A 72,089-nucleotide genomic window follows, 5' to 3' on the forward strand; every position below is an offset into this window, starting at 1 on the left:
ATCTGGTATGTGGCTGCTGGTCTGAGATTTAACTTTTGGGAAAGAGATAAGGCCAAATGTGCAGGACCAGGGACACCCCTGTATATAGGCTGTTTCAAAATGATGGACACAGTTTGACATCCATACACTGCTAAATTAGGTCCATCTTCTTGAAACATCCCGTTTTCTTTAAATAAGGGTGAAGATTATGACAAAACAGCATAAGAGGCTTAAATGGTGCAAAAGGCCCAGCAATACATCCTGTGGTTGACTTGAAAAATCTACTTACAGATGTTTGTAGCGGTGTATCTTCAATTCTTTTGACCAAAACAGAGATGGAAATCCTCCCTGCAAAGCTGGGAGGGGTTTGGAGACACATTAAATACAGTATACGTTGAGTACTTCACTGCCGCTGAATAAGTAACAATCGCACATATCACTGGTTATTTACATTAAATTCAGACTGCAATGTTGTACAATGCTCAGATACTTGAAACTTTGCCTCAGAAGAAGTTATTTTACTTAGCTTCACTGAACACTTTTGGTCAACATCAACTTGTTAATCCAATTAAATTTAATATACCAATGTTAGAATTCTAAGTTATCACACAACATGTTCATTAATTTGCCAGGTGATTAATAAATGTACTGCCTAAATTCACAAATACAAAAAGAATGCAAACATAGCAATTTATATACATATACATATTAAAAGGCACAGAATGGCTTACTGCATGGCTTGGCTTTGTGCTTTTGAGCACATCAAAATTAAGGAAGAGTTCCCATTAATCTGCAACACCAAACAAGCACGAGGAGGCCCAAGGGCAGATGAAATGATCACGTTCCTCTTCTGCAGATGGAGCCTGGTTTACACTGGGGCCTCATAGACCAGCACCTGACCCCAGTTTGCCCAGTAAAACCAGAAGACAGAGTTCTAAGTGCCACACACCCCCATGTTGGGACTTTGTACACCCTCCCCACACCAAACAAAACACCACCATCTAATAGTTTTTATACATTTTAAGTTTTCTATGTCATTAAGGAATAAGTAATCAAAACACAACCCTTTTTTTCCTGACAGTCAGGGAATAACTTTAGTCACAGGAAGTAAAATGACATTGATTCTTTCATATTTTGTATATTCTTATCTGTGTCATTTCAAGTGTGATAAAGTCACTCAGTTCATTTGCTCCCGCACCTTAGTCCTCCCCTGTAGCTGTAAACTTCCATGCATATTTTACTTCAAATCTGAGGGGAAAAACACAAGGACAAGGAATTATAAGGAAAAAATGCTTAATTAAAAATGAGCTAGTAAACCAGCAGGGACATGTTTAGTTATCCATTAACATTTCATGAAGGACAAGGCAAGTCAGTAGAATTTTGCTTGGGCAATTTTTTTCCTCTAATGTAACCAGTGGTGACCATTATCACTAATAATTGAAGGGCAATATCTGAGCAGTGCTTGGAGGCCTTAAAAAAAGGCCAAAACACAAACATCCATTTAATGAGATTAACTACCTACACAAAGAACCAACTGGAATCACCAATTTGAAAGAAATCTACATCTACTAGAAAACTGTGTAGAACATAAGTGCATATCCAAACAGAAAGAATGCATAAAAGCCCAATGAATCCAGCAATCGGTAGTTTTATTTAATGCAAAATTTGTGGGTTTCTTCCAAAGATCTTTTCTTTAAGCAGTGGCTTTAAATGACGAAATATTGCAGTACAAATGTTTTTAAAAAAATATTAACACAACGCAAAGAAGTTGATAATTTAGCAAAACTATTTTATTAAAGCTTATTCTCATGATAAAATAATAGCCAACAAAATCATATTAGGCAGATCTTCTGCAACCGTGTGTAGCTGCCACCTATTCCGATATTAAGTCAAGATATTCTTGTTTTCTGTGGTATTCTTTATTTTCAGCTATTTACAATCAAGCATGAAGCAAAGATTACATCAGGAATGTAGTATTACAATTTTCCCCTTGAGATTCACCGTTTATTGTAATTAATGCCAGATTGGAATTTTTTGCTTTCCTTCTTACCACTAAAAATACAATTATTTTGCCCTTTTCCCATTCAGTATATTTAAAAATATTGCACTACGTTCAATTTATCTCTTACAATCATCATTAGCAATCCTATACGAGGAAAACTATATCCAGCTTTTCCTGCCCACTGTATTACACAAATACCTTTAAAACCTTGAATGCAGCTTTTAAATCAGTATTTGCTTTGTTTTCACAGCTCCTTCACGTGTACCAGGGCTTAAATGAAGTACTTGGATATATTTGAAAACCTCTATAGTAGCCCACAAGAGCGAACACTGATGGAGATTGACCGCAGATCACCACCAATGAATGCAGATCAAGCCACCGCGAAAATGGAGTGGGGAAGTCTTAATACGCATCTCAAGCAAGTACAGGTTAAATAACTTTTAGTCAATAAGGGAAGCTAATTTTGTGCGATTATTTGCTGAAGCTTAATTTCCAAAGTGTGGCACATGCCCGTTTTAGCATGGATAGTGTTTTCCATACATCGACTAAATAAGTATCAACTGCCCAGAACTCACAAAAAAGTGCAAGTAGTTGCATGAGTGGAAGTAACCGTTGCCTTTAGAAGCACAAGTACGCTTTTCCATCTGTGAAAACCATCGCTTCTCAATTTTGCCCATCACAAAATAAACTGAGAAGCAAATTGAATCGAGAGGTACATTACAGACTGCCTGAAAATTTCAATGAGTTATTTTACCATCTTAGATTTAACTCCATTTCTACAAAGGCATTTTCTTTTCTACTACCAGTGATAATGACACCAGTATCCAACACAGTACCTAAAATAAAGATGATATTTTATATGGCATTTCTATACACAGAAGATGAAACAAATACATGTTTACAGAACATAAATAAGAACAACAGCCTTAGCCAGGTGATGCTAAGATCCACAGTTTACAAATAGCACAAGACCAGATAGTTCTTTGCAAAAGCTGCTGGCTGAAATTCTTCCTCATCTCTACTAGACTCACTTATTTTGACTCAAATGAAACATGTTATATACACTATAAGACATTTTCCTGACAAAGATGATCCTTCTGCTCAGACTCTCTCGTCTGAGAAGCTGAATGCGACTTACCACTATATGATTACTCAGAAGTGTTGAGAGAACACATTTAGCTATTTTGTAAAGTATTTTGTACCTTAAGCTCTCTGAAATGATAAGATAAAGTCTGCAGCAAAATACCATTTTTTCTTAAATTACTTAAACCATCATTCCATGCTTTTTCATAGAATGCAATGAAACCTCCAACTCTTATGAAGAACAATTTTCCTCTGTCAGCTTATCACATAATACAACAATACTTCAACATACAATTTTTTCTGGAAGGCAACCAGCCTCTTACTTCAAAAATATTCCTAATTAAATTATTATGAGATATTGGTATGTACTTTGATATCTAGTATTATTCAACCAGGATACAATAGCCCAAATTTCTAAGGAGAACTTATTTTCTTTTAGCATAGCATTACTATATTTCATGTTAATTACAAACTATGAAAAGTTATTGTATTTAACAAAAATATGAAAACAAGTGATATGCAATGTTAGCTTCAGGAAATATTAATAACAGACAAAATGAAAGACTTTTTTTTGCTTTCGTGATATGTTTGGCAAAAAAATACACAACCATCCAGAAGATGTACAGTAACAGTGATCAACGTTTTAAAGCCTGGTCCCTCACTGACTTCTGGGTCAGTCATCAGCTCAGGTATGCAACAAGCTTATCATTTCTTCGTCATACAATGGAAACTAAACATTTTGAAAATCCTGGCAGTGTCCTGTTGAAAACATTAACGCAAAAATAAAAGGTGGGGGAAGAGGGCAAGTAATACATTAAGGACACCACACATTGTGAAATGATAAGGTTACATAATTAGAAAAAGTAAAAATAACTTATTAAAAATAAATTTCCAATATAAACCCCAAAATGCAGTTTTAACCAGCCAGCTTAACAAAATGATGGTGCTGTAGCTGGAGAAGAACCATTATTAGCTGTACTCTTATACAGGCAAATAACTGTGGAGAAGCAGGACATGTACATTATACCAGTGTTTTAATTTCATTTGTGTGTTTGTAATTAAGTGCAAAGTATTATTTTCGTCCATTTTTTTCAATGCCTAAATATGTAAATATCAGTCTACCGATTGAGGTGGATCAACTGCTTCTTCCGATACGATGTTGATTGTTGGCGCCTCCGTCAGACTGACATCTTCGTTTTCCACTTCTTCTGCTACATTGGGTTCCTCCGAATCTTTCGTCACCCTTTTGGCCTGTCGCTCCACCGACAAGTTCTCCAAAGACTCGATATCCTCAATGCCCGCTCTGTAGTGGATCATCAGCAGCGTCAGGGCCTGCAGTCTTTCCCCTGACTTGGCCAGCGCAGCAGAAATCAACGCTTTTTTCCTTGCGTCGGTTGCCTCTCTTTCTTCTTTAACAAGCGAATTATTGTTTTCCAGCTCATGATCTATCTCATTCTGCAGCTTATCCAACATAAACTCCAATTTCTGAAAACGCTCCTCTGTGGGTAAACTTCTGTAGAGATCGCGTCCAATTTCTTTAACGGCGATGAAGACGCTATCGTCCAGACCCCCCTCCTTTCGGACCAACTTTATCCCGGTACCTGTCGCACGCTTGGAAGGGCTGCTCGGCCCACTGATTTCAGTATCGCTGCTTTCATTATCAGAAGTGTTTGGTGTGTGCTTTGGTGAAGGTTCTACCACCTCTGTTCCTGGGTCAGAAAGGCGAGCTTTGGGGACTTGACGAAGGTTTAAGAAGCGGGTGCTTGTATTGAAGAATTGCCTGGTGAAACCTGCAGTTCTGTTAATGGATTTGGATTCAGAATCGACACGAGAGGACGCGGCTTGGGGAGCCGCTTGTCCTTCCGCTCCACCTCCCACAGTTCGATCAAGTCGCTTTTCAGCTTCTACACAAAAAGGTGTCTCAGTAAGACATTTTTCTTGACATTTTTTGTGGCAAACGTAAGCACAGAGCATACACTGTGAAGCCGCTTTAGTCCATACTTTCTTTTTGCAGTAATCACACCAAGTTGGATTCTGAAAGTGAGTATCTTGAAACTTATGCTTGTTCTCTGGGAGAACAACTGGCCCCAAATAAGAATCCTCTTTCTGAACTGCACGAGCTTCTTCTTCCAATGGACATTCATTTTCTTTCTCCAGGAGAAAGCTTGAATCATCCGCTTCACCCTCTTTTAAACATTTGAAGTGTAAAGTTACATCGCCATAACGAAATTTTTCATCAAATCCTTTAAGTGTTGTCAAATTCCTCAATGCTGTTCTAGTGACTGCTGCTTTCGGTCGAGGAGCAGCCAGCTTAAATGTTCTAGTATATTCCATCGAGGATGTAGCTATACAATCAAAAGCAATTTCTTCAAGTTTTATGCTTGCATATCCTAAGCAGATAAAACAACCTACTTTGAGAGGGTCTCTGCACCACAGTGCAACATTAAGGTATTTATGGTGTCCTTCTACTTCAAATAGACAGGAGGATGTTCTTGTCCTTGGCCATCGGCCTTGCAGGACTTTATAAGGAATTTCTGGTGATTCCCATGTGTGATGATCATCTCCACCATCTTTGTAACTGCGTGCATTTTCTGAAAGTCCATCTTTTAAATTATCTTGTTTTGGTGCTGTTATTACTTTCGATACCGTTGGGTCTTCTATTTGATCATTATTCTTTACTACTTTCTCCGTACATTTATCTCCGTTATTTGTAGGTGGAGGTGGCCTCTCTGGTTTTTCAGAAGATACACCTGCAGTTTCTCCCAGATTTTGAGTTTCACTAGTAGGCAAAACAGTCTTACTTTGTGGCCTAGGTGGCACAGGAGGCTTAGTACTGGATCCTTGGGATTGTTTACCTGATTGCTGTGATGCATCTGAACTCTCACTAGTTTTGGGTGTTGACACTTTAGCTGCATCTTTTTCTTGCGTTTTCGATGTTGTCTGATAACTTCCTAATGGTATTTTTCGATTCAGAATCGGAGATATAGTTCCGAGTGGTTTAGCAGCGAGCATTACTGCCGAACGTTTGGGACTCGGAATTGTTGGCAGTTCTTCTTTTTGTTCAGGTGATTCAGAAGCTAATTCCTCAAATTCTGAATCAAAATCTCTGTTATCAACATCAGCTGATAAACCAGCTTGGTCATCTTCTGGCTGTGTCAAGAACGCAGAGTCTTCCAATTGTCCAAATCCATCCTGCAGTGCTGAACCGTGCTGATTGTAGCCAACGGGCCTTTCATAAAAGACTACAACTCTGTCCCCAGCCTGTCGAATGAGCTTCAACACTTGCACAGTGGATGTGATTTTAACACCTATAAAAAGACAGAAATTGTTAGATTTGAAAACATGGTAACAATTTAAATGGCCAAAACCAGTTGACAAATACATTTAGATCTTTAGTAGTGAGCAACAGTATTATTACCACTAACAGAGGAAATAAATTATGACAGAAGAGCTGAACGTAACAGCTGGATCATTCGCCTACTATAATGTTTAATTTACTCCCACAATATTCAGCAGAATAGAGAAAACATGCATTATTTCTTAACGATCATAAACAGGCTCCTATCTGCTCCTTCCACTAAGCTGATTAGCCACTGTTCTCCTTTATGGTTTATTTGTCCTTCTGTCCACTCTCCTATTCTTAAGTTTAATGCTGTAATATTTCCACTATCAGTTTCTCATTATGATCTAATTTTCTGTTGGTGATATGGTCCATATAAAACATAAGTATTGAAACAGTCTAATTTTAAGTTGTAGAACATAAGTTAGTATCAATTCACTTCATAACTTCCAGCAATTTCAACAGAATCTTTATTAAAAACCCACAACCCCCTCCCTCACAAAAGTCAAGGATAATGCTGCATTGAAGAAAAACTGATCTGCCAGTTACAATTTGAATACGAGACTCTCAGACTAGATTTCTAAAAAAATACATAGGCTCCTACATATCAAAGCTCACAAAAATTGATACTGAAACAAAAAAATACTATTGAATATTCAGCAGATCTTCTTGGGTCATTTTGACATGTCAGACAACATACTCAAAAGTATGTTTCTACTATTTTTTCCTTACTCTACTTCGTACATTTATGTTAACTGCTGAGTATGCAAGCCTAGGATGTAAAATAATATGGTTTTCTTTGTAAACTAAGGACATTTTGTAACATCACTGGAAGAAACTAAGTAGAGAAGCTCACAGCATCACTACTAGAGCAGTTAAAACATATTTACATTCAAATGTTTATTCAACTTTATTTTTGCTTTTACCTTGCAAAGACTAAAATATGAAAGGAAATTAATCAAGTGAATGATAAGCTTAAGTGGCCATAAATAACACAAATGTTGGCTTTTATTATGAGTGCTGGGCATAACTGTAATTGTTGAGAAAAGCGGTCTGGTTGAACTGCCTGCAGACACGTCCACCCCATTTGCAAGACGACCCTAAATTTGAACACTGCCATATTACTCACTGCCAATTGCCAGCAGTCTGTCTCCCCTCTGTAGATCAGCAGCTGCAGCGGGTGAGTTCGGAGTCACGGTTTCGATGACAACGTGTCCTGCATCGTCTTCCTTGGACTGCACAAGGCGGAGCGTGAGCCCAACGCTTTGCAGGTTCCCTTTCACTAGCTCTGCCTAGAAAGAAAGAAATTAGGAGTTAAGAGTATGTTGATTAGGCTCGCTGCAGGGATTCATGGTTACTAGTGGTCTTGTTTAGAATAAAATTACATTAGGACATCCATTGCCTTCAGGGAGCAGATCATCACAGAATGGATTCACTATCAGTCTACACCTTGGAAGAAAGACAGAACTAAATGTCACCAGTTCTGAAGAACCAAATATGCCCGAACTATAAAGCAGTGTAAGGAATTGTCAGCAAAATAAATATATATACATGTATATTTATATATTCGTTCACCTGTTCAATAGTACATATACTAACAATACTGAGCTAGTCCGTGCAAATACAGCTCAGCAGGAATAGCAATACATGGCTCATTTTCACCAAAAGCCCCAGTCATAACAAAGCTACAAACACAACCTCATCACCCATTTTATCAGAAAGTTCTATTAAAAGGAGCACTGTACCATCAACCTAGGTCTCGCTTTGAATATACCACATTTATGTTATAAAAACCTGTTCCTATGAGGAGCTCTTCAGTAGTCTATGCAAAAGGTGTTTGGAGTTAAAAAGCTATTATGTGCTTACACATTGCTAAAGTATTGTTTAGAACAAACCTAAATTAACAACAGCCTAAGACTTTTCTTCAAAGGCTCAGAACCCTTTCTTCATACTTATATTGCAAGATAAAATTTAACTCAAAAACCTCAAATATCTTCTTAAAGAAATGACTGAGATACAATCTCTGCAGTAGAGTTTCACCCCACACTCATGCAGAGATCTATTACTGAAGAATAAATCTACCTAGTGACCAACTGCTTACACATGTCAGTGTCTGAGATCTTTGACAACCTTTTTCTTAAAAAAAGACTGTCCTCAATTAATGAAAAACAAACAAACCAACACCAAAGCCAAAACCCCAAACCACTGAAACACACCGCACAACTTTACTAAAGGACATTCCTTCTGGACTGTTTCACATGACACCGTATTGTCACTCCACCGAAGTCTGTTTGAAAGGGGAACTCGGTCTGTTTCAGCTCCGAGGAGAAATTAAAATGCTATACTAATTATCAATTTGCTTTGGAACAGCATTGAGTTTGAAGAAGCAAACTTTTATTAACTTTCTAAGCTTTGCCACTAACCTCCTGCATCTCCCATTATCACTTAAAGATAGTATTTTCTCTTAAGCTTTATTAACATGTCTATTACAAATGCCCAGTAATGTAAGCAAGAGTAAGACAATAATTTATAAGCTTAGCTGTAATACCAAGATTAAAGGTTCCTCTATAGTGCAAACAAATAAATAACTGCCTACAGAAACAATTGTGGTAGGTTTGTTTTTTAATTTTAATTAAGGTTATTCCCATTTACACCAAAAACCTCCGATGCATAATTAAACTGTTCACCGCTCCAAAGCGGTGTTAAAAAACAAAGAAAAAAATAGAAATACCTGTGGAAGGAAAGAGATTTATTTTAAGGAAAAGAATTATCACCCTGCTTTAGTCGCTTATTTATAGATAATATGGCTTTAAGTTAGTTCACGAATGTTGGACATGCTGTATGGAAACATCATGAACAATTATTACAATTTAAAACACTAATATTTTAACTGTCAGGAACACAAATGATGTGAATTTGCTGTGGCAGAATACAAACCTGCAACAAAAATTCCTTCCAAAATCACTCCCCTATGTAGTTCTGCATATTATTATCAAACAAAGAGGTCATTATTCCTGGGATTTGCCAGAGTCTAAGCACTCAAATCTCAATTTTCTTATGATTTTTTTCCTTAAAAGTCTTGCTCTAAATGATTCAGGTTGGAAAAAGACTTCCAAATCCTTCTGTTTGAATAGATAATGAAACTATCGTAACGATGGTCAGAAAGTAAACTCCCAGTTAAGGAATACTGACAAACATTCATATTAGAGACCCTGCCTTTCATTAGTCCACTGAACTACAAAGCCCTTATGGAAGAGAATTTCAGGAAAGAAATGGATCATTAAGCAGGAGAGAAAAACAAACTAACAAATAAACAAAAACCTCAAACACAATTATTTTTTTCTTAACACCAAGTTATTCTGGTCATTTAATTACACTCCTTTAGTGATACATCTATTTTGACAATATAGAGTTTCTTCCAAAATCCTGTATCAATTCTGGATCTTAATGCCCAGAACTGGCATTAATTAATTAGACATTTTAAAGGCATGGCTCACAAAAGATGGACAGTCTTAGCTTTGCATCACTGCTTTAAGTATTTTTACAACATGAGGCAACTCTTGTGCAACTCTTGAGGAGACCAGAAAAATACCCAAGTGCTGAAGGCCACCGGCCACCATAACACTTGTACAGGAGCCACCTCATGCAAACCTACTTTCCTTTACAGCTGGATTTTCTCATCCAGTCAAAGAGCAGCACACAGAAGTCCTAATGTTTCTAAAGATCCGTTCCTCAGAAAGCAGTGAGTCCTGTTTGAAAAAGAGAATGTCGGAAGGAAAATAGGAGCTGGTACGGCAACATCTAGTGGTTTGAAGAAAGGCAGCAGTGAGCTCTGACCACAGCAAACTGCACAATGAGCGAAATACGGGAAAAAGGCATAATTAAGAAGTAAAAGGAGGGAAAAAAAGGTTACCAAAAGCTTTCTTACAGTTTGTCAGTACAGACCCTCGTCCTAGGCAGCTTCCTTTGACTCCAAAGACAACTTTGCGCAGAGCTCGGCGGTGGGTGACTTCACAGTGAAAATATTTCTCTACTGTAAAACACCCTGGAAGCCTCCGAGGTGACCCCCAGCATTTCACCCTTCCCTCCTCCTCGGGGCGAGACCACAGAAAAGAACCGAGGGACGGCTGGGACCAAGGACACAACGGTATCTCTGCACATTTGGCTCCCATGCAGGGACACCGACCATGGATTGCAGCCCGTACGACCCGTAAGCAAGGAGAGTCCCGATATTCCATCAGGATCCGACGGAAAGCATTTTTTTTTTGAAGGAAAACGCCTTTGAACGTAACAAGCAAAGTTCATCTCAGATTTTTATTAACTTTGGCTGCAGTCACAAGCTCGCTCACAAAGTAAATTCATTTTATTTATCAACCCAAACCAGATGAATAGTTCCCTTGATTTTTCTTTCTGGCAACTCCAGGTTTCACCAAGTAACACCACAATATCTCAGGCTGCAGTGCAGGCAAATACTATTTCAAGCTCTCAAACACCCCCCCAGCCCAACAAGTTCACTCACAAACCCAAGCATCTTCATACAACCAGCACAGCTACTTTATGCCTTTCTGCCTCTCCCTCAAATTAAATCTTGATAGTAAATGTGAAGAGCCAAATATCTACTGGAACATGAAACATCACAAGGATAAAAAAAATATAAATCTATAAATACATAAAAATATATAAATATATTATATATTATATATATATATATAAGCTAAATGACATAGACGTTAGAAGAAAATTGCTGATAATGAACAGACATTGTTTGCTATAAGGGAGAAAAATTAACAGCTATGCCTAGGAGAAAGGGGAATTGTAACCAGCTACCTATACCTTCTTAGAGCAAGTCTATTTTAATTTGATCTAATTAATAGGTCTGTTTTACTAGTTCTTGCAAACCTTCATAGTTACTTTAAGGAGAAAGACAAAGCAAATAATACCATATGCTTGTCAGTGAAAGGCATAAATTCAGAGTAACTTATACTGAACCGTGTCATAGAACTCAAAATGTACCTTTTCATGAAAAGGTGAGCAATCCCCAGACTATTTATGAAATACTTGTTGAGACTAAGATGCAGCAAAACAGCAATTACTGCCTTAGGGGGGGAAAAAAAAGTAATTTCCTTCATATTTTATTATTCAGGAAAACAGCAACAACAAAGAAGAGGACCCAAGATGTCCATTTACATTAAAATTAATATAATATTTTGATGTGAGGCTGTGAATGCCTGACTTTTACAGAACAAAGTCTATAAGCATTGATTTCACAATACAGGCTGTAGTTCATTTATATGCAGTGTGTGAGCTGTGGAACAGAACCCACCGATACCTTCCGCTCAGTATTGGAATTACGCTCTGGAAATACAATGAAGCAGAAAATTATGCCTCATAGCCTTTCCTTACCTCAGCCTTGTCATTTTGAAAACCTAGCAGATGTTGGATGTCAGTGAAAAATCAATTTCTTCAACCTTTTTTAACATACTGATACTGAATAACACAGCAAAGTGATAATTCTGAAGTTTATAGCGTGCTAATACCATTTAAATGGATGAATATTTAGATTAGTGTCAATATAGGATGCAGTTTTAATCTTCAAATACTTCATTAAATGATCACTCTGAAACAATCTGCAAATACAAAAGGATTATAAATAAAGATCCCTCATAGGCAGACAAATATGATGCCATCTCATTTACTATGTGCTTCCAAAACCGTACCTACAAAGTTATTTTCGAATACACAGGCACTTCCCTTCAGAATTTTTAAGACAACACATAATAAATAAGATTAATCTATAAATACGAAAATCACAACATCTGGAAAAGTACATACGATAATCTCTTACTAGTTGTGTAACATAATTCAGCTAAACTTTAGAAACTATTAGATGCATACAAAAATAAAAAGTAACAAAATTAAGCCACAGCATGATAATTAGAGCATAAGGCTTTTGCTTTTAAGCCAAATGACTTATTTTCAGGAACTAAAACAGAAATTGTTTTTTGAAAGCTTTCTTTTATTCTCTAACTAGCATTTCATATTGGTGTAACTGTTTGTTAACATTAACATAATAAAGCTTTGTTAAAAACAAGTAGTAAGTATTTTACATTCTTTTGAATAAACACTAAGAAAAGGTTGATCAAACACATAAGAAATGTCACTTCATTGACTTTACATCAACTACAGAACAATATTTCTACAGCTATTTCTTATTCCCTATCAATGATATTTAACATACTGTATATATCACAGATTGACACCATGACAGTGTTGTATTGTAGACAAAAAACCCTTACTTTTTTCCAGCTCATTAGAATTACTACAGTGGTTTCTATGTATTCTTGGAAGGTACGGTCTGATGTGTTTTGGGGAAAAAAGAAGAGAGAATGGCTGTGAATACGCCTGTAAAGTATCACTTTCTTCCAGACAACCCTGCATGCTGAGAGGAAAGAATATTTCATGCCAAAAAAAACCCAAAACATTGGAGTATAAAACTAGGAAGCTGTTGCTTCTATTCTGAAGGCTCGGATATATGTATTATTTAAAAAAAAAGGGTTGGGCGTATATCTTTAAAATATGGATTTTAACATTATTGCTTTTTTCAGCCCTATTACTGAACGCAGTAATATGACCTGCACAGCAAAGCGACTGCTCGATTATTTATACAGAGAGGAGTCAGTGAGAGGAAACAGGTATCACTAATCTCACAATACGCTCCTTAGTAACATGACTCAAAAAAGGGGAAAAATAAAAATTTCCGAGGATTTCCATCTATGCTTTAGAGAAGTTGATGTTTCTCTTCTCTCTGTGACACAGCCCTGAAGCCCAAAACTACGGGGCCAGAGCACCACAAGCCTTTTCCAATTTCTTCTCCATTCCTCCCCTCCCCACAGCAGAACAAGCCCTGAAATGTTCTGGGGAAATAGTGAAGAAAAACTTTTACAGAAATAGTCTTGATGCCAGAAACCCTTTAATTTCCCAGGCACAGAGAAAACTCCCAACAGAGAGAGGAGAAAGTTTTCTGAGCATCTGAGAGCTTGTCGTGTTCTTGGGATGCTTAGATGTTCAGTAGTCAATAAGATATGTATTGATTATCAGTTGTAAACTGTGTTCACTCTTATGTCATACACATATGTAGATGTATTAGATATATACACATGGTTGCACAAAAATCTGTTAATAACTATTTAAAAAACCCCAAAATTGGTTCATAAACTCTGTGTGTTGTGTGCATTCAAATATACTGCAAGACCAGATACAAACCCAGAAAGAAGAAACCCAGGAACCGGCTACCAAAATTCTCATGTGCCTCCCACTCCATCTTTTAGTTTCCTTTAGCAGTGAAAATGTACTTCTGAAAGTATCAGAAGATTTTTTTTTACAAACCAAAACCCATGAGTTACATTCATATTTATAGAATAGCTACACATGACAAATAATAAGAAACTTTTCTCTGTAAGACAATTGACACAGAAAATTGACTCTTTTTAACAGTTATTTTCTTTTCTACTAGAAACAGATATTAATTACAAACCACTATTAAGAAAAAATCTAATGCAAAAGACTACATACTAGCTACTTAAAACATCAGTATATTTCACACCTAGAAGCCATACTGTGTTCTAAGAAACAAACATATATTAGGAAACACAAATACACACTTGGAAACTAGTTTTCTGTTTTGCAGATTATTTTGTTCATAGAATGTGTTTCCTAAGACTGCTTGACTAAAAATCTGATTTTTGTTTCCAGAATTGAACCTAAATCCTTAGATGTAAAGTTGTTACTGCTCCAAAACCTGTATCAAGACTTCCATGATAATGATTATCACACTTTTTCTTGCTATGCGATGCTCCCTCCATACTAAAGAAACATAGGAACAAGGAAACAGAGGAACCCCATAGCCAGAGCAGAAAGCATCAGCAGCTGATGCTCAGACCCACGCACCTTTCCATTCCTGCTCCCCTTTGCTAAGAGTAATAAAACCAACCAACCCAAACCCCCACAAGCACACAACACATGAAACACCTTTCCCTTCAAAAGACCCAGTACATTTACTGGCATCTGGAAATGGCCAGTGAGCAATTGGTTCTTACAATCTCATGTCACCAAAATATAGACAAGTATACGCTGACTTCAAACCTGTTAGTCCATATCGGATGCCCAACGAGTCGGCCCAAGATGAATTATCCCACTCGGATACTGAGGCAGCACTAAATCTTAGCACAGGTAAGTTAGTACTGCTGATTGTGTCAGGTGCATATTTTCTGCTGCTTTAAGAGTACATATCTCTGATTTTCACCGTTTTCCACTGTTATTAATCTCTTCTTGTCCATATCAAATATCTTCGCACACGACAGAATTTTCTGCAAGCGATGCTTGAAGGAGTTTTTAAGGGACAGGACTTCCCACGAATGAGTATGTCACATTTTAGCCACCCCAACTAAACAAATATTGGTTGGTGTTTAACGTGGCACACACTTTGTTTAATCAAATGGCATCATTAATGAAAAAGTCTGTACAGAAAATGTGTCACAGAGAAATGAGACTCATAAGGAATGGAGTCAGTGCCTCTGCTTTACCAGCAAGGTCTGGAATAGTCACCAGCTTTGCTTTTTGTGGAATATTGGGAACAAAAGAGATTTTTTAATAACAATAAAACAGTGAAAAAATGGAACTTGGATGTTAGACCTTTTGCTGTTAGATTTTCCAGCTGTGTGAAATGTGGTATGGGGAGACAACTATCTCAGATAAAGGATTTAGTCTTCATGATTTTATTCTTTTTTTAAATAAACTTAGTTATGGATAAATTTATTGAGATACTCTTTACTAGTCATCCCATATAGTAAGCTAGTGGGCCTCATTTTCTGTTCTACATGATATCTTGTAAAAACCAAAAAATATAAGTTACAAAATATGACGGTAATTTCATTCTGAAGTGAGTTACATATTGGAGGAAGACTGTATTTAAAATAATCATTCATTAAGGCCACAATACCACAAATGTTACGCACATGTTTAACTTAATCTGAAATATTTGTGACAATTCGTGATAGTTAAACATCCGCATGTCCCCTCGATGAGCACTAAAAACATTTGACACCAGTAAAATCCAGAACAGGCTAGTTAGCCAACAAAATAGGAGCTACATCTTATTTTCAGCAGTACTTCTGACGCATTGCACGTACTATTTTACTAAACTACGACTAAAAACTGTACTTTCCAGTTGTACAGCGAAACAGGTTGTGTGACATGCAGAAAGTCGGCTGTTCAGCAATTATCACGAATTGCTGAGGCATTCTTGCTAAACAGCAATTACATGAGCTGAATGGAGGAGTTAAAGGCAAACAAGGCAGCAGAAAGCCTGCATTTAACTTCAAAGTGTCAGAAGCAGGTAAACCGCAGACCTTTGGTTTTATGTGGAGCTCTTCTTTGGAGAGCAATTTAGTACAAACACCGATGTAGCTGCTCTTTAAGTGCTCTTACTCACTGACATCCTTTTAGTCTTTATTAAACCCAACTGTGATGATTTCCTTTGGCCCTGAAAAAAATTGAAAAGATTGATTTTTTTTTTCCCCCCTTTAAATCTTATATCACCATTTATGTCTTTGATAGAACAAAGGCTTCCTCCAATATTGCTTAAGCATGACTCAGTCATCACATAAATAGTTCTTAAAAAACTCAGGTAGTCTAATAGCAAATACTGAAATATGGTTACTGAAACTGGATATGAAAAGAAAAAGCAAACAAACAGAAAGTTCATTAATAATACAGTGTGTGACACTGAACCAATAAAAAGTTTAGGTAGTTAATGATTTTCTTTGCATAAGGTTTTATGAATTGCTGCAATGCAAATTACAGATACAGGAGATTAATGAGAGCGTAAGAGTTTGTGCACTGTGAGTGTGTGCACGTGAGGTCAGACAGCCCAGGGTTTCATTTGGCTCTTCTGAGGGGAAGGAAGAAAATGAAAAACATATTCAAGCGTATATGTTAAGAGTAAAGCCTCTAAACCAACTAGTACTTATATTTGCATTGAAGTATCCAATTAATATATATAAAACAGGTACTATTAGTCTTTGTGTAATAAATTCAAAAAGTTAGACTATTGGATAAAAGTTCTTGGTAATGGAAATAATATTCATGGTGAAAAGTTTTGTTTTCCATGCAGAAAAAGTGCTTTACAATTCTGACTGTCATACCCAACAGCATTAACCACCTGATTACTGACACAGATATTGCCATCAAAACTAAAAATATGGAAAGTTATTATCCACTGTAGTTACAGTAATATGCATCACAAATGCCAGTTTCCATGGAAGTAAAATATACAATACTGCTTTCTAATGCATACCAATCATAACTCTTAGATCTCACTAATGGGCTTAAAAGTCACATTTCAAAAGGCTTACATTTTTGAAGGAAAAATGTTGCTGGAAAGAAAAAGTGAATTATTTATAGGCTGATTTTATTCTAGACCAGAAAAGTTTGCTGTAGAGCAACAGCGATGCCAATTGCAGACAGTTCCATCTGGAGCACAGCACATCTTCTGAAATGTGCCGGAGCTGCACAAATACTCCTTGCCTGGAAATTTTCAGCAAAACCTCGGGATTTGAGAGGGGAGCAGAATGACGGCTCAAAGTGCTCTGAGGAGGAGCTCGGTGCTGCCCAGGTTGGGGCAGGGCTGGGGGGTCCTGGCTCATCCCCACCTCTCATCCTGCCACCACCCCAACCCAAACAGCATGATCACATTCACCTTTCTACCAGAGCTGAGAAAAACAAGTGGTATCGCTTCTTATTAAAGATGTGATGTAGCTAAGCAATTACTTACAAAACAGCGTGCAAAAATGTTAGAAAATCATACTCTTACAAACAAAACATTATTATTTCAGGTAACGCAAATGACACCCTTAGTAATAATGTAGTCAAAGCAACAGGGACCTCAAATGTACCTAGAACCAACAATTTGAAAAATCAGAGGACTGAATTGAACACAGTTATTTCTGCACTGCATAAACATACCATCTTCTTGACAACTGTTAACATTTCTCACCAATATTAACAGCTAGATGGCTATTAAAGAAAAGCACAGGCACAAATAATATCTGTCACGAACTGATCACTTTTCAGGCTCCTCTGTTGCCACAGAACTAGCTAAACCTATATGAACTAAAGTAGATGCAGTCAAAAGATTCATCATCATAACAGCTCCTCAGAGATTAAACAGAAGGTCCGTCTGTACCAAAATGAAGCTCCTGTCACATACAACCCCCAATCCCCACCCTTTCCCTGGCAAAAACCAGGAGATCACTTTTCCTCTGAAATTCAACATTAACAAGGCCAGAAGAGATGAGGATTTATATGTAGCTTATTCTGAATAGCTGCTATAAGGCAGCCACGGTTTTGTATATAATCATCTTTCTCGACATAGCAAAGCAGCCAAACCACACCAAGTTGTTTTCAATTAAAGTTCTGGACAAAACATTGCAGTACAAACACACAACTACATAACCAGTAAAGATTTCCATGACCATACATCTATTTCTGGTTATTTTGTTGAACACATCACATCAAATCAATTTCTTTATGGTTATAGGGCACAAGTCACTGCCAGGCAGTGAAACAGCAGCTCCATGTCACATCTAATTAGAAGCACCAAGACGACAGCACACCTAGAAGCCAGATTTTCATACTGTTACCGTCCATCACTTATAAAAATTGCCACAACTATTAAACTGAAAATAAATAAATAAATCTTTACACCAACTAAATCAAATACTGACAATTCATTTTGCAAAATAAATCAATACCTACCAGTATTTGCTTTGCACTTGAAGAATATTCTAGTTTTTTTTACCCCCCAAACACACAAAGATCACTTCCCAATATATCTGAAGAATTATTTAGAAAGTTAACATTAGCTGTAAATTGGAACCAACATGCTATCAAGCTTTGCAATCTCGCTTCTATAAATGCTCCATAAAGATCCAAAGGTCTCAATCTTTCACAGAATGGTTTGGAAAGGACCCTTGTGTTGCATCTTTTTCTCCGTGTAATCAATGTGATCATATAACTGGCTAACAACCTATCCCCTATAGTTGGATATCTAAGTCACAAGAAAACAGAACTGGTCTAACTACCTAGAGATATTCATATCCTCCATTTCTAGGATATGAAAAAGCTTATTGCAATGGATGGTCTAAAAAGAAAACCAAACAAAACACACTTCGCTATGCTACAAAGATTTCCGCTAACCCTTTGCTCCTGGGATTGTGCATCACCGTGAAGTTCAGTCCTGTTTCTGGCAGAAATCCCTCCCATGATTTACCTCCCCTCATGTATTTCTGGAGGTAACAGAATATACCAAAAAAACAATTTTAGACCCCAAACCACTAGCACTGAAGCATGGAAAAATGCTAAAATACCCCTCCAGAAACAGCTTGTTATGAGTTGAAAAAACATAATTGCAAGAGGAACAAGACACTACCCAGAGTGGAAGTAAAAGTTCATCCATTTTGGCTGGTGTTTTTAAAATACCTTCTGGCTCAGGGAAGCAATATACACCAGTCCCTCCTCTCCCTGTAGTAAGGTAAGGAAAAGAATGAACAGGAAATTATGTCAAACCTAAAAACTACTACTTTTACTTCAGCACTCACTGTAACTTCATATACCCTGGGTTTATACGCTACTATTTTTTAAATTAGCAACAGATCTTATTGATTGCTGGTGAAATATATGAGAAAAATAGCCAGCAAATTTCATAACGCAACATCTTTCCCTTTCCCCTTCTCTCCACCACCAGAAACGGGGCTTGAGACTGCGACCAATTACCTTTAGCAAAGAATTTACAACTCCTTTAATTTAAAAACCAACAAAGAATTAGTCAATACCATAGAATGAATGCAAAATAAATATATTTTTCAAATAAATCATACTGAACTGGGAAGGGGGAGAAGACTGTCAAATGGACATGCACAACAGCAGCTGTTCTTAAGTAGAACTTATTTGTTTAGTTAAAAGTGGTAAATATTTATAAGGTGGCAAAGATCTTTCTACATATTACAGGGATGGAATCTGCATCAGTGCTGAAATCATGAGTTAGTTATTTGATTTCTGAACTACAAATAATTCAGTTTACTTAATAATTTCAATGAACTTTAGCAAATAAAAACCCACTGAAAATTGCATCCAAGAAGATGATGAAAACAATCTGTGCAATATAATTTCAATACTTGATAGCAGACCATGGTACTATACTTTCCTGAGCATCACTGTAAGGCTGCTGGAGGAACAGCCCAAAAATGTCACTGTTCATAAATAGCACATTTAATACCAAGTATTTTAAGTCTGACGTTTCTCTTAAATTGATACTTTAGATATTTGACTTGAAAATGTACAGGTTTAAGAGATTACAGCTCTGTAGAAAAAACAAATGTGCGATGTGATAAATGATGTAATACTTTACAGTAAAAAAAAAAATAAATAGAGCAAAGCTTCAGGATACAAAATTAGAAATTTAATCATTAACTTGCTCCCAATTTGTTATACAGTCACTGAACTCCCACTATAGTTCATGAGAACAATAGATGTGTTAACTCAAAAAAATGTTTGCTTTCACAACCTCTGCAACAAACTAAAAAGCCTAAGAAAAAAGGACCTGAAACATTATATTCAATCAGAGTTTAGGGGGAAAAAAAGGTAAACACACTGTGAATGTAGAAACAGGGAAGAAAGGAAGGATGGAGATGCACAAAGAAATAGATCTGGATTCGAGAACTGCAATCTGCAAGTCCCCGGGTGCAGTACCATGGCACAACACTCCTAATTCTCACATTCCCACAACCTCTGATTATTGAAACTTTATTTGATTTGATTCAACTATCAAGAAACCCATTGCTTACACTCAGATTTTCAACTACCTATTTGTGTACAATGTCACATTTGGGTACTGACCACCATGCACATACTACAATATATTCTACTGGAGAAAAGTATAAAGAATTGTCTTTTTGAGAGACAAAAAAGACCATTTGAGGAGCTAGAAAAGAGAAAAACTATCAGCACAGTGCTCTATTTTTTTACTTAGGAATCTGTTAGCCTGCAATGCCAGAAGACAATCCTAATGAATAAACATGTGTGTTCATCATGCACAGCTTGCCCTTCTTGATGAACTCTCAAAGTTCACAAAAATAGCCTTTGACTTCAATACTTTAATACCATTTGAAGAAGAGCACTGCAAGATAATTAAAACCAAGTTAATTCTACATTGCTAAGTCATACCAGCAGCAAAAAATGGACTGTAATTTAGATGTTTTTGGAAGAAGCATAATTGATTTTTTTTTCCTCCCATTTTCATACAAGCAGACACTGCTGAGTTGAACTGGAAATGTTATTTTGCATGCAAGTTAGGCCAAGATTAAAAACAACATGCAAGGATCATGACTTATATATGATACTGAAATCAAGTAGTATGTTGTCTGTAACTATCAAAAGAGCTATGGCTTTATTAGATAGAGAGTGAATGTGTTTACTTCCATGGAAAATAGACTGTTTTTTTGTATGGGTCCTTCTCCAGGGCAGCTGTCAGTGCTGCGGTTCACAGGGACAATCACAGGGAAGAAGTGGCAAGATCCAGCCCTGCCCAAAGGGGAGCGGAGCGGGACAGGGAGGTCCCACAACAACAGGACCCTCTGGGCAGCCAGGTCACCCCGTCCGGGTGGGCGACCCCACTGCGGTGTGGGGCCCTAGAGCAAATTCACCCCTATGGAAAACCAGAGATGCTGACCTGGGCTTTTGTTGTCCCAACAAGATACAGCTGCAAATAGCCAAGCTCTGATGAGGACACAGGATTAATGGAGGGACTAGAGCTGAACTGCCTCCTTGGTTTAAGCCTCAGCCTGCTTAAATACTCACTTTTTTTTTTTTTAAACAGAAGTTCAAACCCACAGATTTTACAAATCACTGTGCTTTCTTCAAAAAGAGTATCGTGCAGCTATACAGATCCTCATGGGGATACAAAAATGGACACATACCTAAACAAATACTAAGATGAGACCCTTTGAATGAGTAATAAGACACTTTGCAACGGATATCAAACTTATGTCTCTGGATTTAAGTAACACTCGCTCAGCTGACATTACCTCAACACATCGTGGCTAAATATTTTCTGAAATTGCCAAATAACACCAAAAAAAAAAAAAACCCAAATCACAATACTGGCAATAACCTATTAAAAATTAATCCTTACACTAGATAAGAGCCTAGCAAACAGTCATATTCTACCAAGTATCAAGATAAATGGAAATAAAGGATATGTTGGGGGAAAGGATGAAGTGATAGACAGATGCTCCAGAAAAGCATGTCTGCACATCCAGTGCACTCATTTGACTCTGGCATATCAGCCAGACTCCCTCTCTTAGCCAAGCCATTGCTTCAAAGTGTTTCTGGCCAACTGACAGTCATTAGCTGCCTGATCCTTCAGCATTCCCACCTGCTGTTCTCTCTGTAATAGATGATATGTAGAAACATATGATACCTACAGACAGATAAAAGGATGAATACCATACACTTCAAGTTCATTATCTACTTGCAAAATTTCTATGTCTTACGTAATGGTTGGCTGGCATTATTTTGCATTTATGCTGATGCCTCAATAGAAATTCCACCTTTAAAAGAAAAAAGAAAAAAACTCAAACACTCCCCCAAAAAACACCCCACAAACAGCAACAACAAAAACAAAACAAACCCAATCTATCTAGTCTAGAGACACAAGAATTTATACTCCTGTACCTTGCATTTACCAACACGTAATGCTCAAAGCTTACCCAGTTATCTGTAGGACTGCTTGATACCAGCCAGCAAGAAGCACACAGCAAGAAGAAAAAAATCTAGTTTGAAGAATTCCTTTCAGAAGCTGGTAAAATTATTCTCCAATAATACTTAGAAATAAAAAAAATACAAAAAAGTGCCACGTTTCAACATCAAGGATTTCTTTTCTGATTTGATATAGATAGAAAAAAGGAATACGCTTGCACTTCTCCTGTTCTACTACCGCCTAGGATACAATCAGTCAAGACCTATATATTAATAGCATCTTTCCCTAAACTGTTCCTCCTGCAGCCACAGCAACATTCCTCGCTTCTCTTCCACTGTAGCTTTAAAATACTTATTTCAGTATTTGAAGAGTTGCACAGTGGGCTGGGGGATTGGCACTATCAAAGTAGTTCTCTTTGCTCAACTAGGTTATTTTTTGAACATGCAGAAAGCATGTATTCTGTCCAGGACACATTTCCAATGCCTTTATAGGTTTCTTCTTTCAGCTGTCAAAACACACCCAGAAATGAAACTAATCTCTGTGAAAGTAAACGGTGTGATCTTAGCTAGAATCAGATTCTTTACTTTCTGATAAATCTCGTTTACTTTCATTCCAATTATTCGATATGAGAGAATATTGCTTTAAGGACCTTTTGCAAAATTACTTCCTCCTCATTGCTATTTTTAAAGTTCAGGAATTAATCACAATTCTTGGTCACTTCAATCATATGTAACCAAGACGGTGGTTTCTAATGCACTTCTGCACATCAGTTGGCAAGAATTCAAATGTCTTTGCTCACAACAGCAGCCAACAGTTCATTCCTATTTATTGGAAACATATTTTTAGAATATATGTTATTTCAGATTCTCTTCCAATAACGAAAGCTTCAATAACTGTAGTGGAAATAGAAATCTCTATCAAACCTGGCCAAAAAACCCCAGTTTGTCTAAACAAAGAATTCTTTGCTCCAATACTGTTTACAAAGAATACAAATCTACCATAAATGTTCTCATATTTTGGCTAAATACTCATCATAGCCAGACTGGAAAAGTTTAATAAGGCATACAAAAATACTACATTTTATACTGTTTTCTCTCTCCACTAGGTCTGTAAGCTCAGGCATAGCCTTAAAGATATTTTGTTACAGTTTTTAGGCTAAAGCTGCCTCCAACAAAGAAATTTTACTCCATCTGAATCCATCCCTATAGAAATAGTCCTAGACTGGTCTTGAGACTAAATCACTTTTTACTAACTATTTTTACTTGCCTAGTTGAAATGAGTTCAGATAGCTCTGCAGCCCTCCCTCCCTGTGTAACTGTGTAGTCTGTCTTGTACTATTTAGTGAGGAAAAAGATTTGGAACAGAAAGACTTGTTAAGCAGCTGGTAGTGCCTGGCTGGTCCTGAGCAGTCTAGGACAGCTTAGTCCTGACCTGGAGTTAGGACCAGATTACCTCCAGAGATCCCTTCCACTCTAAATTACTCTGACTCTGGTCTAATAACCAAACTGATAACTTGTTCAGATACCATTTAAATCTTATTTGGAATTATATATGTATATATAAAAAGAAATGCTTGAAATTGAGCCAATATTTCTGCTGAAGCCAGCTGTTTCACATTTTTGATTTCCTGGGAGGTTCTATAACCTATAGATAGCATGCATTAATCAGGTTCTTTAAAGATTCCATACTAGCCAAATATTTACAGCTACTCTACTCCCATGACCTTACTACCCCTATGACTTAGCTGGCAGTATTATTCTTGTCATCCATCCTCTGCTCTCTGTTTATGCAGCTGAATTGATGCAGTTATTCATCATCACACCTGGTCTCCTACACTGACCTATTAGTCATTATTTGCTCTCCATTACTACTGTGCCTGCTTTCTCCTTTAATAATTAACAGATATTAGATATTTAAGTGTGGTTTAGAGATCTGGTTAGGCTAAGTAATACACTTTGTAGCACCTAGGGTACTTTCCTTACTGGAAGCTTTCAAAGAAATTCCAGCTAACTGAACTCTATTATTTTTCCCTGAGCACCTTATTTTTGCTCACCGAAACAGCTGCGTAACTTGCAAGGCTCTTGCCGTGGCCATCCTGAGCTCCCAGGAACGCAGAGTGCAGTAATTCATTCCTAACACCTTAGCCCGCCTAAGTGGAGAGCCTTCTTCAGGTCAAAACTACATGTCAGGCTCATCCATATCAGCCTTGAACAAACAAAACCAAAACCCTTCTCATCAACCACCTCCCCTTACTTTTCTGGACTTTAACAGGATGGCACCACTAAGAAAACTCAGCAGCATCCTCAAAATTCGCATCTCATCAATAGTCAGTGCTGGACTTCACTCCTTCAAAGTAAAGCCACAGTTTGAAGACATACCAAATGACGATTGACGCAAAGGCAGCTGCTTCGTTTTAGGTATCACAAGAAATCAACTCACCTCAATAGAAGAATGTATTCAGCTGCACATTATTGCTACTGTTTCTTTTCCATTTTGAGCTCTCTTATGGGATCTGAGTCATATATATCAAATCTATACTGTCTTGCTCACAGTTTCCCTGTCCAAATTACTTAACATATGGACAGCACTCCAAGCTTTTTCTCCTATGCTGATCTGTGAAATCCTTTCCTTCCATATCTCTAGCCTTTTACATAAAATGACTTCTGCATCAGTCTTGCCGCATAATCTAAGTCCATTGACAAGCAACCTACCTCCCTGCCAGCCCACAGGAGGTAAAGTTGGACCCAGGCTTTGACCCATGGTTGGTCTGGGAGGACAGACCAGAAGCAAAACCCCAGGAAAACTTCCACAATGTGTACAGTATAGAAGTTGTGTCCTCAGCCCCAAGGCTGTACCGCTTATTAATGCGGGGGTAGCCTAAGAATCCTGCTGTCAACATAGTCTGTGATATGCACATACATTTTCCAAATCGTCCTCCATTTATTTTTATATATAAATATTGATAGAGGACAACTTGATTGATAATCAATACACAGGTCACAGATCCAAAAATTAGGTGTAAAAGCATGGTATACATGAGTATGTAAACATCCATCAACACCTTTGTCACATGGTGTTTTTCATACCCTTCTAAGAACGGGCTGTAGATCTCAAATAGATTTTTTACCACACACTTCACAGAAACACCCTGTGACTGAAGAGCAACTTATCATCTAAGCCAGTTACTTGTTACAGACCTAACTAGTTCACTGCAATCATATAGACTAAGTATGTTTCCCTCTCTACTACAAATGTGCATCCAATTTGAGACCAAAGAAAAATCACTGGTTTGAGAGGGGGAGAGATTACTGTGGAGATGGACCACATTTGTGTTATGAAGTTATGAATGCTGTAATCCTATGCTCACTTCACATGTAGTTCACCTTGTTACGTAAAGTGATTGTATTTTTAGTTTACAAGCTGCTGTACAGCCTGTTCTTACTAGAATCTCATAGATGTGTGATTTAACTACCAAGGAACCTAGAAATAGGTTTCTACAATTGCTCTGATAAACATAATCTTTACATTTCTTGAGTCTTCAGAGTTGTAAACACTGGTGAACTTCCAATAAGCCAAGCCAAATTTCTCAGGAGACATTTACTGTATTTATAAGTATCTACATTTTTTAAATGCACAGTCAATTTGTTAGCCATGAGACTTCCATTTAAATTTAACACAAGAACAACTGATGTTTTCCATTTTATATATATACACACACAAATGAAAATATATTAAGTGCATTTATTTACATATATGCACAAGTCAAAAATATATATGCAATTTATATATGTATTTGTTTAAATTTGAAAAACTTTATGGCTGCTTTTATAATTAAAACAAATGTTTCTGCATATCTGGCCTCAGATTTCTAAGGGATTTTATTGTTTTGTTTTCTTCCATCAGCTAGGGAAAATACATCGCTTCAATTAACATCAAATGGAACTAAGGCTACGCAGGCACGATACTTGTTCCAAACTAAGCATCTAAAAATGGAAACAGATGACATCAGTAAAGATCTGAAGATACTGACTTTTGGTTAAAATATTCGTGAAGACATTCATAGTTCAAAGGTTCTATGATCTTACCCAAACTTTAACGGAGGCAGCCTTTTAACCGACTGCATTAAGGGAAATGCTCCATTTTCTATCGATGACTCACTACTGATGACTTCCGATATGTAGGTGTCCTTTGCAGAACAGTCCGCTACATCTAAGCTTAATACTCTGGAATGACCTTTTAGTCATTTCATTTGTATGACGGGAATCAGCAATTCCATTTTTGATCCCCAAGGCTTTTCCAGGGCAATTGCTATGCTGCCCATTCATATTACTTTCTCATTTCTATTTGCCATCATTACAAAGCATTTGGAGAACACGCGCCACACTTGCATCACAAAATACTTGCTTTTTTTTTTTAATTACTGAATTTAAAATGTTTAGTCACCCTTAAAAAAAAAGCAAGAAGAATCACTTATCCTGCACTATTACCTTAACATGTACTTTTGTCCATAAAGCAAGATTTCACCCCTGCTGTTCTACAGACATGCAATAGCCACAGTGACTACTGAAAATAATGACAACATATAAATCCTCCAAACCCCATTCTCATTCACTGTTGCCTCCAGATGTTGAACTTCATCCTGACAGACCCATAAGCATCTCTAGTAACACTGAGAAACAAACAGGTAATTTCTGCTTCAGCTTATGACTGAAGAGGGAGAAAGGATGAAAACCAGTCATTTTGATACAATGCTCAGTTAAATAATTACAGCATTCTAGAAAGGTAAGATATGACACATGTAACAACACTGCATTACCTTTAGTTGAAGCATCTGAACCACTTAACTCATTTGGCTTCATAAAAGTATTATAGCAACATCACATAGGATTGTACTCAGAGTAAGGGAATTCTTCCCACAAAATGAATGGCTATCTTTGCAGTTACTCAGTTTTTGTGCCTGTATTTTGTCACTTGCACCACAAAATTTAAGACAACTAGATATCAACTATTTGTGATGTATGAAAATTAACTTCCTTCCCACTGAAGGGCATCAAATACCTACATTAAAGAACCATGAGTTCATTAGTTAAATCTTCAATAATAACTATATAGCATGATAATAATTATTAAATATTAAGGATCCTTAAAAAAAATCTTCATTACAAATTTAAATGTATTCCTGATATTTAGCCTGATGATGCTTCTTGTTGAAGCTAATGCAGCTTCTATATTTACACTCTTACTACAAAATGAAAAGTAGAAACTTCCCAGGAGGCCAACCTATAACAGCTTTACTGTATATCACCAAAAGGTCTGCCAAATTTATTCATCGTTTTCAGTGATCTGGCACAAGTTAAAGACTCTGTGAAGTCTCCAAGCCCAATGTGCCAATTTCGGGGAAAATAAACAAAAAAGAAGCCCAACAAACAAACCAACCCCCATCAACCACACAACACCAAGCAAGCAAGCCACATAGGAATGGTATAACCAATTTGGTCAAAATCCTACTAAAATAAGTTAACTTCTCCTGGACATCTATTTGCACACAAACTTGCTCTGTTCCTTCTGTAGCACAGCCCATAGCAGCAATAAGTAGCGTGAAGAACAAGCACAGCTAAAGCTCAGTAGCAGCATTTGACATATGGCAGGAGAGCATGGGAAGGTATCTGACAACCCATAGAGAATAAACCCAAAATTAAATGCACAATCAAACTGCAGGCTCTTGATAAACTTATAGTAAAAAGCTACTCAGACTTTGAAAACGGGGAACTAATTTAAGTGGTATTCAGGACTCTTCTCAGTAGTTATTATAGAACTTCAGAGTGTATAAACAGGTAAATTGTCTCTACTTGGAACCAAGGGCAATAACAGGCACTAAAGGGTCATAAGTTTAACATCAGCTGTTCTGCAACAACTACGAGCACTTGCCTATCCTTTGACAGTCCGCACAACTACAATATCATTTTCTCCTCCTTAATTGCAAGATGAACTTCCAGATGATGCATTTACTTGTGGGAATAACTCACAGCCACAGTTGCTTCTGAGCAACCTGCAGTCAGAAACAAACACCCTTACACCTCATCATGCGTCAAACCCCTACATGTCTCAGACTTTACAAGTTACCTGGTTTTAGGAGAGCATATGGGCATCAAGTGCCAGTACCTCACCATTTCTTAACAAGTATTTTCACTCACAGCCACTGACACCTTTTCTGAGGCACTTTATCTCAACCCGCTCGGCTTTCTCTTTATGTTGGTACAAACCAGAAAGTATATTTTTCTTCAGTAATTAAAATTTGAACACAGGTGCTCTTCTTATTTGCTGTTTTCAGAAAACAATGGTTTCTGACGCACACAACAGTTTACTTGGTCAGGTCCTGATTTGGTACAGAAACATTACAACATCACTAAAATTCATACAAATTGGTAAATTAGTTTCAATCCAAGTATTACCTCATTAATAGGAACAGATCCCAATCTCTCTAAACTGAAAAAAAAAACCCTAGTGCATTAAGAAGAGGTTAACTTCAAAAAATATATTTTCTCAGAGCACCTTTATAAAAGTAAACTAGAAGACTGAAGAAAACAAAACAAAGCACAAAACAAACTATAAACCACTGAGAATGACAACAGCTTATTTTTCCAAAGGTGGTTTTAGGTATCTAAGTCATTCCCCTCCCACTCCAGCCACGTGCAGCAGTCACCAACCCAAGCTACTGGCTCATCTGGCCATACAATTTTGCCATAGGACATAATAAAATAGTTCAGAAATATACTGAATTACCCAGAAACCACTTTGTTTACTCTGATCAATAAAACACTGTTATCTCTATTACAATAGGCCATACTGTTTATACAAACCAAGTTGCCTTTCATGCATCAACCATCTATTTATTTAGCAAGATCAGCTATCACTGTAAATCAATTTCTTTGCAAATGAGAAACACAGCTGCTGGTAAACCTACGTTAAACTCTTTCCTGCATCCAATATTTGGACATGCAGCAGAACAGATGACAATGACACCAAAAAGAAAAGTCATTAGCACCACATCTAGTGGTCCACTGAAACAGTGTGCCTGTCTCAGCTTTCACAAGCATTTTTAAGGAAAAGATATCATTTAGTGTTTACTTAATAATTGTTCTTTATTTTAAATACGAAGTAGTAAGTAAAATTATGACAAGAAAACCTTACAATTGCTATTCAAACTGGGTACTATAAGGAAGATAGAGGAGGATATAAGGAAGATATAGAAGACAGGCAAATAAAAGGTAACTCAAGGAATTTGTACTACAGGGTAGTTATAACATGAGCAACCTTCAAGGAAAAAAAAACACAGCAAAAATGAATGTTGTTCATCAGCTCTGTAAAAAGCATTAAAAGAACAGAACTAATCCCTGATGAATCCTAAAGTTTTATTCTTTTTTTGTCCTAGAACAGTCATGCAGAGAGGGCTCACAAAGGTGAATTCACCCAACGCTGTCATCTCAAGGGCAGCACCTCCTTCATGACCCTGTGATGAGTCAGGAGGCCAGTACTAAATGTTCAGACAGTGCAACACCCTGCAAAACACCAACTTCGAAGACCCCAGCTGAATAGACAGCAACACCAATGGCAGCTGCAATCCAATTTGGTTACAAAATCTAATGGAGATTTAGACTGGAATTAAGTGGCTTCAAAACAGACTTATTCCACTATATGAGACAAGTGTCTGGCTGCAGAAGAACCTCTCTTCCCCAACTCGAGTACCAGGATGAGTTCTTGTAGTTGGGCATGGGGAAGCGCAAGCCCACGCACACAGCATTAAGCCCTGCTTATTATTTATTTTATTCATTCATCTTTTCATCTGGTATTTTACATTTGAAACTCAGCAAGTCAGATCCATCTCAAGCATCAATCTGCAGCATTCAATTTCAAGTGTGGCCATAAGAAAGAAGGTGCATGTGAGGGAAGTTACAGGCTTGGATGCACGTGATGCATTTGGTACCATCTGCTGCCAAATGCAGTAAAGCGTGGTGAGCGCTGCTCTTACCTGTCCCAGGTGAGGCAGTGCATGCCCCAAGATGCAGGACACAAGAGCTTCTGAATGGTTTACAAGCAGGCAAGAAGTTATCGGGTCAGTTAGTGACTAGAGAGATGACACCTAGTTTTAAACAACTACCTGAATATACATGAACTACAAAGAAAAAAGGCTGTTCGTGTTATTTCTTTGTTGTGTTTTTGGTTTGGTTCTTCTAATGTTCACATTCAACAGCCTAAGCAGTAAAGAACTACAGTGCATTTTCACAGAAAGTCTCTCATTGAATCACAGAAAAGCTTCCTGAAGCCCCAAGTCAAAAAGCTTAAATGTTTAAGATGAGGCAGAAAAAAATCCTGATGGCCTTCAAGTTTATTTGAAAGACGGATTACCGTGTGTTATGTAAGGCACAAATCTCAGAACTATTCCCCATTGTATTTACAAATATTATCAAATTTTACAAGATCATGAATTTTCATAAAAAGTGACATTTTCAAAAAGCTTCTCTTGCTTTAATCCTCCTCCTTTCTTGTGATAGGATTAAGTGCTGAAATGGCAGGCTGTTAAATAAGCACACTGAAATGCCAACTGTGAGGCATTTAACTCCATGTATTTACAAATTAACGTTTCACAGTTGCTTGAAATTTTGACATTATAGTTTAGTATCTTCAGGCAACTCATTTCAGATGGTGCTGTATTTGATTTATATTATTGCTCATTTTACATTCATATGTTATGGTCCTGGAATACCTTTACGTTTTCCTTAATCCCTGATAAAGGAAATTTAGTTTTATGAAAGGCTGAGGAATATTGCATTGTTTTTATAAACAGGTACCGACCAGCCTGCCTACAGCACTTTCCAAATTACCATTAAATTTACCTATAAAAGGCCATAGCCATCAAGATAACCTCACCAAAATAAGTGAAGATCACAGCCTATATATGTGTATGCATACACATGCACAAATTCAGCACGCAATACTGAAAGATTGTGTCACTGGTCCTCCCCTTCAGTTACTCCAGTGCTGACCACAATGTTCAGAATGAACTGGAGAATCAATGTCAAGCAGAATTCCTGAAAGAGTGGTGGGATGCTTATCTTAATTCTTCCTACTACGAGGTTACTTCACAGCATATCTTTGTGCTCCTGAGAAAACAGCTACAAAAGTAAAGTCCTGTGGGCTATTAGATGTGGAATTTTAGATGGAAGTTTTTCCTTTGCAGAATAAGAAATGCAATTTCTGTACTGCTAAAGTTAGCATGTATAGAAAGGGTTCAAAAAATAAAATCCACATCAAACAAAACCAACACTCACCACCTTTAGGAATATAAAACTGTGGCTACTCCTACAGTACCACCTTAGACAACATATTACTTGAAACCTGAATTTAAAGGCATTGATTATTTCAAGATCAGTAATAATTCTCTTGTGCTCCTGAACTTGTATTAAAAAAAACCCCTACACCCCTCCAAACAAAAAACAACCAACCCCAAGAACCCCCAAAAAACAAAAAGCCAACCAAACAAAAACAACCCCATACACACATACAAAAAAAGCAAACCCAGACTTAGAAGAAAACTTGGAATGGTTACATTTTGTTTTGCAGTTGAGTACCTCTCCCCCATTACTTTACATTCATACAACTGTTAAAGAACAGAAACCATTTACAGTTCGCACGTGCTTCCTGGGTAGAACAGTATTAGGAGGTAAGAATCTATTTGCAATGATTTCTACAAATTGTAGAAAACTAATTTACCTGTCAATCATTACCTAAAGAATGGCTGCCTAAAGGAAATCAGTATCTAAAGAAATTAGTACCAAGATAGAGCAGTTCATATAAACCAAGGTCCTCGTTCCTATACAACTAAAGCCTCAATTCACTCCCTACCCTGCTGGAGCCAGTGCATAGTGCCAGCGCTCACCCCACTCGCGACAGCCGAGCATCCCTGGGGATTGCACAAGTACTTACACCTGCAAAGCTGCCTCAGGTCTCCGTTACTAGTACCCCAAGGGCATTTCTGTGTCCATTCTTGTGCTACTTTCAAGGAAATTTGACTATATTTTCACAGAGCAACTTCAGTTTCTGCTGAAAAATTACGTTATTCTTTCAGAACACTGGACATGAAGTGCTGGCACAGGTAAATCCAATGCTGCTAATGCTGTCTAATTACTACATCCTATCCATAAGTAATTAAGTTTTACATAGCAATGCGGTGATTAATGATAATTAGTAGTACATGCTGCTGGAATTAAGACATTTAAGCATGTTTACATGTGTCACATGGGAATGCGCCACATCACGACTCTCAAGCTTTATTGGTGTTTCAGATTGATTTGATAAACAGCTTAGAAGCCTGAGACACCTTGTATTAAAACAGACACTTCAATAATGCCCCAGATATGTTCCATAACACAGCATCTTTTTTCAAAGACAATTTTGACACCTACTAATATTCCATAAATAATGAGATCAGATTAAAGTCTCGCCAAAATTCATTATGAAGTATTAAACCCGTCTAATCTTTTATCACTACTACTAACATAATAAAAAGAATGAAAATGCCAGGAAATACAGAAAGTTAGGAGAATTTTCCTCAGGAGTGTTGCAGAACATAGTCTGAATCAGAGGATCTATTCTCGTGCCTGTATGAGACTCTTACAAATTAGACACTTTTAAACCAGAACAAAGGTATCTACTTTTTATTTCAACTTAGTCTGTCATCTCTCCTCTGTAGTTTCTGAAGCTGTTATTCATTCTAACAACTTCATCTCAATTATTGCACATGTGGGCATTAAAAGATATTAGATATTGAGCACCGCAATCAGCTGCCTTGTGGTTAACACTGCGTTAGAGCTAAAAATTGTGATTAATGATAGAAGTAAACATTTTGCTTGGAAAATATCACAATGTCTTTTCTTTATAGCTTCTTATTCAGCTACTCACACAGTTACCATTTCTCATAAAAATAACTAAGATCCAATGTTAAGTATGTTAGCAACACTTTTGTCAAGAGTCTTTGGTGATATTCTTGCCACACAGCAAGATCTCCTAATATTTTGTAACTTAACTTGCATATTTAACCTGATTTCCTGAGGAAGAGACTTACATTCAGCAGATGTAGTGAAATCATGGAAGTTGAGAAGCAAAAATTAGTTCTGCAAGCCGCTCATTTTCACTTTCCCTATTCAACCATACCAAGACTTTCAAAAGTAACATATTAAAATTATGTTACCTGTCTGGTGGCCTAAAGTTCAATGTGGTTGAGCACACTCAGTGCATCACAGCTAGAGATGCAGCAGCTCAGATGCAGGAGTCTCTGCTCTCTGGCAGGTGGTGTTTGAATGGCCCTTACTGAAGGTCTGCAACACAGACGCATAGAAAACCCTTCCGTACATTGCAGGCCAGATTTCCAAAAGCTTAATAAATTTTAAAAATCTGCCACTTTGTTTTAGATGCTGAAACAGAAGATAAATTCTAGATAGTCTCACCCTTTTCCGTAGTTTTTAAAAGGAGCTATTCCACCCTCCATCAGTTCAGTCCTGCTGCCATCTGCTGTCACAAACACCCTGGTGCCACGCTGCCTGCAGAGTGGTTTTTCTTTCCAGAGTGTAAAAGAACATATTCCAGTATCGCTATTCAAAACTATCTAAAAAATAAGTGCAAATTGGTTTGTCCAGAGAAGCGTAAGGGTAAATCAGCACACTGCCACCTTCATTGCTAAAGCATCGACCCTCCAGATGTATGGTTTCATCCACAGTTTATCCCAACACGAGGGTCATCCACATGAGCAAGTATTGGCAGGATCGGGTCTAGATTCTGAAACCGTGTATGGGTTTTGATTATTATTATTATTAGGAAAGGGCTACGGCTATGAACTGGCCAGACTACTAAGGCTGAATTGCACCTACCTTATTCTTATGTGATCACACAAAGAAGCTTAAACCATTAGATCAAAACAAACTAGAAAAAGTTAAAGAAAATTTAAAACTCCTGCATAAATTAAACAACAAGGTCTGAAAATGAATTACTCAAATGTACCTCCTGCCTAGTTCCAGAGTTAAATGAACTCAGTAATTCCTCTCACGACCACTGGGACACTTTAAGCCATCACCTTTGGTGGCTCCAGCAGCTTCACCTGGCTGGAGCTGCTGTCATCGCACCCCTTTCTCCTTCCCAGTGGCACTGGAGCCACCAGATAGCAAAGTCAACTGGGGGAGCTGGCCTGGAACACTGGTAACCACACACCCACCATGGGCTGCGTTAGGAGTGGGGTGAGAAGCCAAAGCAGAGACAGCTCAAGAACAGAGTCCTGAGCTGCCAATACAGCAGCTAAAACAACAAAAAGAGGCTGTCTTTTGCTCAGCCATACACCCTTTCAGGCAAAACATAATATACAGTAAGCTGAAAACAAGTATCATAGCATTTGTCACAAGGGCTATTTAAAATAATGCAAAGTGGAATTTAATTGCAGAAACTGAATGAAATGGTGAAAATCTGGATTCGTGCTGCTCCAGTGGAAAAATGACACTGGTCTCCAAATACAACTCCAGTCAGATGTATTATAAAGGCATGGGGCTTAAGCTACTTGCTGTGAGACAGCAGAGAGTAAAATACAGGACACTGACTTTTGTTCCAGTGATTTCTTTGCATGAAACCAGTTGTTAAAGTGTTTTTAAAGCTTCTAGGTTATTTTTCTTTTTTTCAATAGGCACATCACTTATTGCTCAGCATTAGCCCAATTCAATTTGATGACTAAGACAATAACACACTAATATCAAACTGAAAGGCTCCTTCCTACATTGCACCTCTGAAGAAAAAAGGTAACTCATCCTCCCCACATACACACACACAAAGAGGCAATTTGTGGGCTGTATGCTGCTAAACTCATGCTATCAAGTACAACAATTAGTTAAAGATTAACTTACAGTACCACCAGCACTACTACTTTCTATCTTTGCAGACATCTGTAAAAGTATTTCTTTAGCAGACAGGATAGGATTCATACACTCTAAAAAATGTTGAATATCCATGGGGGTTTGAGTCTTTTTTGTTCGTTTTTGTGTGGTTTTTGTTGTATTTCTCTTCCCTGCTATATCACCCATTTGATTGTCTAGAAGGAGCGTATCTTAGGAAAATGTATTAAGAGCATAAGACATTGCAACATGCAAAGATTATACCCTTCTTTACCGTTTTAATTGAACTTCTTGATTTTTCTTCCCAAACATTACTGCTCAGCTCCATTGTGCAATGGACATTCGCTTCTCTTTCGTAGGATCCAAATATAAGTAACCTGAAATAGAAAAGTCTATGGTAAGAATTGTAATACTATTACATATATCCCAGATATCATATTAAACTCACTCTATTATTATGAGTGCATACGCACAGAGAAGTCCACACAAAAAAAGATTCCACAAGCACAGCTCTACATCAAAGGAAAGACACTGCCACCCTCTAGTGGAAGAACTCCAAAAATATCAAATATAACTTAAAATTTTTGAAAAGCAAAAACAGCCACAAGAGTCTTCCACTCTAGTTCTAAACTTCATAATACACTGCAGAGTTTCTTGGTTCAGGAGTGTTTCTGTAGATTAAAGCCACAGTTTACTAATGCTTACATTGCTGTTTCGCTAAATTGGAAACCTCTTATATCTGTAATTTTTTTGTAACATTCATAACAAATGAAAGAGGGGTTCTTCATTCACAATACCCTATTACAGAAGGCTATAAAGTTTTTCAGGCAGATAACAGTACTATAAAAGAAAAAACAAACTAACCAAACCAATGACCTTTAGGCTATAGAACAGAAATAAAGTTGTACACAGCTTATCCCACAGTAGCTGGACGTAGATATATTTCGGAATAAAAACTTCCAATAAATCTTCTCTTTCAAAAGAGGCAGAAGATTTTAATTCCCTCTCCAAACTTTCCATACACATTTCACCCAAAGTCTCTCATTTGTGATTGTGAAGTGTTACACAACCCTTTAGATGATCCAGACAAAAGCTGTCAGAAAAATATGTCAATTTTCTCTGTTCATCTTGATGGTGTTAAATAATGTTTCTAGGCTAAATATTTATGATCAAAAAGCGCCTAGCCTTCCAGATGCGGAAATAAGTAGTAGACGTACTCTGAAGATTAAGTAAAGCTATTGAAAATTACTTTCACCAACAATTAGAATTGGTAAAATCAAGCTGACCCCAGGGGAAAACACCTCTCTGGCTATGCCAGCTCTTTAGCCTGCACTGCAGCAAGGAGAGGTAAATAAAGATTTGTTTTCTATGCCTCTCTAGAAAGATTTTGTCTAGCTGGCTTTTAGCCGAGTACATGAACGCATGGAGGAGATGCTGGGGGAAGATCTCATTTGGGTTGGTACCCAGCACACCTGATGTGCCAAGTGCCAGTTGGTTTTGGCTCAGTCAGTGGCTGTGTCCTGCAAAGCCTCGTGCTCCAGGGAAACTCCACAACCAGCAGCTGCCAACCCCATCTCCAGCTTGACCTTCAGCGCTCGTTTGTCTAGACACTATTGATTTGATTACTATAAGCAGAAATCCAGCCTCAGAACCAACTTTGTACTTTGTCTGGACAAGACTAAGTTGGCTCAAGGTTACTTGAACTGACAAACTCAAGCCACCTTCACTTATTTTTAAGGCATCCCCAGCAACCCTCTGTGGCTTATCCATTCTGCTTTTTGGTAGTCACTTTTGAGTAACACAATTATTCCTCTGTCTGCCACAATCTGTCACGCATTGATATCAGCCAAGTCATTAAAGCTTTTCCACGGCTGGTCACTGGTTGCATACATTGCACTTCATCTTATGGTCACCTAACTTCACAAAACGCAGGGAAGGGACTTGTGAGCAATTATCATCAGTGTCGACAGGGCAGTAGAAATTCTCCCCCAGCTTTGCAAAGGAGAGAGAAGCAAAGTGGGACACAGAAGGGGAAGAAAAAAGGCAGACAACGAAGCTGATAGACCAAAGACAGTTACTCAAAGCATTCAGAGATACAAAAAGACAGACACACTCTGCAGGGAATTTTTCCAGGAGCACTTACTGTTCCTCTAAAATATCAGCCCAAGCTATTGGGCCGTTTTGTACTGGTGGCAGCTAAGATAGAACAGGACAAGAGGTAGCTCCCGGCGGGAAGAAAACATCATTTTCAGCCAGAACCTTAACATAAAAGTCACATGGAAAGCAATTAACCGTAATGAGATTTCACCTTACATTAGGTTACCAACACTCAACTTGAAAAAACCATACTGCAAAACAACAAAACTACACGTTTAAAGAGCAGCACTGGCCTGTGGACACTTTGTGCTCGAGTTTGGAATCCAATTTCAGAAAAACAAAAGGGGACATTTTAATTGCTACTATACTACAGAAATCTTTGTTTGAATAACACCTCCAGTAGCATGCAAACAAAGGGACTGTATTCCATAACACAGCTACAGATAAAGATTGACATTAAGATAGTTATAACACACCCAAAATAACTGAACATTAAGGAGATAGCTATACCCCGTTGAGTCAAGAACTTCAGCAAGTCTTTCTAGTCTTTGGGAAAGGAGGATGAATAACACAGCTATTGAGTTTCCTGCTTTTTGTAGGATGATGCTAAAGAACTGATCCGCAAATCTAAAAACAATCTAGTGTGTGCAGGCAAAGTTCACACCAACCTTCAGTAACATTATTTATTACCAGATACATAAAAGCAAGCTGAATTTATTTCCTTTACAACTCTTCCCTAATTCTTTTCATTTCAACTCTGGCCTTTCTGTTTGTATTTTAGGGGCTGAAATTAGCAGAATATTTACCAATTTTTAAGAATGTCAAAAGCAGATTCAATATTCACATACTTAAATAAGGTGCTGCTGCCAAACACTGGAGTCCACTTGAAAACAAAAGGAGAAGAACCCATAAAACTCTAAATTTGAAAAGTCAGTCTTAGTAACACTCTGCGCTGTTTTACTAAATTACTATCTTTGGAAAATTTCCTTGTCCACAAAGGTTATCTATTGAAATAAATGCTGATTTACAAAGCCTACTTGATGACAGTTTTGGAAGACTGTTGTCACCTAATATAATCACAGTTTATAGGTTTTAAGAGTTTCTTCACAGTGTATCTTTAAAAACAAACCAACAAACCCACCACAAACAAAAACACCCCCCCCACAGAGCACATAAAAGCAGCATGTTGCTTTGTTTTTCCTCAAAAGTGTACGGTAATGAGAGGTAACAGCATTTTTGCAATGGCTGAGTTCTGTGAGGCTGTTACACTTGTACAAGAACTTACATTTTTAACTGGTCAGACAAAAATTTGCAAAACATATTCCTTACTATTTACACCAAAATCCCCATCCTTTAATTCAATTTTTAAAATGTAAAAAATACATTTTTTCTTTCAATAGCATGACAGCAAGAAAATTAATATGGTCAAGCCTGCAATTAGAAAGGAAACAAGTGCAAAAAATTTAGGTATTTGGTCACGTGAATAATATAATGAAATCAAACTAGACATTTAGGATATACAAAAAGCTTGCTAAATGTTTTATCACTATAGTTTCACCATTGTATTTCAGACTTAAGCAGAAGTAGCAGAACTGTTACAAGACTAGACAGAATACAACATCAGCGGTCACGAATCCTACACCAAACTCTGTACACAAGTCAAAGATCAGTTACTGTACCAAAAGAGAATATCAAAACTTTCTGGGGCACCGAGCAAAACCAAAAAACACAGCGAAATTAAAGTGATCTCTCATTTCTGGAACGCGAATGTGTGGAGCAATGCATTGCCAAAGAACCGCTGAGAATGGTCCCAGCACCTTCACACCAACTCACACAGAGAGGTGAGGGAAAGGGGAAATGTCGTTATTACTTTTGTGTATATTGTATATTTCTTTTTTTACTACCAAAATCCTCTGTCTTTCAGCTTCTGCCTCGTCACCATCCTCGGGTACAAACTAAGCAAGAGTATCTAGTCACAGGGGAAGAGCAGTTGTAGTTTAGTTCAAAAAAGGATGGGACGCGTGGAAGATCTGAGGAATGACCATGGGACGCAGCGTCAGACATCTAGACTGAGAAGTGCCCGTTGAGATACAGTTTTCAAGTGTGTGTTGAGAAACTCAAGCTGCACAAAATAGCCAGATTAAGTCAGACCTGAAGCTTAAAAGACCTGACAAGCCAGCAACTGCCTCCTCTCTCAGCCATCTGATAAGCATCTGTGACAGCTGGAAATACTGAGAGGTCAGATGATGATGTCAAACTCGGCAATCTGGCTTCTAAAAGGTAACGGAAAGAAACACAACACTAGTGATATCTTGGTGATGTTAGACAGCATTGCAGATTCAGGAAAGCTATAGTATTTAAAAACATCACTTTCCAAACCTAAAAAACCAAACCCTAGCTGCACATGACTTAAGGTAGTTATTTTGAGCCCTCTGATAATAACTGAACAGAAATTGGAGACTGACTATAGAGAGAGATCACAAGTTCCCTTAATATGGGTGAAGGGGAAACATGCAGAACAGCCAAGAGGCGCGCGGAGTCATTTCGTATTCGTGGATCATTCACAGAAAACATATCACAAAACTAAGGAAACAGGTAAGCAGCAATTTTATTACAATAAATAATCACCGCTGTGGCCCACACAATCCTTCGAAGCAGAAGAATATTTTCTTCTGATAAACCACACTAGTATAGCAAGTAACAGTTCAAACAGTTGTACGAGGCTACAGAAAAAAAATGGAAAACAGAGCTCATGGTAATACAAGCACTGAAAAGAACAGGTTAAAAAAGAACCTTGCTGCAAAACAGTTTAGTTCATAAAAAGCAGAACGGCATATGACCAGATCAAAGTCTAAGCACTGCTAGGATAAGATCTAACATAAACCAAGAACTAAGAGGTCTGACAAAAAAACCCCACAAGAACCCACACACCTTTTCTCCAGCTTTAAAAAGAATGTTATTTCTTTTCTCCAATGAAGTACATTTTATTTCTTTATTTCTTTCAATTATTTTGTTCAATACCAAGACAATAAATAATGCCTTATAGAAGTTATTTGGATTCAACTAAGTAGGACTGAATGAAACAATTATTTCTCTTTGCTTACAACATAATACAATAGGATAATTACAACATTTATACTGTCCTGGAAAGATTCACAGTTCGGTGTGCCAAAAAAACAAACCAACCAAACAAAAACACACACAGGAGGCACAGATCAGCTTGTAACCAGGCAAAATTCAAACGAAAGGCAAATGCATGTGCCCACACACCATGCAGAAGTGCCTGAGAAACTTAGTGAAACTTTTGTTTGTTCATTTTTGCTTAAAAATACATATTTCTTGATTAGAGCTTAATCACAACACCAAAGCTGCTACTTCTTGAATCAGAACAGGCCTACAATTACAACAAATTTAAAGAGATGCCTGTACTTGCTTAGTCAAAGTGAGCAAAAGACCACAAAACGTACCTCGTACATTCAATTAATGTGACTTTTAGTCGACCTTCTGCCAGTAGAATATCCTGTATACAGAGGTCTCGGTCTTCATATTCATCAGGTGGCAACACTTGAAATGGAAAAAATGGCTTGAACCTGAAAAATATAGAAGAGATTTATCTTCATTCAAATGAAAAATATAGAAGAGATTTATCTTAATTCAAATGACACAAACACCACTAACACACAGAAATTAAAGGCAACAGGATTACAAAGAAACTTGAACACTCTTAAAGAGAAATAATGTCATTCCTACATATTTGTTGGTCAAAAGGAACAAGTAGAAGCTACTAAAGCTTTTCAATGCAGAAAACTGGAGAATATATAAACATAATTCCACAACAATAGATTTGAGTTATATTTACCAGTGCAGATAATTTTGAGGAAGTGGTAAGCTGATCAAGTCATGGAATATGTTTATGATTGTAAATGTGATTTAATGCAAGAGTCCTTTTGCTGTAAATATCTTAGCAGGTCTTTAAGTTTTAAGTTCATCTGCATAAAACATCACAGCACTGAAAGGCGAAAATGTAGCAAGATGCTAAAGCGTAAATTTTTATGACACTGCTGTACTTAGAGGACTGGCAGACCCTGATGAACAGTACACTTCAGTTACACTTCATCTTGTGAAAAACATTTGGTTGCTCTTTTGAACCAGTCTTCTACAGTTAAAGATATTCTAAAGGTATTCTAAATGTTTGCCCTTAAGCTTTATTTCCGTCATCACCGCATGTGATTCACAGGAAAAGCAGTTCGTGTTCGAGATACTAAGAGATTGACCCATTATCTCACCACATAATTCTCCCTCTTTGATTAGAATATGCTGAGTTATAAATACCGATTTCAGTTTTCAGTGATAGTGCTTCAGTGCTGGCCGCAGCCACAATCTGACTCAGACACGCAACCCTAACAGCAACACAACCCTTTCTATTTGCAAAGCAGAAAGATATCACGGAATCTGCGCCAGCATTTACATAAAGTATTTGAAAAAGCACTTGCAGGGTACTCCTCCTTTCTGTTTTTATTTATTGCTCCCATTTCCTAGCACTGCCCCATGCCTTGGTTTCCGTCCCCTGGCCCCGACACGGCCTCCCAGCGATTATTTCTGTTGAAGACTTACAAATAGCAGGACATGAGCCCCATCGCCTGCAGGATGTATCTGCCATTTCATGAGAAAGGAGCTTTTCATAAGGACTGTTTGCTCAACCAGAGGCATCTGCTTGTCACATTCAGAGATCACAATATGTTCAGGAAACAGTCACATGGATCTGAACTGAGGAGTTTCAGAGATTCAAATAAATAATGAAGCGCCCTTTAAGTGCCGGCACACTCTTTGGGAGGGAGCCCGGTGCCCCGATTCCAGACACTTGGTTTCTGGACGAGCATCAGCCTCATACAGAGCCATGAGAAAGACATTTCTTTTGTTCTCCTTGTGAATAAATACAACTCAACACTCCAGCTCTTTTCCTAAAATCCAATTCAACTCCTAACTTTAATTTGGTTCCAAGTTTCTCCCTCATTAACTCCACCAGGAAGGAACAGGCTTCAAATTGGTCAAGTCAAAACATTTAAGTTAAAGAAAATAAACTGAATAAATTATTTACGTCTACATATGAAAAACGTGAAGTGATTAAATCACATCAGCCACACTTTAGGCTTATAAGCATGCCATAAACAACCAACCCAAAACATTCCTCCTTGGTTTGATGTTTTGCTCATAATCTTTATAGTTCTTGAATTAAAGGCATAGTAAGCATCACATGAATGGGGAAAATAGCACCAAGACAATCCCATTATTTTCACTTTACAGATTCCTAAGACCTGCAGCCACTGCAGGGCTTGGCCACCTCCCCTCAGCACGAGCAAGGGTACCTGCTCCTTTCAGAAATGATTTCTACCACCTCAAAATACAGATTCTAGCTCAGCTTTTGTTAGGCAAAAAGGAAGAGTTAGGCAACCACACTGGAAAATAATGCCACGTTTTGAGTGAGTAAATACTTGTAGGTTGTTTTAGGTTTGTTTTTTTATTTGTTTGGGTTTTGTTGTTGTTGTTTTCCCAGCACAAATAAACAACTTTGCAACTAGTACTAGCAACTGCCTGTATACCTTGTCCCAAAAATCTATTAAAAAAAAAAGGTTTTCCACAGGAATCTCAAACTAATGAGCATCACTGGGAGCTTCAGTGAACTACAGAAACAAGATTTCTGGAAGGCAGAACAGACAAAGAAAGAGGATCCATTAGGTTACCATCACCTCTCCAAATTTCTGAAATACCAGGCTTACAAGTGTTAGTAATGATCAGGTCTTTCCCCTACAAATACCATAAAACAGCCTGCTGGCTATTTAACAAAATCACACTGCAACCTTCTGCTGCAGCATGGAATGACTAAATGATCCTCAGTACAAGACACTGTGGTAGATTAAGACAATGTTTACTATAATTTTGATTTCTAGTATCAAAACAGACATTTTAAAAATAATACAACAGTGAATACAAGAGGAAAAAATCTAAAATACTAATAATATATATATCTACAGACACAATAATATACAATAGGCAAAACACTTAGCAGTGTATGCTGGACTGTGCGGCACTGGTTAAATTTTCTACAAATATGGGATGAAAAGCAGTCTCAACATTTTTAATTTACAACAAGCACTTATGTTCACATTCTTAACACTGAAACTGATTTGCAAAATCCTAACACATTACCTACTTCCACTGGCATTAGTAACATGCAAACAGCTAAATATCTCACACTAAGTGCATTTTTAGTGTTTGAGTGCTGCTCTAAAGTCTTCCAATTTTATAACACAGCACTTATCTATTTAGGGTAATTTACTAAGAGCTTGTACATTTCCAAAATTGAACATTGGACAAATTACTATTTCAAGTAGATTTCAATCATCTAATAGTTAAATGAACTGTTGACAGTATTTAAATACAAGATAATCCAAATCTATTTGGAAAGATAAAACCACACACAAGGCAACCAGCAATTCACGCAGGCATCCCAGGTTCTCCCATCCTTTTTCCCTGTGACAGGGTAAGTCTGTGAGCTACTCTACCTTTTAAAAACCCACTGCTATAATACAGAACTTATTTTATTAAATACCTTGTGCAAATAACCTTGCTGTAATTTCTGTTACAGCTTTAAGAGTGTGTTTTGCTGCCATCTAATAATTAGTCCATCTTTAAAGAGTGAAAGTCCACCAATAAATTCCTTAAGAGAAATTCATCATACTGATGACGAAAGAAAAGATCATGCAGCCTACCAATAAACCTCCGTTCTAAATGTCCATAAAGTAACCTTGACAGTAAAATAAATGCCTGATTTTATCTCATCTGGCTCTCTGACCAGATGCTCATCACAGGATTCTCAGTTCCCTCTCTTAACTTCAACCAGTAGCCAAAAAAGTTAGTTATATAAAATCAGTGGACATCTGTCAGTGGAGAACAAGCCCTTAACAAATGGTTGGCAATCGGTCCATTCCATTTCAAGCCATGACAATGGCATGGGAAAATCCAGGAGACGCTCCTGACAGTACAACAGTTGAGAAAATGTTACCAAAAGGCACTTAGGAGAAATATAGTACCAGTTTAAACCAGGTTCTCCAAGGCAGATATTCATCGCAACTATATTAGACCCCTTTCGAGTAGTATCTGATGCTGCCACCTCCTTATTCAAAAAGGTCAAAAGGCAAAATTCATGCTCATGTCACAAGTCCCTGACCAACAGAGCAGGACACCACCAACCCAATCCATATATCCAAAAGCCTCCTTTTCAATTCCAAAGCTGCCAAATAATACTAAACAACTATCAGATGCAAGGTAGGTTTTGTGGGGGAGAGATTTTTTTAATTGTCTTAAACCACATTCATTAAGCCTTGGTAAACTCTTCATGTTCCCCAGAAGAACAATATAGGCGCACTGTAACTACTGTAGAAGAAAAAAACCCACACCTTATGGCCCTGTCTCAAAATTCTGTTTGAATATGTGATGCTATTAAAGCCTTTAAAAGTATCTTGGATGCTTAGAGTATATTATCAATTTCTTTTTAAATTAATCTCCCTCCCCAAATTGATCATCTTATTTGTCCAGAAGTCTAAAATGCAAATAGCACACTTATGAAAATGTTAAAAACCTAACATTTCAATTTAATAATATGAAGAGGAATAACCACAAACTTAAAGTGAAATTTTAGCAAGCAGAAAAAAAAAACCTATAAAGAATAATATTCAAAAGCAGCTGTCAAGTAGCAAAAGTGTTTCTTTACAAATAACAACAAAAAAATCATTTCACATGAGAAATTGCATCAGATGATTATACTGAAAGATGATTAAGTTATTCAATTAATATACAGGATTACAATTACGGGTATAGTAGTATGATACTGAACTCTTCCATGTGCAAAGCACAGCAAACCCGTTCCCAGACACCGTGCATGGAAAACCTCCCCTCTCCATTCCTGCCGCATTTCAGAGTCACTTCAGCAGCTCAATCGCTCTCCTCTCATCACCACTTCACTCAAAGTCAGAAATTCAAAGCTGCATCTGAAGAAAGGACCAAAACCCAAACAAATCAAGTTAGTTCCCTTCATTTTGGGTGTTTTCAGCCCCTGAATAACACTATTCTTCCTTCTCAGTTCTGTGGAACTCACCTACTTGGAACAACACTGTAATTCAGTGGTTTAGTTTTAGAAATGTCTGACCTATATTCCCATTTCATATTCAGTATTCTGTGATGATAGTTTTGTAGTCCTCAAGCCAGCTTTTAACAGAGGAAAGGAATCTTTTATACCTTAAGTTAATTAATGTTACCTAAATTAACTGCTCCCACTAGTATGTACTTTACAATAATTTTAGTTACATGACAAACTCTATTAAGAACATGGAAAAAGAAAAATTCACTTTATCTGGACAAAAATAAAGAAGCCCCTACATGTTTCTGTTTGTTGCATCTGTTAAGAATATCCAGAATAAGGGGCAAAAATAATTGTTAAGGGCTAAATACAGACGGGAACAAACTGTGAAAGGTCTTAGTAGCCCATTCCCTAACTGGAGAAGCAGAAAGACTTGCGGCTTCATTTCTAAATGCAGGACCAAGTTAGGATTTTGTAGAGGTTTTACAAAGAAGTAAGAACACTTTCCTAGAAGAAGCTCTGGGAAAAGTTTTAAATTATTCTCTGGGTTTCTAAAGGAACTTTGATGTCTAAAGCAGTTGTCTGAAAATTACTGGATATGTGTTTAAGGCCACATTAATCACTTGTATTATATGAATTCCAGCACTACTTTACTGCCATAAAATAAGATTAAACTTTGTCAGGTTTATGAAAATTTTAATTGAGTTACATTAACTATTTAAACCTTAATAAACAAGGCAAAAAGACTTTAAATCTCAGAAGAGCCCATCAGCTAAAAAAACCATGTTTATTATAAGGCTACACTGTGTACATAGCAAGACTTCAAGTTTTGTTTACAACTCTAAGTAAAAATTAAATCAAAATCTAAAGTCAGACTGTGTTTAGTAAAGCATCAATATACTTTCCTAAATGCTACTGTATGCAAAGATTCTGGTATCTAAAATATTTTTACAATAATAACTGCTGAATGTATTTTCAGTTTGGGGAGTACTTGAGAGGTTCAACCAACTACAGAACAGAACTGAGCCATTTCTACATTGCCTTTTTAATCTGATTCACAGAACTACAACCCATGAGCTTATTAAATGTATATATTAGAAAAAGAGTGATAGACACCAGATATTTTAAGTCATAAAAAAGTCTTCTATTCTTACATTGTGTGTAACTTCAGATGAAGTTTACTACTACAAAAATTCTAGAATATTACAACCCACTCCTAAAAGGGCATGATCACATTAATAAGATTTTAAAAGTACTTATGAGCAATCATTGGAGGCTCATTAGGTATTATAATGCAAACAGCTTATATCATTCTTCATGCTGAAGATAGAAGAACAGAATTCATCCTTAGTTTGAAAAAAATAATAGGGAAAAAAAAGTTCAGCCACTGTTTTCACTGATTTCACAAGGAAAAAAGCTGCAGAAGCGTCTCAGTATTCATAGTCAGAGCACTTGAGCAATTCAAACGATACTCTTATTCAGTATAGAAATATAATTTCAGTTTTACCAACACCCATGAAAATTTGGCTTACAAATAACCTGGAAAACACTGATGAGAGAGTAGGTTTATTTTCTAGGCAGTTTCATGGAAAAGTGCAAATCGGTTCTAGCACTCCACCCACTGTGTTACAGGATATTCTGCCACAGGCATGTGGGAGGCTCATACACATAAGTTCTCAATATATGAACAGTCACTTTTTAAATCAAGACCTCAAAAAAGAGAGGCGGCAGCAAAGACTCTTTTTTCTTCAAAGATGTTTCACACATTTCCAGATTCTTATTATGGTGATATCAGTATCCGTGAGGTATATCTCCAATCAGACACTCAAAACAAGCCCTTTTATAACTTTAAGACTCACTCTACAAGAACAGATAAAAGAATAAATGCGAATAGTCAAGTAGCTCCTTCCAAAAAGGCCAGTAGAATATTTTTTTCTGCTTATATGATAGAAGTCATTGTAAATACAGCCAGGAGAGACTTAAAGACTCGACACTGCTGTCTGTATTGAAATAGCCACAGGTAAAAAAGAAATCTTGAATCAGGCTTATCAAAACTACTTTCTTATCAGCACAAACGACCAATTTGACCATGCACAGACTTTTTTGCATTTCAGGAATACTAGTTTTCCAAATTCTAAATTCCATAGCTGCTGAAATAGCTTAGTTCATGCAGTCAATGCAAGCTTGATCTCCTTAAGCTTTCACGTGGTAGGTTTTTTTAAATTGTATGTGACCGAGCTGAAAGCCAACTGTTGGTTCAAATTAAGAGAAAGAGATCAAAATCCTGATATATTTCAGTCTCAGACAAGACAAAGACAAAATTTCCCTGTCTGACCAGAAAGCCTGAATCGTCGTGGCACTGCTCCAAATGGGACACGAGATGCAGAATACGTTCTTGTTCGCGTAGAGCTGGAAGAGAGGCAGCCCCACCAGTAAGCAGCTTTTAGGCTTTCAAGGAGAAAATAGCAGGAGGAACCCCCTGAAAATGAACAAATCTGAGCCACCCCAAAATTCTACCTTCAGCCAGTTCGATTAGAGTTTAGTTCCCGTAACTGATGCTGACAAACTTCTCACTTTAGCATTATATTCTCCCATAAGAAGGTCTCAAGTCTCTCTACAAATATCATCTCTGCAATCCAGTCAGAGGAAAATGACGTTCTAATAGAAGTCTGAAGTCCATACACATGGCTCGTTCATTGAGCTCAAGGGTTTTAATCCTCTGCTCTGAACACTAACCTGCATCCATACAAAAACTGACAACATTCTATTAGGTCACCCAGAAAATGACTTTGTCACTGCTGGAAACAGTCTGTCAGCTGTAAACCAAAAGTGAAAAAATATCTGTATTTGTTCTGAATTCTAAACACGATGGCTTTCCAAGGTCTATCCTTACTCCTCCAGTCAGCTTCAAAAGTACTGAAACTACAGAAGCTTCTCCTCTACATTTATCTAGTCATCTCTGATAAGACAAAAAATGGTCCAATTCACACCCTTAAAGTCTTCCAAAGTGTTGGAGACAGTCTCGCTCAGCATTAGGAGGACCATTTTCAAAGCTGAGATGACTGGTTCACCCTGAAATTGTAAACAGCAGGAATCAGAGCTCAGCTTTTCTGACTGCAGTGGTGGGGACTGATGGGGACACACCACGGTACACACTTGCCAACCATCCCCCAAGCAAATGTGTCACCATTTGAGAGTCACAGCATTTTATTAATGGGCCTGTGCTGTAAACAGGGTTACCTAACACCTGGACGTGACCTGTGGCACCACTGTTGACCGGCAAATACAGGGGGGGATTGCAAGAGTAATTAACAGGACAGGTCCCTGCACTTTGCAAATCCTACAAGCTGAAGCCAGGACTGGGATTCCATTTGAAAGACACAGCTGCTCAAATTACCATAACCTTCTCCCACACCATCCCCACAATGAATTTGGATATTTTCTCTAATTTGCCCTTCTTTGAACAGGAAGAAAAAAAAAAAAATCTGAGTTTTTGTAGTATTGTTTTAAAACAATAACCCTGACATTGCTGTTCCCACCTCACCTCCCCTTGTAATCCACTGGGCTCTTTGCCTGGCAACATTAGAATCTGTTTTGCTTATTGCATTAAGTTTTGTTAGCAAGCATGCAGAGTAATTCTTTACAAAAAATACAAACTGTTGTGAAGCTTTCAGAGTTACTGCATCATTTCCACTGTTGAATTACTTAGGAATTATTCACCCAGCCAGATCATTCATAACAGAGATTCAAACAACTCCATGAAGCCTTTTGCTATGTCACCGCAACACTATGATCTTCCATTTCTACTGTTCCTATTTTAGCTCAGGCAAACAAGAATAACAGTTTAAGTAATTTGCTACACAAATAACATTCAAGTAAAAGTCCATTTTGGCTCTTACTACACAATGGCTTACACTTAAAATACTATCTAAAAGTATATTTGACAGGATATTTCTCAAAGGTTTTAGCACCATTTAAAGTATTTTACATTTGTGGTATTAGTTATTGTAATTAGTAGTATCTTCACTTCAGTGACACTTGGAAACAAAATGTGAACTTGTACTTAATACCATTATAAAACCAAATTGCAGTATTTATAGACATTTCCTTCTGAATGGGCATTTTTCATAACTGTTGCCATTAAAACTGATAAAGGAAAATATACTGAAAGTTAGCATTACGAATGATAAGAGAGTAATGAACAAAGTAATCTGTGGGTATCTGATGGAAATGATAATATTTATTAATTTCTGTCCCATATTTTAAAATTTTGTAAATTTAATCTCAAATTATCCTTTAACTTTTATCATTCAAGCAGCACAAAATTGCTAAAAAAAAAAGTTTACCCGAAAGACTATCCTAATTTAATTTTATGCTAGTCAAATCAGGTAATCAATTACTGTCTTTGAGTATGTGTAACAGTCTGATTATCATCAGCTGCTCTTTGTAATACAGTCTTTATTGCAGACAGATTTTTACAACATCTGATAAACCTTGAAAAATGGGAAAATTATGTCATGAAAAATACACAGTGACACAAAATAGCTTTAATGGAGAGGGCTGGGTGCCCTGCTCCTCACAGACTGTTCCACTGAACTACAGCAAAGCTGCAAGCTGAACAGAGGAATTAAGAAACTATGAAAGTTGTTGCCATGTAGTTTTAAGGCTAAAACGAATTTAAACAGCTAAGTGGGGTGGGGAATGAAGTAGCTCTCCAGAGCCCAACCCAGAGTTGAAAACAATTTCTGCCTTTCATTGCACAAAATAATAAGTTTTTTCCTGTCTTTCTCCTCTGCTACACCCAGCAACCCCTTGGCAGCATTCATAGCCATCTATGGCCACACGTCTATTAATAAAATGCTGCCAGGTCCTGCAGTAAAGAGAGATGCTCTGGGCTGCCAAAGCCAACTCAGCACGTCCCCACCTCGATGGGCAGAGCCATTTCAGAGCACCCGCACCCTGACACCGCGTACACAACCAGTTCACTGTTGGTTGGGCACTTCAGTCCTACTGCAGAAACTTCCTTTGCAACACGAACAAATCCATCAACTGAAGTCTTCACTGCGGATTTTTTTCCACTAATTTACTAGATACACTGGCTGGGATCACTGAACATCGTGAAGGTCTGAATTGTAGCCCGGAGTTGACTGGCTTGTGAAACAACTGTTAAACAGTGAAGGTAAATGACAACAGGAAAAGTTCCCAAAACTTGCATGGATCTTACTCATGCCCCTCAACCGAGATGAACACACCAGCAGTAAGTTCTTTAGTTTAACCAGAAACTGCTCAAGAAATTATTTATAAATTCTGTGTTCAGTTTAGTATTGCACAATGAACCTGACAAATGTTTATAAAATAGTGACTCTCAAATCTCCTTCAAATCAGCTGGCATCCATACTCACTTCCAAACCAGGAATTTAACCACAGTTATGAACAAGTACTCCTCAGCCCTCAAACATCAAAACAAACACTTTCAAGAGAGCATTTTTTCTTCATTGTATAAAATACTGATATTCGTGTATCACAGAATCACATTTATAATATTGGATCATTGCTTTCTTCTGGATAAAAGCACTGTTTGGGATCATCATGTAAAGGTTTTTATAGTTCCACAATTAATAGATTTTAGCAGACCTGGGTAGCACAAATTATTAACTTAACAAACCGCATAGGTATGTAACATTCTCTCCATACTCATTTTAGACAATAAAGCTTATAATCATAGAAGAAGTTTTAAATTTTAAAAGTCTTTTCCTATTCTCTAAAGAACAATAATATCAAGAAAAACCAAATGTTGAAATGGTTTTAAATCAAACAAGTGTGAACATGAACTGTAAACACAGGAGCACATCGGGTGACTTGAGGCAATCTCTGCAGGAATGCAGAACAAGTGGTTTCCCATAGAAACCCAGCAACATGAAAGGACCGACTCCAGTCCGGAAATCAGCAGACCAAGACTAAGCTTCACCATCCCTACAGCACCACACTGTTTCCACAACAACAACTGCTAAAACCTACTGTCTTTGCTCAGGCTGCTTATTTAAGTATCATTTCCTAATGAAAATATTGACTATTTCACATGCTTAATATATATAAAATGGGTTCTAGAAGAGACTCATGCATTTTGACATCTAACACGCTACTGAGAGCTCTATCAGCTACCCGTTTCTACAGGTAAATTCTGTGCCTTTGTTCCTTGAAGTAATGTCCCTCAAGAAAAATCCAGTGTTCAGTTTTGTGTGACAGGTAGGGAAATACTAGCCACACTATCTATCCACAGCAACTAAAAATCATAATACAACCTGTAGAAGGTGATTCAGATTAGCCCAACTCTAGTGCTCAAACACATCTACCTGCTCCAACAGACGGGATCAGAGCCAAACTCAGACATTTGTTGGATGCCTACAGTCCGGCAATGTGATTAACTCCTGTATGCTCTGTATTTCCTTTGAAAAGAAAGGTTACCTTTCAAAAAATGAAAAAGTACTAATGCTTATTTCATATTTTAAATAAAATAAATTAAAGCTATACAAATTACGACAACTGAATAAAAAGAAGTATTTGTTCACACTGAGCAGCCAGATCAGATTTCAGGTGAGCAGCAGAGTGAGGTCTCAATTCTAGGGCACGCAAAACACCATGAAGTGCCAAATAAGTCTTATTGGATTTTTTCAGAGCCTTCATTCACTATCCACATAAAAGAAGGTCACTTCAGGACTAAGTAATTTTTAAACACAGAACAGCAAAGGTGTTAAATGAGGTAATTTTCTTTTCATTATTATTGCACAAAGAATCTTTCATACGCTGTTTCAAGCATGAGAAGTTGAAGGAGGCTTTATTTTCCCATCAGACCAATTAACCTTAATGCTTATTGGATGGATTGCTACCTACAGCAAACACAAACAGTAATCAGCATAACTTATTCTTCTGTCTTAATCTCTCCCTTCAACTGAGGGATCTTTTTTTTTGTCCCTAACTATACCCATGGTCTCCCAGTTTCCCCACTAATCCATCTCAAGTCGGAAAGAAAAACAAAGTAACAGCTGCTGACTAATCATAAGAAAAGGCTCACTCGTAACCTGAAAAGAATGCCACCTGTGTACTGAGAAATGTCCAAAAAGTAGCTGGTCATTCATTCACTCTGACTTTATAATGAACAATTTCAAACCAGCATTCTTTCAGAATTACACCTTTCCAGAGTGAAGGCCTGTGAAGGGCTGGAGCTGGGGAAGAGACCAAAAGATTTCAAAACCCCTAGAACCAATAGGTTTTGAACTTGATATCTACATAAGGTGATTTACATTCATGTTTTGTAACACATACGTGTTTCTTCGGCTTAAATAAAGGTATTTAGTGAACCTCCAGACCTAATGTATATCTGAGACAGACCGCTCCTAAAGTAAAGACAGCAAAAAGCTCCACACTACAAAAAGCTTACTTTTACACATGTAGCACCCTTGAAGAAATGAAAATATTTGTGTTCTGGGGTTTAGTTTTGTTTACTGTGTGTCAGGTTGCCTACAGATCCACTTATCTAACTCCTGTATGAGTAAGAAAAACTACTAGTCCATGTATAACAAAGACAATCTTCTGAGCATGAAACTACTGTCTACAGACAGATCTGCTGGTTCCAATTATCACCACATTGCCATTAGCAGAACAAGTCTTTGTGCTGGCATCAGAGCATTAACCCTCTGCAACAGTCTGACAACCCACAGGGCTCACAGTGCTGCTTTACCAGCCATTTTTGCAGAGCAGAAAAGGACTCAGATCCTGGGTTGTTGATGTTGTTTGGGTTTTTTTGTTTGGTTGCTTTTAAATGCTTCTGTATACTTGAAGATTTGTGCACCTTGAACAGGCATGGCATTAAAAAAAAAAAAGCAAAAAAGCATTTTTATTCAGCAGCAACAGGAATGAGAACTTCAAACAGGAGTGCCTTACAGATTTAACTAGTAAGAGAGATTCGTATCACAAGCACAGTAGAAATTCACTCAGAAGAAGAATCTCCATATCCTCTCCCTTTGCAGAAGCTGTAGAGAAAGTAGGTATCTCTACCGGCTGCTGATTTCTGAAGTTAAAACATGCTCACAATCTCAATCTCTACCATTATTTCTGAGTATAACCTCATCATATGAATAATATATACCTTTTTAAATTATACTTTTTCCAATACCTCTATTACTATATTACGAAATCATTTCTATTATAAAACACACTTCAAATCAATAGCTACTTATATTACTACCTAAGTTTCCAAAAAATAAGAAACTGCTGTGTAACATTCAAAGTGCATTCTCTAATGGTAAGTTAAAATAGGCTTTTCTAATGGTTCTTCCCAGTGAAATTCAATATAGCCCCAGCTTCCAAATAAAGCATGGAATTATTTAACGTGACTAACTATATTGCAAATGATTAGTTCCAAGGATAGTTCATGTTGAAAGAGACCTCAGGAGGTCATCTAAATACCTGATATAGAAATGTTAGAAGTAATCCTTTGTGAGATTACTGCTAAAGAAAATAAAGCTATTCCACTCTGTAGTAGCATGTCTTAAAGCAAAGTATAGTTTCTCCAGCAGGCTAGTATCAATACACTAAAAAAAGCTAATATTTTGTGACAAACTCAGGAACCAAGTGTTCTTGAAATATACCGAACTGCCGCACTGCTTAGGCAATACCTAATCTGCTTACAATATAATTGATGAACTTGCAAGACCCCACATTTAGGGAAAAAGGCAAAAAAACCCCACACAGCACAGCAACTGTTAGATTTTTTTTTTTTTTTTACCTTATTAAGAAATTCTGTGAAATTAAGTTCTGGAGGGAGACTACACTATGAGTACTTCCTCCTCACCTTTTACATACACACAAATTGTTTTGTATCTTCGTGACGGCAAAGTGTATTTTTATTCTCTAGAAAGAGCCCAAAAGCCAAAGCTCTCCAAAACATATGCAAAGCAAGATCAGGACCTGTTCAATACAGCTAGATAATACAGCATAATTAGTGTACCTATATACCTGATATGATGGGGGAGAACATCAAGGTTGCCACCAATAAGCAGCTTAATACTAGGTTAATGAGCAAGCTATAGCTCATAAAAGAAGTAATGGAGATGAACCCATGACTACTGCAACAGCACCAGCGAGCAAGGGGATAAACACCTGAAACAGTCTTTACTCCGTTTCTAAATAATAAATGCTAAGGCAATGCTAGTAACTACAGCTTTGTGTTAACCACTTTATCCTACTATTAAAAAGAACAAGATATAGAGAATTAAAACCAATATGAACAATGTCTACAATACTACTTCTAAAGAACTGTTTGAGTCTATACAATGAAAAACAAAAGCTGGACAGAGGCCCCTAGATAAACTCCACTCTATGCTGATAATTATCTACCACCCTGTTCTAGTGAAAGAAACCTACATGAAAAATCCAGTGTCCAGTCAAGCCAATGGGCAACATCGACTAAATGTGGTTCCTGAGAGTATCAGCATTAGAGATGTTGGGATAGTGAGACCAGTGGTGGGTCGGTGGCGACCCTGCACAACACCAACAGTCAACATCATGAACAACCAACAGGAAAGTCAAGGCTTTCCATGCTCATTCCGAAGCTCTATCCAATTTGTCTTAAAACTAAAAAAAAGGTATAATTTAACTAGTTAATTCAAGTCACAATACAGTTGTGGATTATGTAGAGCCTACAACTCTCCATTACCTTACTGAAGTTAGGGCTAGTTATAAAAATCCATCTTGACTCACAGTTACCTAGTTTCTCAAGAGTGCACCAGAACTCTTGTGTATTGGAGAAGGAAAAAACCCCACAACACGTCATTTTAGATCTTCCTCACATCTGAACAGGAAACTTCTGACAGACCACAATGCTTTCAAAAAACCTGTGTGCATTTCTATTACAAAGCAACAACAAATACATTAAGGTTAAAGTTCGCTACAAGACATCAGTAACCCTCGCTATTACCAATTGAATAGCATGCACAAATCCATTAGCAGTGATGTCTAAAAAATTTAGAAAGAAAAGCCTACCATTCACTGAATTTTACCAGCAGCCTTGCTTCCAGAGATTTAACCAAATTCTACTATACAAGATAATAATTGCCATTCAATGGCAGAGCAGCTTCAAAATAGGTTGTTTTGCCACACACAAATGCATTTCTAAAGCACCAAAAGTGATTACACACTATTAGAATAAAACACGAATTACTATTTGTTTAGACATAACATGCATCCCTCCTTTTACAATTAGTAAGCAATTGCTTTTATAGAGAAAATTGTACATAAAACACTAGACAAACTTTAAAATGCACTAATTAGTCTACGCTGCCTCCCTTCATATGCATTTAAGAGCATATCAGGAATGCAAGATGCCTTTTTCTGCTTTCAAGCTACAGTTACACACATTGCACAAAGTCACTCCTAGTGATGGATGATACAAAAGAAGACCTCACTAATTTCTGCTTTGCTACACAGAATTTTGCACATAACTGGAAAGAATACAAAACTATGTGTGTAGTAATTTGGCTGTAGCAACAGACAATATAGGTGTAATGACACCACGCTTACTTTTTTTAAATGCAGTATTTTACAATTAAATAACAGAGGGAAGGGGATGTGTCCTTGACACAAACTTACTTAAAGGATATTCAAAATCACCTGTGAGCAAAAGTACTTCTGCCATTCGCTACCAAGTAAGAACTTCTATGAGTTGCCTAATACAAAAGGCAAATAAAATTACATATTTTAATGCTACTTAGCACCTTGAAACAAGATAAAACTTCTTTGTGGACTTCAATCTGGAAGCTAGCAGGGTTACAAAGTTCCCCTTTAACCAGCTGAAAGAACTTCCTGAGCTCCAAGTGTGTTTGTTTACAAGGTTGTAATTACTGCTATTCAAAGATTTATTTATGAAGTTACTTGAGCAAGAGCAGGGAGACATCAAAAAGGTTTTGAACTACACATGGAAGCAAACACTGACTATGTACTTAGACAAAAGACATATACGGCATAGGAAAAAAATGGGGAGAGGATAAGCACATTCCCTGGAGATGAGAAATTGTTAAAGCTTTAAGTAAGGTAACAGGTCATTAAGCAGTTGTGAAACCCTCCTGACTTCTGCCTATACATTCTTTGCTAAGGAATATATTAACATACCATAATCCCAAGACAATGTATTCTTACAAATTCTTCTAAAAAATACCAAGTTGTCATCTTATCAGCAGGGTGCCTGATTTTCCAAATCACTTCTCTGTATCAGCTAAATCATAACATCTCAACTATGCCACCACATAAAAGTCTGTTGTTACCACTGACCTGTTAGCAAGTTTTGCTTGTCTAGGGATCTACCTGCATAAACTGATACATGCATGTGGAGAATACGTGTTTTCAGTCTGTGTTCCACAAAACCATGGGCAACTGTGGACAGCTAGAGGTTCACAGACAGCTACAGGTTTCCATGCAGGGTCTGTGTTTCCACTTGAAGATTTAAAGGCAAAGTTCGAGACAGTTAGGACACCACTGACCCAATCTTCCTTCCTTAAGACAATTCATTAATGCGCATTAAGCTTAAGTGTCCTGCCTTCCCCCTTCACAACACAGTGGGTCAGAATGACATGTTTAGAACACGGTATAATATTTAAATGCCAAAAGCACCATATGCAGGGCTTGACAACGTTGCATTGAACATGTCACCCTATGCTACCAACCTACTATCTAGTGTAGAAACCAGACATGACACTATTCCCTTCTCAAGCATTCACAAACTCCCAACTCCTTATAACTTAAATGGAACATAGTAAAATAACAGTTCATTCTTAGTTTTACAATAATTTATGTAGCTCTATAATAATTTGTGCTTCCTATAATGAGCTCAGTGTCAGTTACACCTTCTATCCTCACCCTTCTTCCCATTTCTGTCGCAAACATGGTGCTCTGCTTCTTTCCTTATTCTCCCCTCCAGTCCCTTTAACATGACAGTGACTCACACATGCCTTATCCATCCATTCTGGTGCAGAAAGTTAGAGAAATACGTGAAAAACTCATTGCCTCTAAATGATGAGAGTGCCCTACTGCCCAAGTGCATCTCCTGATGACAATCCTCCTCTCCTGAAGGGGAGGAGCACATTCATCATTGGTTCCACAGGTTCCAAAGATTGTTTGCTCTACTTGCCCTCTGTAGGTAGGCCAAGAGTGCTACTTCAGGCTCTTCTCCATGGTTAACAGCTTCAGTCTCTTTCCAACACAGTGAGAGAATGGAAGCAAACTTGCTCTTGACAGCTGCCCTGCTGCCCAAGATTGCTGTCTTCCAGAAAGCAATTCAATACTGCAAAACCTGAGAGGATCACCACATTACTCGAAGAAGCTACTCATTGCCCTGTCCCGGCTTTCCAAGTCTTGTGGATATTTTACATGTTCACTTTCATGAGAACTCTTAAGAGTTCTGTTGCAGAAGAACTGTCTGAAAGAGCTGTAAGAATTACATCACTGCAAAGCTAATTACACTGCAAAATTCCAATAGGCATTTTCAGTTACTCATCTCTGATGAATTTCAGAGAAAATGCTTACTGCAGAAGAATGTGGTAAACAAAATAAAAATCCTTACCTAACACACCACACAAGCTACAAAAAATAAACAAAAAAGAAATGAAACATGGTATCATAAGAGTGGTAAGACACATGACAGAAAGGGAACATGGGACCTGAACAAGGAATGGTGGGACATTCAACTAAGGGTGGAATCAAAGTAAAGATGCCTCTTCTACTACAGAAATCACAGAATGGTTGGGGTTGGAAGGGACCCCTCGAGATCATCTAGTGCAACCACCCTGCAGGTTCACCTACAGGAGGTTGCAAAGGATCGTGTCCAGGTGGGTTTTATACATCTCCAGAGGAGACCCCATGAATATCACTGAACATTTCATTATATTCACTATATAATGCAGTTTGTACTACAGTGTGTCCATTTATAAAAGAAAACATACAAAAATCTAAGAGGTCCCTCAAAGTTTTACTTGCCACAATAGTGGCAATACCTCCCTTAAGAGCTTTTAGATTTCTCCAGTTACTGTAGAAATTCAGCAAACCAGAAAGGAAGAGGACACCATCTCTCATGGGATCTCAAAAATACTCCCTAGAGAGTGAACTTTATTCCTTCTCACATTAAGTAACAACCACCTTGCCTCTATAGGTAAGCATAAGCCACAAATCTCATCCAGGTTGCTCACCAGTGGCAGAAGCCTGGGAGAAGGACACCTCAAACCGTACACATTATCCACAGAGCCACCTTTTACAAGGAGGGATATCACATTCCTGTTGTTAGACACCTAACAGGATCCCAACATTTTTTGATATCTACTAATTCTGCCCTTTAGCTACATGTCCGGGGCACGCCACAATCTCACAGTGCAATGGGTTCTTCACCTATTATAAATGGAAAACCATACTTACCTTCATGGAAAGCTTTCTACATCAGACAAGCAATGTACAAGCTGTAGAAATGCCAAAAGCAATCTCTTTTTATTTACTAACAGCAGAACAGCAATTCTAATGGACACCACCAAAAATAACATCGAGGACACGGGCCATCTTACCTGATTTTATAGTTGGGTAAGGTGTGCTTGCGCTTAATCACTTTCCTGAACTGGTTCACAATGATTGAATTGAGCTGATGCACCGTCCTCCCTTCAAACAGCGACTTGGCTTCGATCAGTATCAGTGGGTCATCCATAAAGGAGAAGGACCAGTGCGTGAAGGGCCGGCGTGTGAAGACCAGCTTCAGCCTCCCCATCACCCGGGAGATCTTGACGAAGAGGTAGGCCGACTTGCCAAAGACCAGGTCGGCATCGATGGCCAAGTGGAAGCCACCGTTGTACTCCAGGTCCACCTCAAAGCCCAGCTCCTCCGGGCAACCCTCTTCATTGCAGAGCACCGGCCGAATGAGCTTGACCGACTTGAAGACAGGCAGGACGTTGCCGAGACAGACATCTCTGAGGCTGAGCCCCTCCAGCACCTTCCCCGCCACCTTGGTCTGCAGCAGCTCCTCGAACTCCACCTTGATCTTCTTGGTGACCCAGTCCCTGACCAGGGCCGTGTCCCTGAGCTCCCTGAAGAGGAAGAGGAAGATGGCATTGAGGAACTGGCACGTCTCCTCGCGGGGACAGGGGTCCGCAGGGGGCTCCGGCTGCTGCTGAAGTGGCGGCTGTTTGGCGCTGGGCTCCGGGCCCGGGGCGGCGGCGGGAGCCGCGGCGGCCGGCGCTGAGGCCGGGGCAGCTCCGGGGACCGGCTCCGGAGCCGCCTGGCTGCCGGCCGGCTCCGAGCCTTGCAGGTATTCCCTGAGGGTGGAGTCGGGCGCGACGCGGGTGTAGACGGTACCGGGGAAGCCCGTCGTGGGGGGCTCCGGCTCCCTCCTGTACAGCAGCAGGAGCTGCAGCAGGAGCGTGAGGAAGCAGCCGGCCAGCGCCGAGAGCAGGATCACATAGACCAGCAGCATCCTCGCCGCCCCGCGCCCCGAGCGCGCTGCCCTCACCGCGCCGCCGCCACGGCGGGGGCCGCGCCCGCAGGCCGGCGTTTAACGGCGGCGGCCGCCCGAGGCCGCCTCATCCGGGTCCCCCCACCGCCCTCTCCGCGGCGGCGGGCAGGGGGCGGGGCGAGGGGCTGTGCCAGCCAACGGGAGGCGCGGCGCTCCCCTCCGCGCGGTCCCATTGGTAGAGACGGGAAGACTTCGCCGGGTACGTCACGGCACAGCGCGGTGTGGCGTCACAGCGCGAAGGGCGCATGCGCGGGCGGTGAGCCTCCGCGGCCGCGCTGTGGGCGGGCCAGGTGGGGGGGGCGGGTACAGGTACACGGCACCTCGGGAGCTGCCTTTAGAGCGGGACGTGGCTCTGTGGCCGCTGCCTGTGAACGGGAGGGGCCGTGAGCGCTGTTTTGGGTGCCTCGCCATGAGGACAGCGGGTGGGCAGTTCACCTGAGCACCCCCGGGTGCCGTTCTGTCAGTCGGGGGTGTCCGGGCCGCCGTCCGCCGCAGCACTGAAGGCAGCGCTGCCAAGAGAGGGGCCGCGGACGGTGACCCGTTGGTTCGGGCGCTGGGTTGCTCGAGGAATGTCCGAGGAGTGACAGGAGAGAAGGGACATTTAGTCTCGTCAGGTAGATGCTGATTGTTTTAGCCAAATTGCCAATCGGCAAAGGAACAGTGTCTGTTTTCCTGTCACCTCCTAGAACCTCTTCTGCATCTTCTGCTGCCAAGAGTTACTTTCAGCAAATCTTGAATACATTACGTAGATAACATTTTTTTAAGCTCTGCTATAATTGGTGATAATATATTAATCTCTTTCCATCCTCTTCAGCTATTTATTATCGCTTGAAAGCTGCCATTGAATAAATGAAGTAAAAAAACCCAAAACCAAAACAAAAACCAAACACATGGAGGAAAGGAATACAAAGCAAAGAAAGCTGAGAACTTTGTACAACGTCTTGATGTTCAGCCTGCGATGTACATGAGACCGTTTCTCATTGTGTGGGTCTGAGCTCCCGTGACAATCAAGGACATCGAAATTTCTTTGTGCCCCAGGCTGTGGCTTGTTGAAGTTGGAGGGGTGAAGAGTGGGTGTCTCACCTCCCAAAATGTGCACAGCCCTTTCGGGGGAGACAACAGGTGTAATGCGGGCAGGAGGCACAGGCAACAGCAGCCCATCAAACCAAGGAGCAGGAAGATTGGGCATTTATAAAAAATGCTTTAAAAGCAGTGAAGAAGGATAGAAGGAACATGATGTGAGGCAGGACTACGATGAGTGAGAACATGTATAGAGGCTTCGTGAAGAATGGTTTGGGACATTTTGAGAGACTAACCCAGAAGACCCATTATGTTAAAATTTGTTTTACAGAAGTGTTATATAGAAGAACCATATTTTTACTGGTGAATGTAAACATCCTTTAAAATTACTGCTCCAATGCAACAAACTCATTTAAAGGCCCAATCAAAACTGTATGTACTGCTGAAGAATGCACTATGACAGCTGCACATTGTTTTTCCAGGTGCTTCCCTCTGTCAGGCGTAGCCTTTTCTTTTGATCTTGAAATAGAAGTTTTTTAATTTCTGAAAGACAGCCACAATTCAGGCAGAAGTTACTTAAATGATAAAGCTTGGTGGTTTTTACACTTGTTTTCATTTTTAGTTAAATATCTATCTAAAAGGTCTTAGATAATGTTATATTTTAACAAAATAAAAGAAAATTTTGTTAATGCAGGCTCATATTGTTGGTTATGTTTTTCCCAACCTCCAGAATTACTTAAAAACGCAAACAAGAGGAGAAGAAAATGTAAAATTTAAATGCCAGGAAGGTAAAAGTCCTCTTCCCCTTCCCCCTTTGTGAAGTCTGTGGGGTAGGAGGATTGAAAAGCTCTTAATGATGCAGCGCTGTGGTTTGAAACTGGAGATGCAGAGTATGAATTTTTTATAGGTCTTGTGACTGAAAGCTGAAATGCCTGGCTGTTTAACAGAGCATTCTATAGAAATACCGGAGAGGTCATTAGTCCAACACTTGAACAGCTCTGTTATGGGTCTTTACTGTGGTTATATAGGCATATGCAGTAGGAATGGAAAGGTTTTGGATTTGCAACTAAATGGCTTTTCAGATAAGGACTAATATGTTCAGAAAGGCAACAGCAGCCTTGGTTTAGAGTCAGAAGGAACAGCAAGAGAAAAAAAAAACAGAAAAAGTAATGTTGCATATGTCTCAATTGAGTATTTTCTTGTGTTAAACAAGCAGAATAGGAGATTTGGCACATTTTGTGCACCTGATGTCAGCTTAAGAGCCTCTGAAACATTCAGCTCAGTAATCGCTTTTCTCCTCTCCCAGGACTGTTTTCAAGAGGAGCTGTGTTATCTTAAAGACACCTTATGAAGCAAGAATTTGGTGTGTTAGCAGTTCCAATGAGAATGAAAGAATGAAGGAAAATAGCAGCAAATGCGTTAATATGAATACAAAAAGGACATGCAAAAATGTTATATAACATAAAATAGGATTGAAATAAGAGAGAAAAGAAAATTATTTAAATTTACCAGGTAGAGGAGTAAAATAAATCGTCTTAATACCATCTAAAAATGGCCTTTAAGAACATACTTTACTTTGGCTTCAATTTTGAAGTTGCTATTTTCATTCTCTGGAAGTCTGGATAAATAGAAAGGTGTATGCAATTGCACTGATTTCCAGTCTGGTTACACAGAGCTTTGTAAAACGCTGTAGAATATCTTCAACGCACTTTGAACAGCTGGAAATTATTAAGTAGGATGCAAGGCATGCAAAAAAGAAAAAAAGATAGAGCCTCTATGTGTATTTGATCTTTTTAGAAAGTACTAGGGAAGAGTGTATTAAAAGGGATATTTCACCTACATTTAAACAAGGAAAATACTATTTCTTTCACAAATCAGCTTAGGATGGGATGGCAACAAAGCTCTAAGTGTAGAGCTTCTAAACCACCTTTTGCCATTTTGCAGGAGATTGCAACAGTGATACTGTAGGAAGATTGCAAAATATAGAGCCCAATAGTTTATAATAGAGAACAAGTAGCACAAGTTCACAGCAGGGACGTGTGTTTGAGCCAGTTATCCTGTTCTAAACAAAGAGTAGTGGCACCCAGGGAACATTTGTTTTATTCGTCTCATTCATGACTCATCCAAGGATCTTTGGGTTTAGGAGCATTTCTGGTTACCCCAAACAGTAGAACCTGTCAAAGGGACACACTCTATGGTTCATGTCATGGTACTGAGGAAAGAAATGCCCGTATCACAAGCTTAGAAAAGCAGTTACAGGTGTGTATTGAGTTTTGTTTGGCTTTCTTTTTTCAGAACTGCCAAGCAGTCCAGATTATTTTTCAAAGCAGAAGTGCTGGGTCATTTTGTAATGAGTGGGTTTTGTAATTTTGTTCATCACTGGACTGGAGTCGTTGCTTGCTTTTGTAATATCTGTTGGCAAAGTGATTTTGTTCTTTTCCTGGGCCTCCTATTGTTTTTGTATTAGGTGTCTTAGAGACCAAAATTAGATTATCGTTCTCATGGTGCTGCATGAAACAGGATTTAGAAAGTGATTAGGTAAATTCATGAGGAAAAAAAAAATTGAAAGCTATTCAATACAAAAATTGCTGGAAGTTACAGTGGTGACAAACTGCTGGGGGGTGTCCTCTTCTTTTCATTGTCCTCATGCATCTACAATTTCAGACAGGATACACTGCACAGAGAGCAGCCGATCTGGTCCAGTTATGAAGGTAGGCTAAAAAAAATAGAAATGCAGTGATCAGGACTGCTTCCAGCTCTAGTTCTGAACTCTGCCAAGCACAATATCATCAGGTGATCCTACGTTTTTTTGGAGTGAACCTCTTTAAAAATGCTGAGGCTTTAGAGCATATGAGATTTCCTTTGATGCCATCTAAATTCCTTTTTTTTCCTTTTTAAATCCTGCTTCGGAAGGGGCTGGTTGCAGTCTGAGTCACCTTCCAGTGCTGGCAGAAGGGGTCCATCCCACCTCCAGCTGGTCCCTGGGACGATTTCGGTTCAGCTCACCTGGGGAATCTCCTCTGTTGTGACACCCCTGAGCCCATTCCTTGCACAGGGGACCATCCATCTCTTGTGGCTCAGCATTCATTTCCAAATCCCTCAAGTACATTTCACTGCCATGAGCTAAGTTCAAGTTTCTTCACTTCCATGAGATAAAAAATTCCGTTTGAGTGATATTTAGATTATATTGGTGCTATAGAGATCCACCAGCCTGAATGAATTGTTGGATCCGTTGAGTTGAGTGCATCCATTCATCCTGCTGAAAAATCTGACCCCCCAGCTTTTAGCTATTTTTAAAGATGACAACTGAGAATTTTAGGAAACTTTATTCTTATGCTAGAAATGACTGGGCATATGAATTTAGAAAAGGAAGCTAGGCCTATGTTTTCAAGATTGGAATGCATCTTACATGCTGCTTTTTGGTTGGATCCTACCTGAGGTGTCTAAACCTCAGTTTTCAGAGCTAAAGAGAAACTACAGAGGTTATTGTGAAATTGTGAGTCCTGTGTGTAGCAGGAAAAAAACCTGTTGGTAGCCCAAAGGTGTGGATGCCCCAAATGGACATTCACTTCTGAAAAAAGAGGCTTTTAACATTGTGTCTCAACTTACAGATCAGATAAGGTCTGTCTCAAAACAGGGATACTCCGGTTGGTTATGAAACAGCTTTGCAGTCTTACATGCAACAAGTAAATCGCTTGAGTTGGTTAGTAATCGTGGCTTAGCGCCCAGTCTGGATCAGAATGTGTCAAAACGAGAGTGAGGGTTTGCATCCAAGGTTTAGTTTGGCCCAAATACAAATCCAGTATTTTGACTGAAGCTCATCTTCAATTATCATCAAAAGTATGTTCTGCTTGTTTAATCAAAAGCTTAACATTTTGGATGTAAAGGTGCTTTGGGTACTTACTTCAAGAGGCTCATGCTCTAGCTTAAGTATCCTGGGTCTTAATTAGGGATTCTGTTGCTATCTCACCCAGACCCTGGCTTTTATTATATCGGGAAACAACATCCTCCATGTAGCAACTGTGGGGCTGAGATAACTTGTTTCAGATTTAAAAAAAAAAAAAAAAAAGGCAAAAAAAAAGCCATTTTAAATGTAAATATAACAAAACCAGTCTTTTTATATTACCAGTATCCAGGCAAACCGAAGATTTCCTTTATTATTTGCCTGCTGTTACTTCTTAAGTCCAGGAACTATTCTTTAATTCTCAGATGCAAGTGAAGTTTGTCACATGTATTTTGCTTCTTACTGCATTTGCTTTGCTGGTTTCTGGTATTCATGTAAATGCTAGCTTGCTTAAGCTTTAGAAAGTGATGTTTGGGATACTTATTATCACATTTGTCATTTAGTCTTCACTGAAATACTTTTTCTTTGCATATGCTGAAGCAGATTCCCCAACCCTGGTAAGAACTACTGGCAGCCGCCCTGAGTCCCCCTTGCATGTTTCCAAGTCATCTTTCTCAGAGTGGAGATTGTTCTAGCTACTTCCTCTAATACATTTCAGGCATAATTACACTATGATCAATATGTTCTAGATGTTCTGCAACCTCACATTATTTTTTTTAATACTTGGCTCACTTCCTGGATTAGTCCAGAGCAGCCCCTGCTTGATGGAGAGGCTTGAAAAAACTGCATTTAAAAAGCATTTTTGAGTTTGTAGGAAGATTCAATGGCTAAAGAGTTAATACACACTTCAGGCATGAGTGTCACTTTTGAGATGAGGGTCCCCATGAGGCTTTGTGCCTCCCTTTGCCCTTCATTAAAAGTGCAATTCCCTGCGTTGCTCTGCAGGTAGCTGGTTGTTCTCATGGCTGACACAGCTGCCGGGCTGGAGTTTTTGCCTCTGGTCCTGGCAGCAGCCGGTCACAGATCATCTGCTCTGTCTCGTTAGCCTCTGGATAAGCTCAGCCAAATCAGGGCACTGCGAGAAGCTTCTTCCTTCTGCTGGAGGTCACCACCCCTGCGGTAAGGTCAGAGCTGGACACGTGTCCGTGCTGCAGCCATTTCGGTGCAGAGACGAGACTCTTTATTTGCCTTTATGGCCATGAAGCGGGGGGGGCTGAAGGGGCTGCAGGGTGCAGTGGGAAAGAACCGCCTGGAACTTCAGCAATCCGAGCCTGAGATCCGTGTCCTCGTCTCGGGAGAGCGCTTACTTGTGCAAATACTCAGTAATCCAATTTCAGCAGCGACAGTCCTGGGATCAGTGACGTGCCGTGGCAGCTCTTGGGTTTCTGTAGCTGCTCGCAGCTCCCATGTATCCTGACACTGGCTCAGCTGGAAAGAAAAACTAAATAAAGAGGCAGTAAAGGATTTGAGGGAAGCTGCCCCAATTCTCCAAGCCAGACAGACTATCTCAGAGGTTTCTTGGTAAAAGAAGATTCTGGGATTTCTCCATTATTCACTTTTGCATCTCTGATTGCCCCTTAAGTTTCATACACGGTATTAAGCCACTGGAAAGGGAAAAAAATGATTTTGCTGGTCAAGCTGACATCTCTTGAGTCTCTGGAAAAGGTGTGGTGTGTGTTAAGTGTGATGGGAAGGCAGAATCCACATAGGGCTGTATGTAAAAACTAAAAACTGTACATCTAAGCATATATAAATGTGTTTGTGGAGCTGAACCTTTCACAAATGCCTGAAGAGATCCTTTCATTTTTCCCTCTGTGTTTGGTCAGCCCTCCCAACTTAACAGTTTAAGCTGAAGTGAAAATAACTTGTTCCAGGCAGTTGAAGCCAGACCAGGCATTTTGATGTAAATAAATCTGGGGGGTGGAAAATATCTATTTTAGAGGTGAGTCTGACAAGCACTGAGTAACAAAACAGTTTCCTCAGTTCCCACCACAGAGCTGGAAGATGGCCATTTCAGCTCCATTCCTTGCATGAACTCAAGGCCATTTGAGCGTGGAAAAGTAGACTGGCTCTTTCTTGCGTGATCTTTGTATTGGCAGGAAGCTTGGGAAAGGTAAATGGAAACAGTTATTTACATATTCTCATTTCTGTACCTTCCTACTAACAGGTTTTTACAACAGTCTTCCCATGCCTGTATTGATGTTTCTGCACTCAGAGAATGAAAACATGCATGTGGACTCCCGTGAATATTCTTTACACATGTAGTTTTATTCCCTTCACAACTTATTTTTGCACAAAAGTAGCTTTTCTCCAGGAAACGGCCCAAAGACTATGTTTAATGACAAATAATAATCATTGCACAGATGTCTGGACTACATATTGTAATACATTACATATGTATGCACCTGTGATACATATACCTATCAATCTGGGCTACATATTTGTAATAACATAAGTTACTCTGTTCAACTACGTAGGACAAACAGCTATATTACTGAAATCTCTATAAATACCATTAGTAACACGTTTCAGCTGAGAAAGCATAACGCTACAATTCCTGTCTTTTTCCCGTTGGAGTTTATTTAATAGTCTGGTTTCATACTGCGCTGTCTGCGCTGCTTCTGTTGGGAGTCTGTTCAGAGCAAGGCAAACACCAGCCAGATTCAAATTCATCCAGAAACACGACTTCACGTTTCACACTCAAAAAGTGACCTTTGAAAGGTCAGAAGCAACTTGTAATTTCACAAACATTTTGCAAGTTGGGAAAGCGTATTATTTCTGTAGTAACAGAGAGATCTGGCCTTATCCTTTGACGCTGAGCCTGGGCCATAACTTTTTCACATTTCCTATGTGTCTGTGCACAAGACACTGCAGGGAAATGGGCTGAGTGAACTGACTACACAAAGAAAGTGTCAAAAATAATCAAGAAGAATAATTATGAAAAATATTAGGGGTGGGGTTTGTTCTACTGCTTGGATTATCAGTAAAAATAAATAGAAACCTCTGGCAGAGGTGTCATTTAAATCAGTGTTCTTCATGTTCCCTTCCAATCTACTGACAGGGAAAAAAAATCAAATCCCTCTTAACTGGAGAATAATTTCCCCATTTTTGGACAAACTGTACTCTTGTAGCTTCATTAAACCAGAAGGCAAAACTCGTGGATATTCATACAGTTTTTGTTCTGTTCAATTTCCAATCCTTTTTCCCAGGCACTCGGTGATGCTGAGGATACTGCATTGGCTGAGAAGGTGAAATTCTAGTCTGCAGGCTAAAAGAAGTGAGGAATTTGTCTCTTGTCCTCAGTATTGCAGCAAATTAGGAATTCCTCCCACTACCAGCCTACAACTTTTCAGTTATTCCAATGATTTTAGAAGCATGTCTCTGGAACCGCAGCTGCCTGAAATGCAGCCTTGTACACTTCAATTTGAATTTACTTATTGAGCTCTCTGTCTAACAAATGGAAAAACTGAAGTAAATATTTTCAATATGAAATTTAAAACTTCTCTGAAATAAGCCTTAAAGAAGCTTGGCTTCCTGAATAATTTCTGCTAAAATTTGTCATCTGTGTAGGGTTATTTAATCCGAGTCAATATTAAAAGAAAAAAAAAGTCAGGAAGATGAAAACTGTCATATAAAAAGTGAAACTGAAGTTCTGTGAGGGCTGCATTTCCAAATACTGTTATTTTTATTGGAATAGGTAAAGCTTAGAATATGGTAATGAAAACTTGGGGGTCTTTTGCCAAGATTTTGACTTAACTGCTTTTGATCAGCAACGTTTTCTCAAAGCGTTTTAAAAAAGCAGCCCATGTAACTACATGAGCACCAGCAATACGTTTCTCTCCTTCACTGCTGTGACCTAATCGACTAGGCTTAAAGACAAATAAAATCTTTAATGCAGTCAATACAGTTTTTGTTTGAATGCCATGTGTTGAAACTACTCAGATTTAACTGGGAGCACTCCAAATGTGTGCACTGCCGGCCCTACGAATGATAGCCCTTATTTTTGTAATAGGATTGCTGCATTTATCACCCCAATTACAATGATCCTAAGCACTTCTGCTTTAGAAAAGGCAGAAGATATTAAGCAAGAGACATCAGTAAGGGTAAGAAACTGTTAATGGAGTACTAAAACTGCAAATTTACAAACTTTTAAGAGTCGAAATAGAGAGTAAACCTCCTGTTGACTGTCATTTAGTTCCACAACCTGTGTGCTCCTACATACCATCTTGTACAAGTGGGAGTATTGTCAGCTTCTACTAGTCTGAGAGAGAAATGTTACCTACATGAGATCGAATCAATGCACATCACATACAATGGCTATAATAAAGGTCTCCGTAGCAACATTAAGAACAGTTATTTTTAAATGTTCTACCTTAGTCTCACGTTCATGTTTTTTTAAATACAGCTATTAACTGTTTCCACTGCAGATGCTGCCGTGAGCTTGTCATCCAACAAAACTCCTTTGTCAAGGCTTGAAAAGATGATCCGTGCCTTGTTTTGTGCAGATCACTGCAGGCTTGCTTTCCTTTCCAGTCAGCAAATATCCACTCAATATCGCATAATTATCAAGATGCAACTGGTCTGGAAAATGAACCTGTAAGAGCTCCCTCTTCTCTTGGTGGGAGGAGGAGGGCTATGAGAGTAGAAAGGATCTAAGGGGGAAAACATGAGCAGGTTGCAGCCAAAGATCCCTAAAACTGGTAGCACATAAACAATGGGAAAAAGGTAGAAAATGAGAGACTGGGGAGGCACATCATGCTTGGGAGTGGGGCTGGGGGAGGCAGGACGAGGAGGGAAGGTGGTGATGAGGAGAAGGAAGCTAGAGAGCATCTCCCCAAGCCTCTGAGAACATTGGTGCAGGTGCTGCAGCAGAGGAGCCGCTGCAGGGTCAGAGCTTGGTTAAGAGAGGAAGAACAACGGAAAACAGTTGGGTTTATCTTTGGGATCAGAAGTGGTGGCTTCTGAAGGAAGAGCAGGAAGGGTAATAATACTTTTCTGAGAAAGGAAGCAGCATGTCGGGTTTTTGTGAGTTCCCCTTCTTCAGACCTGTTTCCCCAGAGCTTCATCCCCTGCTAATTCCAGCATAAAGACCAAGTTAAGGCTGGTATGGATGCCCAAATGTCCTCATATCCAGCATTTTTCTTTGTTAACTCAGGGTAATACTGTTGCTTTCCCATGGTTTCTTACCCCTGCAGAAAGCAAAGCAGCCTGCAGGGAGAATGCAGATTTCAGACAGGTAAAACAGGTAGAGAGAGGACTAAGCTCAGCCCTGTGCTTGGCGTGGCAATGGAGCTTCATTTCTGGAAGGAACAGAACACTCTTCCTTTTCACTGAGAGCTTCTTAAGAGACAACGAGCAAGAGCCAATAGTAGGCATAATTTATATGCTGCCATACACAGGAATGATATAGGAGTAATAGAGGCATATACTGCAAAACTCTTGGATTGCATTAATAATATATAAATACACATACTGGGTAAAAAAACAACCAACCAAACACACACACACACTAAAAAACCTCCTAAGTTTGTTAATAGAATTCTGAGATGCTAATCTTTGTTTCATTACCTTAAAAGATAGTCTGGCAATGTCATTTGTACCACGCAGAAATGATCTACTTTGGAGGGAGCACGAGCAGAGGAGCGTGAGAGCGTACTCATCCATTACCTGCTCTATTAATACACACACGCCTCTGCTCAATCTCTGGAGCAGCTTAGGCACAAAGGATGTCAAAGGCAGGGGAAGAGAATCGCAGGTAAACATGTATAAATTACATGGTAAGAAGGATAGCAGGGAGAAAAAATGAGTGGGATTTTGACAACAGGTCTTGTCAAGAACAGGGTGTCCATGGATGGATAAAAGGAGTGAGCTCTGTCCCATGCAAAATCTCTTTAAGAGAGACCAGAAGTCTTTAACAGAGATATATATGCAAAGAGATGCATTAGTGCAACAAAATTGCCTGGAGTGGGGGTTCCTCTCTTTCCTTATTATTAGGAAGGGAGCACAGATTTATTTCGCTAATTACAGCTCTGTTCTGGATGACAGTTATCTATGAAGTTCTCCTTCGGACTATATCCCCCTACACTGTTTTGCTGGGAAAGCCTGGGAGAGAGCCCGTCGATGGCAATTTGGCCGGGCTGCCCGTATCTCTAGGGAAAGAGGAGCCATCAGCAGCGATGTGAATGCTCAGTGTAATCAGTAGGGCTACCAGCCAAGCAGGTGTGGGAGGAGGGAAGTATCTGAAGATTTAGGACCAACTGCAAGGTCTGTTCAGGATCCGTGCCAAAGAGCAGCTGGACAGGCTGCTAGCTGAAGCCTGTTATGCCACCGCGGTTCATAACCAAGGTAATTGTCTGTGTTTGATTTTACACAGGAGATTTGTGGGCTTTAATACTTCCTCCGCATCAGTTGCTCAGCGTATCTGATGCTGTAACATGAGCTTGCCGGCTTTCTTGTTGTTTAAAAGGGCACCGTCAAGGACATTTTCAAAGTATATGCCAAGTTATTTGTGAAGCGCTCTCAGAACAGTTAAATTATTGCTTTTCCACAAGGCCAAGTTCTTCTTTGCTTCCTACAGTTACTCTCATCAGCCTGACTCTTCCCACAGTAACTTTCTTTTTAGCAACTTTTATGGGAAAGGTGCATTTACTGGGAGAGACTGTTCACTTGGCACAAGATAGGTGTCATTAAGAGCAAGCACAGGTTCAAATTTAGGTGAAGGAGAAGGTCACAGGTGCAATGAAGATTTAAAAACAAGTTAATGCTGCTCTACTACACACTGTCTACTTTTACTTTCTACTTCCCCATGTTTAACTTCCAGTAGCATTAACAGTAATATCACAGTCTATGGTGGGTTTGAATTTTGCATTTGTTCTGTTGTTTTGCTTTTTTGACACAAGTGTTATCTACAGAAATAGGTTTTGGTCAGAATTCAGCAGCGCAGCCCTGTCTTCCCCTCCCTACACATCATTCTGGCTCAAAGTATTGCTCCTGTGTTATTCTGTGTCTGGGCTCAACTTGCCCAGCTTCTAGGGTGGTTTTGCTTTGAATCTGTTGCATCCCGTAATTCAAGGTGGGTGTTGTAATGATTTGGATACCAAGCATGGAGAGAAGGACAGCCTTGCCCTAACTGTCACCACAGATCTCCGCCGAAACAGTTCACATCTCCAGAAGGTATGTTATGACCTGAATCCTCTTTAAGGCTCTTCAACCCTTAAAGTCACACCTGTAAGGTCAGGATAAGTGTACTTACTGAAGTTACAAGCTGTTTAGATAACTTGGTCATGTAGGCACATCTGGTTCAGC

The 72,089-nt window shown here is 38.7% G+C and overlaps 1 protein-coding gene across 1 annotated transcript; it reads right to left on the reverse strand.

Annotated features, from left to right (window-relative positions):
* Positions 1–4,116: 4,116 nt before the first annotated feature.
* On the reverse strand, positions 4,117–59,994 carry PDZD8 (PDZ domain containing 8). Its single transcript, XM_080347837.1, has 5 exons — positions 58,983–59,994; positions 40,712–40,834; positions 35,422–35,524; positions 7,534–7,696; positions 4,117–6,372 (listed from the first exon to the last, which is right to left on the reverse strand). The coding sequence occupies exons 1-5, from the start codon at positions 59,879–59,881 to the stop codon at positions 4,178–4,180; spliced, it is 3,483 nt and encodes a 1,160-aa protein (XP_080203963.1). The 5' UTR covers positions 59,882–59,994; the 3' UTR covers positions 4,117–4,177.
* Positions 59,995–72,089: the final 12,095 nt, after the last annotated feature.

This window comes from Nesoenas mayeri (assembly GCF_963082525.1).
Source record: "Nesoenas mayeri genome assembly, chromosome: 7".
NCBI classification, from domain to species: Eukaryota; Metazoa; Chordata; class Aves; order Columbiformes; family Columbidae; genus Nesoenas; species Nesoenas mayeri.

What these genes read in the sequence shown, in the direction of transcription:
- PDZD8 (XM_080347837.1), bottom strand. Translation starts at nt 59,881, where the DNA reads ATGCTGCTGGTCTATGTGATCCTGCTCTCGGCGCTGGCCGGCTGCTTC. An exon ending in ACATTAATTGAATGTACGAG is followed by an intron (nt 35,525 to 40,711) that starts GTACGTTTTGTG and finishes TTTCTATTTCAG; the next exon opens with GTTACTTATATTTGGATCCT. An exon ending in CAGACTGCTGGCAATTGGCA is followed by an intron (nt 6,373 to 7,533) that starts GTGAGTAATATG and finishes GTCTTTTTATAG; the next exon opens with GTGTTAAAATCACATCCACT.